Genomic DNA, 72,089 nt, shown 5'->3' on the forward strand with positions numbered 1-72,089 from the left:
GAAACCATATCAATGCTTTTACAGTATTATTTCGCAATACTCATCTTACTGTACGTACTTTTTATAATAAGTCTTGCAATTGTGGCAATTCATTTCTCTTGTACGAGAAGAAAGACTGTTCAATAAATGTTACCCTTTATTGACAAATGCCCGTCTTTCTATTCTCTACATATTGTGAAAGTAAACTGCACAACCACTGAGTAAAATAACTGTCTATTGTTTCACACGACCCTAGAGATTGACTCTTATCTGAGGAGCAAAGTTGTCATGTTGCACGGTTGTTGGAAAACTGAATCCCTTCTTGTCTGTACCAGGGAAGCTGATCACTTCGTATTCAGAGAAGAAAGTTTCCAGTGACCTCTGAGCTAGTTGGTAACAAACCCAATTAAGTTTAGCATAGTCAGTGGAGGCCTGGAAGATCCGCACTTCTACGTCGATACTACTGTTTATGTTATTCCAATGCGCAGGGCCTATTGGGAAAATAGGAACTACACTACATGGCGCCCAAACGTTTGGTAAGGCGATAAACTAACGCAAGACGTTAGAGTAACTCAGTCGTGCATATTTCACACAGACCCATTTCTCCCGTAAATACTCCAATAGACGTCTGGAGTGGGTGAAAGGTTAAAATCCGCCCGAACTCAGTAGGAAGAGATTCCTATGTAAAGCTCTGGTTTATTCAACGTTGAAGAATACAGTGTTCCATAATATTGTGCACCTAATCTTTGTCTCCTTGGAGACCTACTCTGCAAAAACTTGTCTGACAATAAAATGGCAGACTTAGAAAACGGAGCTGATGCCGCAGCAGATGCGACTCAGCAGGGTCCCGATGGGACTACTGACCCGGATGCAATAATCATCCCGGCACATTTAAGAAAATCTATAACTTTAAAACTTATAGAAAACGGACTGACACCACAAGGTGGTACAGTAATTTTCGTGATAGAGGCACACGAATATCGGCAGACAGAGGTGTTCTATTCATGGATAAACTTTCCAGCGGTAAACGCTAGAACAAAAGAGTTTTACTATTACAAAATAGAGAAACCTCCGGATGAGTACGCTCCTTTCGAGGAGACTGAAATCCCACTAAAATTCCAATAGCACCTGCTCTGGTTTAATGGCGCCCTAAAACATAATGATCATATTACCAGGCTCGGTCCACTAGGTAGACCAGGAGCAACGTGGCCAGCAACGTAGCCAGCTACACACCACATCCGGACATTGAAAAAATGTCTAGAGAAGAGCTGTTAATACAGCTAAAAATACTTATTAAAATACATAGGCAATTAGTCCAATATGTAATGCGGACTGCAACAGTCCAACCAGCTGTTAATGTACCACAGCTGACCCCTCATCAGGGGAACACTAATAAAATCACACCACAGAACATACAGTCATGTCTTGGTAAAACAGCCATAAAACGGGAGCAAATTCCTTCCTGGTTAGCACAGAAAATCACTCAAATAGAGGCAGTATTTCCGGATACTACCCCTATCGAGAAACACAGAATCTTGACCATCTGCCTCCTATGGGAATCGGACCACACGTGGAGGACTGTGACACTTGGGGTACAGTCTTTGCTTCCATTTACACAAAAACACATGGTGTTCGGTCTATGGCGGTAATAGCAGATGTACTACGACTGATTCAAAATGAATACGGTCCTGAACCTGCTTTAACTCTTGGTATGAAATTACTGAAAGACTTCAAGCAGGTCTCGGCTATATTATTAGCCAACATAAAAGGAGAAGCAGCATCTGTGGCGATCCGCCAGAAGTTGAGGGAAACAGATATAACAGATCAACCAGTTGAGCTTGCCAGAATCATAGAAAAATGCTATGAAGAATTAGGTAGAGACAGCTTGGGTGGGAAACCAGTAAAACCCCAACTGCTCAAAAATCCTGAAAAATTATTTAATAAAAATAATTCAAACACTCCTAAAAAGAGCTGGGATGGAAATAAACAATCCACTCCCAAGGAAAAAGTTTTCCAGTCCAGAGGAAGGTCTCCTCGACGGAGGGAAAGAACTCCGACTCGAGAACACCAGTCTCCCCAGAGGGAGCCCTCCGAGAAGAGATATAACCTTAGAAATAGGGATAATTTGAAAAAGCCTGATAGATATCAAAGTATTGATACACGTCACTCTCGATCTTTTTCGCAGAAATCGGAAAGAAGAGGACGGTCAGACCCAGGAGAGCACGTCAAGTCCTAAGACAAGGAACCTGCTCAGAGTAAAAAATCTCAATTTCCGAAAAAGAAGGTAGCCAGTATTAGAGTAATCAACCATGCCGAGAATACTGAGGACACAATTGAAAAACGGGGAGTGGGCACAAACAATGTTAGACAGTGCAGCAGAAATCAGTATAGCCCGCAAGATCTTGATGAGTCATCTGGAGACAGTGGACACAAATGAATACATTCAGGTTGAAACTGCCGACACCAGACTTAGCGAGCCCCATAAGATATACGAAATAACATTGCGTATAGAGGGTGATAAGACTAGGAAAATAAGAGGTCTATTTTGGGATAAACTCTCAAAAGGCTATGATATTCTGTTAGCTGAAAAAGATTGGCCCCCAGAGTTTGTCAGGGAGTGCCCTTGTGGCAAAGAAATGATTATGCCTGCCTTCTCGAATCACATTCCGATTCACAAAAAATATACTTATGCAAGGAAATGGGCGGTAGCCCAGGCACCGGCATTATATAAAAATCATGTAGGATGGGATGAGGACTCACCTCCTCACAAAATACAGTTAAAAAGTGAACCAACTGCCCAACGGCAGTATCCCATTAAGCAAGAAGCTAAAAAACAAGTCAAGGAGATCTTAGATCAACTTGAATACCAGGGGGTGATTGAAACATGCACCTGTCAAATGAACAATCCTTTGTTTCCTGTCTCCAAGCCAGACAGTTCATATTGTCTAGTTTTGGACTACAGACACCTTAATGCGTGTTGCAAAACATTTGCAGTACAAAACTCGCATAGTGCAGCCCTAATGAATAAAATAGTTAGGAAAAAATATAAAACGACATTAGACATATCTAATGGTTTCTTTTGTCAAAACATTGAACCAGAAAGCAGGTATTTGACCGCTTTCTCCGTAATGGGGTCTCAGAAAAATTTCTGTAGGCTCCCACAGGGGTTCAAGAACAGCCCAGGAATATTCTCAGCTAGAGTAACAGAGTTACTACAAATATATGATGATGAGGCATTATCCTACGTAGATGATATCTATCTCACAGACGACGACTTGGATACTCACTTGAAAAGAGTGAACACCATTATACTTGGGTTCGCAGCAGAGGGTTACAAATTCAACTTTAAAAAGTCTCGAATTGCCCATCTGACAGTATTATTTTTAGGATACGAATTATCAAGTGAAGGAAAAAGCCTAGCGGACAACTTCTTAGAGAAGTGCGCTGTACTCCAAGCTCCAAAAACGCTGAAGAATTTACAATCCATACTAGGTTTTCTGAATTTCAGAAGAACTTACCTTCTAAATTACGCAGAGAGGGTTAAACCTCTCTACGAACTAATAAAACCCGATTTTAAACAAATCAATTGGACTCAAAAACACATAGAAATTTCGAGATCACTGCAAACAGACATGTTAGCAAAAACAAAATTAGATACACGTGACAACACACGCGATCTTGTAATCCGAGTCATCCCAGGAAGATGCGGATTCACGTACCTGACCTCTAATGAGGGAGAAAAGGTACCAATTTCAATTAAATCTCACTTGTACACACAAGCAGAAAAAACAATCAGTCACACAGAAAGAACTGTGAAAGCAGTGCAAATTGCGTTAGCAAATGAACGAGAACTAGCACACGGCAAAAGGATTAATATCCTCACAGCGGAATCCGCCTTCGATGCGCTATTCAGCCCAGTAAACCTGCCTACAGTGTCACTGGATCCGAAATGGATACAGTGTGTAGATTCTCTAGGAGCGGAAGATGTGAAATACTATTTCGCCCCGCAATTCGAAGAACCGAATGATTTAGAATATGAAGAAGAATATCCTCTGCCAATCGAACTTCTGCCTCTCCCACAGTACGCCTGTATAATCTATACAGATAGATTTGTACAGCATTTCAACGTAGAGAGCAAATCCTACGATGCAGCCTGTGCGATTGTTAAAGGTCGTTGGCTGTGCGGTAAATTCAGACCGAAAGTAACAAAAACTGAATCAGTAAAGTACTGTTCGGCTCAGAGAGCTGAAATCAGATGTTTAAAGATGGCGCTTGAAAATGCAGAATGTGAATTCCCGACACTAATCGTGTGCGATTCTCATTTATGCGTCAACTCTTACAATAATAAACTGCAGAGCTGGATTGAAAACGATTACAAAGATGACACAGGTGCCACAATAAAGCATAAATTGCTCTGGAAACAGGTAGCTCTTTTACAGAAAGAACTACAAAAGACTCATGTGATACACGCACAGAGTCTTCAACGTGATGGCGTTCACGTTGCAGGGAATTCATTGGCTAACACAGCCACAGCGGAAGCAACTAAACCGGCTTCCGTAGCCACAAAAAAGCGTACAGAAAAATACATAGACGGGGAAACCATGCTGGCAGTAAAAACGACCGTAAAAGGCGACTGTGCAGCACTACCCGTGAACTATCCACTCAATTATGCATACGTAATCGATGCAAACTCCGTTCCTTTTGCTCGAATCCCTGGAGTGGGGGATAGGGTAATTCCAAACAGGGACCGGAGGGGCTTCCTATTACAGGAAGCACACATGGGATTGGGTCTGAGACACCAAACAATCAGGGACTCTCTGAGAGAATTAGAATCAGAGTACTGGTGGCCGGAAATGAGTGAAGGCATTCATGAGTTTGCAAAAAACTGTGAAGACTGCAACAGAGATCGCAGTGGAGAACCGGCCAGTGAAGTGTCAGAAGCCCTAATAGAAAGCATTAGGCAATCTATCCGCGCTATCAAAAAAGAGAAACGCGTCCCATTGTACATCATTAAGGCTAAACACACTTACAAAATGTGTCCCCCAGCGCTCGGCTGACGCAAGAACGGTGATAAAAGATCTGCGAATCTTTATCGGCACATACGCAATTGCCACGTTCCATTCTGACCAGGGTCCTGCTTTCAGCTCTCGAGCTTATAGGGAGGCCATGGCCAGCATGGGAATTGGGTTGCGGTATTCGACAATTCTCGCTCCGGTGCCTACTCGATTCACGGGTTCACACTCTGCGACTCTGGGCAATAGCTTGCTTAATCTCCACAACGGCCACTCGCGGTGGGATGCCTGGCTTTCACCTTGCGGATACCCTGCTGGGGTTATCTCACAGGGGAATACCAGGACGGGTTCCCTAAGCAAGCGCTTAGAAACCGCTCGGTGATTTGCGCTATATAAATTCCTGTACATTTACATAACTATTGTTCGGAATTAGAATGAGAATTCAGGACTTAGATAGTCAAGTATCAGTGGTACAAGATAAGAAAACAGACTTTGACATCAAAGATCGTTTGACTGTTTTACAGGACTTGAATGAAACATGAAAATCCTTAAGCAACATAAAGTTAAAGCAACAGCCAGATACCACTGACGAGGCACCACAAGCAACAGCCCCAGCAAGGCCTGTCTGGATTCCAAAGTTTGGGGATCTAGTCACAGAAAAAATAGCGGTGAAGAAGGAATTTGGGCCTTCTTACAGAAAAGCAGTACCTGTCTTGGCAGTCACCGGAACAAGATCAGTTGTACTACCGCCCCTTGCTGGTAAAAAGGAGAACAGAGTTGTATCTATCGACCTGGTAAAACCACAAGCATGTGGCCTATAATCAACAGTAGGCCCAGTGGACTCCCAAAGAAACAACAGAATACCCAAACTTTCAACAATCCAAGAGGTTCAAACTGAAAGACTAATCACGTTCGATCAGCCTGCACTGCACAGAGAAGGACTATGCAATAATGCCATGGAACTCTTGCCTCTTGAGACACAGATTGAAACAGTTCGTCAAGAAACACCAGTCTACAATAATGTGGCATCGGAAAGTGCTACCGAAAGACAGAGTGAAAGAACAATCCCAACAATTGACAGAACTGCCTCTGGTTATTTCATCAAGTTCAACAACTTTTCCGAGGATCAAAGCAACCCCGAAGTGATGCCAGAAACAAAAAAGACTTTTAAAGAAAAAGCAACGGAACTCTTTCATCAACTGAAGGAAATCTACCTTACTTCCCGTTGGTTAGAGTTCTGGTTCGGTCTAGGTTTATTTTTCCTCCTGCTTTGGCTCATCATGGTACTTTGTTTGGGAAAATTCATTGAGGGAAAATATAGTACAATGGACACAGCAAGTCAGAACATCAACCTAGTTCTCAAACACACAGATGATCTCACGTGAAGAAAAGAGAACTGTCAACAGTAAATGTCACAGCCATTCCAATACCCGGTGGGGTAGTATGGGAGAAAACGGACTATGAGATCTATGGTCCGGTCGAGATCCTGAAGTATCCTCATCAACTGAAGGTTTCCTTAAGTGACTTTGTAAAACCTAGTACATTCTCTGATGATTGGGACTTTAACAGTATTAATGACATGATGTCTGATTTAGTAATGTCAGCTAGATTCACAGAACATGATTATTTACAAGGTTTGTCTAGTTATGAACAGTTGTTCTGTTATACACATTATGGCAATCATTATTTGCATAAATCTGCACAGCCTAGAAATGTTTTTAAGTATAATCAATGGGAACATTGTGCTACACCACCTAAAAGCAGTTCTAAAACATTCTTTGAGAAATTCAAGTACCTCTCAGGGTTTAACACCAGTGATGCAGAAACGTTTTATTACAAACTGGAACGAAAACAATGCTGACAAATACTAAATTAATATATACAGAAGCATTTTATGGAAAAATGATGACATTTGGTTTTGATTATTGGAAAAATAACATTGAAACAAAAACCATTTGGGGTACGAAAGATTGGCAGGTACAAGGCCTAGAAGCACCATTCAGAACCTGCATGATACCAGAACAAATGATGTTTTTAAATGACACAATTCACCAAACATTCTGTCTTGGCCAAGCTAAGATCAAAGACCTTAACAAACCCTCTATTCCAAAGCCAATACCTGAAAATGCAACAACAGATATTGAGATAGACGTATCAAAAATTTTACATTTTTAAAGAACACATCCTGTTTGGAAAAAGTGGTTAATCTGGCCTACTGACACAAACAACTGTCAAGATAGATTCCTGAATAAAACGCAGGGGTTAAAAATGACCAGACAAGACCCTAGATACTCCCAGAGACAACATCCAGGGATAGTAACAACATACAGTGTAGGGAAACTCTGCATCGAATGGCTAGGATCATCCACACTGGCTGAAATTAAGCAACACTTATCTTTACTTGAAGATGGTGCTGATTTGTGCGATTTTATTATGGGACCACGCAAACAGTGCCAAAAGCGTTTCATAGCGGCCAGCATCTATGCTGCATACAACGAGGCTTGGAAAGTCACACAAATTGAAACAGCAGAAAAATTACTAGAAATTGATTATATTAATTTGGAAAAATCACTTTCTGTAGTGGACAATGGGTTAATGACTCTGTCCTCCAGAATATATTCGCGGGACAATATTTCATCCTCTGCCTTTGATATAATAGACAGAGACTTGCTAATGTTACAGCATGGCCAGTCACAATTACGTTCTATTGTACAATTAGGCTGGACGCTGCAAAATCTTCGTTCAGGCTATGTGCCTTGGCGTTTAATCAACATAACGTCATTGTTTTCCATTTTTAACCTTACTGATAAACAAATCAGCTTGGCACAGAAAGGAGCAGACTATACAATCCTGAGCATCGAAAAACTTGAGAAATTACCATTGACAATGTCAGACAGTCCTGTCATTGAATGGATAATACACAGAATTATCACTATTCCGATAAGAACTTTCCGATTTAAAAAGTGCCTTGAATACATACCTACTGGCCAGTATGAACGATTGGGTAAAGGATATGTTAAGTCAGCATGGAAATTACCATACACACATTCATGCTATAGTGACAGCGACAAAAATGTATTTCTTAGTGGTGAAAACTGTAAACGTTCACTAAGCGGTATACTTTTGTGCCAGGGTATTAATTTACACGGAGCCTGTGAAGGTAATTCTAGCAACCTTTCATGCCACCAGCTTGTCACACCTGCAACGCAGATAGAGCCTTTCTTTATGTAACTCGCGACTGGGAGTTACATTCTTAGGACAGATCACAGATGTTGTGGCCTTTTGCCAGGAAAAGCCTATCTCGTAAGTGTAACTTCCATGGTCAAATGCTGTATGCAAGCATTGGTCCCGAGCGGGCCCGGAGACATAGAGACTCCCATCTGGCCTCGTCTGCATTTCTCTTCTATACGAATTGATACTTTAAGCAAAACGAAGTCTGTGCTTTTGCAGACAACAGTGCCCATAACGTCATCAAAAGAGACGTATGATCTCCTAGTTGCAAGGACAGCTACGGAGGTTCATGACCTTTTATCAACAAATTGCCCCGTGCATTTCGTAGAAATGTTGAGCCAACTCCCTAACATGTCAAGTGCCACAGGCATCCCAGGCATATTTATGACGATTTTTACGGGACTGCTAACACCATTTCAAGCAATTCTGGGAATCGTTCCAAATTTTGTCCACTCTGTTTTTGGCGGCATAACCCTATTTTTGGGACTTGTAGCAGGGATTTTATTTTTGACCGTCCTGCTTCGTTATGGCAAGCCACAGTTCAGACATGACTCCTATGGGAATGGAAGAAACAATCCTAGCAGTGCGCTACCGGGACAGAATAACTAGAGTCCTTGGATTGGCCAGGCTGAGAGATCTAAACATGACCTGGTTCCTTTCATTCAGACCAATATGGCAAAATTGCATCTTACCTGTACTTCGATGTATGCTTTGCGGAGATGAGTGCGTGTTGGACACCTGTCTTGCACTTCCATCAGCAGTACCAATGGATATCGATACTTTGCTAAGTCCGATAACGGCTCACGCATTGCGTTGTCCCCAGCGGCTACCAATCCTGATGACGGCATTCACTAAGACTCCTGTGCTACGACCAGGTGGTAACAGTGGAGCGAGTGACAAAAGCAACATCACCCAGGTACGACCTTCTGTGAGCATTGCTGATCCAGCCTTTGATGACAGCAATCATTCTCACACCTGCCAAGTTACAGCACTATCAAATTTGGTCGAACTGTCACCTGATTTTGTAGACCAATTCTTTGAGAGCCTGTCTGATATGATGTTCTCGCCCGAACAGAAACAATAACTTTAGAGAAGCATTCCGACACACAGCGTTCCCATGAACTCTGAATTCGGCCTTCAGTTTTGAACAACAAAAACTGCTAAAAGCGTTGGAACTCTAATTTCCCCGTTCAGGCAATAATTCTTTTGAATTGAACACTTTTTAATATTCATCTTTTTTGGCACGAAAAATTCTTTGCTTAGAGTTAAACTATTCATAGAGAACAGAAGCTTCTACTTCTATTTCTATATACATCTAGAGACATAATAACTTTTCACCAGCCTCTAGCACATTTTACTGCAATGCATTTATATGTGATGAAATTATCTCGCCCTTCTTCTGTATTCAGAGATATTTCATGTGTAATTTTTTTGCATAGTCAATCATTAATTACATATGCTATAATTTGAATGATTTCTATGCTTCAAAAACGTACAGTACCTAAATTTTCACGTTTTACAATGTTCGCCTATTTCAAATGCATATATGTATTTTGGGGTGGGCAATGTTACACATGCATCTTATTGCTCTAGTTTTAGTAATTGATGGACATGAATTTGTGGAGTGGGTGTAGTGTTCTAATCTAGGACCCTGATCGATACTGTGACCGTATGCCCCTATTCGGCTATAAATCCATTTATTGCCTATATTGGCATAACCGTTCAAGTGCAATATTCAGAAACTCGTCTCTGGCCTCACACAAACAGAGCCACATTTCAGAATCGCTTTCTCTGCCACTTCCTTTGCAACCAATTAGTGCAATGACATAGCAGAAGTTACTATCTAAGATTCCTAGATTAACACTCCGAGTTCTTCAACAAGATAAAAACTCAGCAACCTGGAAATCCCCGCTTGCTATGTTTTGATCAGTAATAGAACTCTAATGAGCACTGATAGACGATCACTTCCTAGTGACATCTTTATTGACGTCTTATGTCCAAAAACTTACGTCAAACAGGCACCTTCCAGGTATAAATATTACCAACGTTGCCTTAAGCAAACGCTGTCTCGCTGCTGCTGAAGTTGCTGTTATGCTGATGATACCATAGCTGCTATCGCTACTGCTATCGCTGCTAACTAGCGAACGATGGTGTGGTGAACTTGGGAGCTGAACAGCCGTCCCCCTGCAAGAGCCCAGCAGATGCAAGCTGCCCGCGGACGCTACCCCTCCTCCTCCTCCTCGACGCGCTGAGAGAGACGCTGTCTTTTCTCCTGCAGAGAATTCCAGCTCCAGCGTTTCCAGGCTACCCTTGCGGGTGACTGGGATATCGACCCCCTGAAGGAGATACCAGACCTCCATCATTCTATTCCAGAGGTATGGTGTTGACTAAACCCTTAGAGAGAATTCTTGAAGCAAACCTTGGCAAAACCAACTTAACTTAGCCTAAATATATATAAGAATGTACATATGTTTTATTCATTTTAAACCATTGTATGGCTAAGAAACCATATCAATGCTTTTACAGTATTATTTCGCAATACTCATCTTACTGTACATACTTTTTATAATAACAAGTCTTGCAATTGTGGCAATTCATTTCTCTTGTACGAGAAGAAAGACTGTTCAATAAACGTTACCCTTTATTGACAAACGCCCGTCTCTCTATTCTCTACATATTGTGAAAGTAAACTGCACAACCACTGACTGAGTAAAATAACTGTCTATTGTTTCACACGACCCTAGAGATTGACTCTTATCTGAGGAGCAAAGTTGTCATGTTGCACGGTTGTTGGAAAACTGAATCCCTTCTTGTCTGTACCAGGGAAGCTGATCACTTCCTATTCAGAGAAGAAAGTTTCCAGTGACCTCTGAGCTAGTTGGTAACAAACCCAATTAAGTTTAGCATAGTCAGTGGAGGCCTGGAAAATCCGCACTTCTACGTCGATACTAAAGTTTATGTTATTCCAATGCGCAGGGCCCATTGGGAAAATAGGAACTACACTACAAGGGTATTTAACTGTTTAAGGTGGGTGCGTGTTTTTAGGTGGCGCTGCATTTTCATGATTATGCATGGGTTTGGATTTTTGAATTGAAAGGGTAATTTTAGGGCTTAGGCGGTATAGGATTTTGGGTGGCAAGTGTATTTTTAGGGTTTAGGGATTGCGCGTTAATACGGTGATATATATATATCTGTATCTTTATATTCACTGAAAAAACCATAGGTTTCACACCAGTTATAGTTAGGAATTAGCATTTAAAAAACCAATGAAATTCACTGAAAAAACCATAGGTTTCACACCAGCTATAGTTAGGAATTAGCATTTTAAAAACCTATTAAATTCACTAAAAAAACCATAGGTTTCACATCAGTTATAGTTAGCTGGAAATTTTACTGACATAAAACCAATGAAATTCCCACGTTATAGTTAGTTGGACTCACTATAACTTGCGCGCCTGCAAACCACTGCTGATGACGTCACATATTACATCACTCATGACATGGTCAGTGACATCACTCATGACATCACTGATGACACCATCCAGTGAATGTGTGTCTTTATGAAAAATAAATATGTTTTATATATGTATTTGTAAAGGACGATGGAAGAATAAATGGTTAAATAAGTGTGTAAATGGATGTTTTTTTTTAAAAGAATTGATTGGTTAACTGCCTTATTAAGTGTATCTTAGTGAATACATATATGAACGAGTAATTTTTAAATATTGTAATATATGTATCAGTGTTTCACTTTGTGTATAAGTGGCTGCATGGGTTGGTGACTGACTCACTGTTTGTATGTGTTTTGAAGACAGCATATGTGCAGGACTGTATGGGTGGATGAGTGTGTATATGTGTGTGTTAGTGAGTGAATGCCTGTCTCACTAGTGTCTTTATGAGTAACTACATATGTTTTAAACTTGTATATATGAGCATTGATGTATATAAGTAAGTATATGTTAGAGTGAGAGATTGAAAGAGTTCCTGTTTAAATAAGTATGTGTTTCTATAAGTGATTGTTTAAGAGAGTAAGTATGTGTAAGTTTCCTTAGAAGTAATGTGCTAATGTATGTATAGCTGTATATGCAAATAAATGGATGTTCAATAGTTTATTTGCATGTGTGAGTATGTGTGTGAGTAACTTTTGTAAGACTGTCGGTGTAACAGGATGTATATGTGTATCACTATATATGATGAGTGAGAATATGTATGAGTGACTATATAGAACTGTTGGTGTATGAGTGGATGTGTATATAGATGGTGGAATTACTGAATTGGTTATTGTAACTGGTATCGGTATCTCCATTTTTTTTGAAAATGTTAGTTTCTATTGTTTGAATATGTGTTTCAAGGGTTACATTACACTGAAAGGAGGTCTGTCAGTCTGTCACAAGGATGGTGTCATCAGTGATGTCATGAGTGATGTCACTGACCATGTCATGAGTGATGTAATATGTGACGTTATCAGCAGTGCATTGCAGGCGCGCAAGTTATAGTGAGTCCAACCCCGTAGGGGATGCTGCGGATAAGATGGTGCGGGTGATGACTTGCCGCATGCAGAATCGTATTGCCTGCTGTCAGTGTTCTATAAGGTTTAGTGGCTAAGGTGTTATTGTCCACATAAACTTGCATATCTAGTAAACATATGGAGGTGGCATGAATATTAGATGGAAATTCTATATTCAAGCTGTTGTTATTGAGTTCCCTGACAAATTCCTTGGCGCACGCCTCCGTACCTCGCAAAACAAAAAACAACAAATTGTCAATATATATATATATATATATATATATATATATATATATATATATATATATATATATATATATATTTTTTTTTTTTTTTCCACTGAAAAAACATAGGTTTCAGGCAGGTTATAGTTAGAAATTATCATTTAAAAAACCTTATACATTAATTGAAAAAAACATAGTTTTCAGGGGTGTTATACTTAGCTGAACATTTTACTCCTACAAACCCATTGGAATTCCCCTGTTATAGTTAGTTGTTCTAACTGTAACTCTCGTGCCCGCAATCTACTAGTGAGGATGTCACATATTACATCATTCATGACATGGTCAGTGACATCACTGATGACATCACTGATAACATCTCAAATGACATTACTGATAACATCACTGATGACATCATCCAGTGAATGTTGTTTGGTGTGTTATTTAAACAACTATTATATATATATCAATGTGCATTTAAGAATCAGTGAATATATACCTATCTTGAGGGAGGATTTAGTAGCAGTGTGATTGACTATTTACTTGACTAATTTATAGTGTCTCACTAAATATATTGGATAGTGACTAAACTGTGTCAATATCTGTATTATTTTGTCAGTTGTTGTGTAAACTGCTGCACCAGTTGGTTACTAGCTATGTGAAAGTCTATATTAGTTATTGGTTAGTTAACTGATTATTTGTATGGGAGAGTGAATGTGTGTGTAGTTCAGTGGGGGATCTGTGACTACCCAAAGCCATGTGAATAGTTTATTCAGTACGTATATGAGGTTAAGACTACGTGTTATAATAATTGTTTGGGAGGGTGAATATTTTTATGGGTCTGGTGATGAGCTAATATATTTCTCAATGGTACATGTCCAACTTAGTAGAAAAAATAAAAGGCAGTGTATGCGACAGTTGTTGAATGTAAATAAGTATACATAAAAATCATTATTGAATAAGTGACTGTATACATAACTGTATACTTGTACTAGTGATTTCATAACACACCAAGTATGAGTTACTATCTATATGAATAAATGAAGTGCTATTTGTATAAGTGTGTAGCTGTGTAAATATAAATATGATGCATTCTTTGCAAAAGTTAGTAGAATGACTGCATAACTGAATAGGATGTGTCCTGGTGTGTAATGTCAATATAGGTGTATAAGTATATGTGATAGTGTTCTACTGATCATTGACAACATGTATGAGTGAATCTTTAGGTAATTAATTAGATGTGTGTGTAGATCTAGGAATCAATGAGTGGGTTTTTAGATACTTGTATTGCTGTGTCAATTGATTCAAATATGGTACTCTGTATTTTATAGTGAGTGATGAAAGGTTATACTAGTGTATGATGAGGTGTATCTGATTGTCACATGGATGATGTCATCAGTGATGTCATTTGAAATGTCATCAGTGATGTCACTGACCATGTCATGAATGATGTAATATGTGACCTCATCACCAGTGGATTGCGGGCAGAGAGTTACAGTTTGTACAACTAACTATAACGGAGGAATTTCAATGGTTTTGTATGAGTGAAATGTCCAGCTAACTATAACACCCCTGAAACCTATGGTTTTTTCAATGAATTTCTAAGGTTTTTTAAATGATAATTCCTAACTATAACATGCCTGAAATCTATGGTTTTTCAGTGAATTTCAAAGATTTTTTAAATCTTAATTTCTAACTACAATATCCCTATGACCTATAGTGTTTTTTTAAAGTAAATTTTTAAAACACGTGTATACTTTTTATAGTGGAAACAAACTTAACAGTAGTCTTTTATAACTCATGTAAACACTCGATGATAAACTATACACAACCTTCATATTAAAATGTGCAAGTTTTCTTATACAAGCATATATATTGCTCTTTAAGGTTCTTTACTAAAAGTCTTTTATTGTTTTTACCCTTTTACTTTTAGAATGACAGACCTATTGGCCTAGTACTCATCATTGACAGCATTTAGAATCGCTCAAAAAAGAACCCAATTTCCGTTTTTAGCCACACTTTAAAATAAATACAGAGAGGAAAATAAATACTTTTCTGTCTGTATTTATCTGTAAAAATCAGTAAATACAGAAAACAAGGAGCCCTACTTATAATTTAAGAATGTTTTCAACTTAATTAGCAGTAATTAACATATAAGTGTGGTAAAAGTATGACGCAGCACCTATAATACCTGACTATGAACAACAGTGTTCACAGTTCGATTCCAAAGTCAATCAGCCTTTTAGCCCACCACTATCTCACTGTAGGTAACACCTTGCTTAATCTTACAAATGCCCCAAGCGCCGGCACACCTTTCCGGGGGTAGCTTAACGCTTTACAAATGCAGCATTTTTTTAAATTTAACAACATAGTGATGACAAATATTAGCACGTTTTTTTCCTTCTATTGTAAACAATATTTTTTTTACGTCTTCTATTTAGATGTTTTCAATCATGAGAATGCAAAGGACACAGTTTACCTGGTAACACTTTCTAAAATCTCCAACGTATGTAGATAATAAGGACCTTATACGTGTTACCATGGAAATCGAAACTTTTACACTTCACAGTTTGTAACTTTTCCCAACACGTGCACAAGTAAAACAGTTAAAACGTGAGCACCTGTAAACTGTAAAACGTGACATCTAGATAGGCGGAGCCGCATCTTCCTTCCATAGACTACTCAACAACCAAAAACTATATAAACCACACCTGTTATGCGATTAGTTGCGTTTTTGCTAGGTATTTCTGCGTCGCCAATCTGTGATGCAGGTTCCCTTTTCTAGCATCGGATTCTTGTTTTGCGTCAACAAAACATATTCGGGAGTTGTAAGTTGTTTGATTATGGCATAGTAGATAGTTATAATTTGTGGCTATTTGTCAATATTTAAACATTTGTATCTAGAAAAAAGTGTTATTGCATGTTTTTCCCTTTTTTCTGTAACGTCAGCAGCTTGTTTTCAGAAACAGACAGATTACAGCAAACATTGCTCCTTTTCTGGCTCCTTTCAGCTTATATATTATAATATTGACACTGTACTTCGCTTCAGAGGTGTTGGTAATCTGTCAGTGCAAACCCTAAACATTTACAATCAACCTCACCACCTTCCAGTTGTTAGTCTGTTTTCCCCTAGCGATCATATACTGTTAATATGTATATTATAATATTAACAGTTATGCTGATCTCAGTGGAATTCATGACCCGCCGGCACAAAGAGTAAAGATATATAATCAACGTCACCAGCTTCAGGTTTTTAGTCTGTTACCCCATTGATCATATACTGTGAATATGTTTATTATAATGATGATCCCAGAGGAGTTTATGATCCTTCGCCACGAAGATCAAACTTTTCGACGTCCTGGAGAAAAGAAGCTCAGAAAATAATTACTGCTCAAAAGTATTTTGTTATGGATCTTATGTTCTATAGATAACTTTATTTTCCTTTTCTTTTTACTGTAACAATGGGGTCATTCGTTATATTGTAATAGATTGTCCTATTGTTACAGAAGAGGAATAGGAGATTTGTCGGCGTCATCTGTGTTACTGCTTACGAAACATTAGAACGTACTTGATCAGATATTTTTTCTGTGAGCACATTTTACGAAATTGCAGAATAAAAAAATATAGCTTTCATACATACTTTGTTACTTTAAATATTTGATAAACTCTACATTTCTGAATGTTATTTTCTAATTTCTATTCTTCTCAGTTGTGGTTCCTATTCACCTTCTCCCTATAGAATATATAGGACCAGTACTGTATATTATAATAGTACTATCCTATATATTCTTAAATGAGTATGTGATTTGTTAGTGGAACAGTGTGCGACCTCTAAGCACTACGACAGAACGTTCCTGAATTCTACAAAATACAAATATAAAAAATAATAATGCATACATTTCTATGTAATATGAAGTCACTTGTTTTTAACTGTTTTTTACTTGTTCTCCTGACCTCAGATAATGTAATGCGAGAGTGTTTGTTGTAGCACTTCTATTCTACTTTATCTAAAAGTAACTGATGCCCTCTTACATTATCAAGAATATGGGGCAACACTTTTACAAACTATAGCAGAAAAAAGGATGGTCTGGCCACGCTTAAGTGAGATTTTATGAAATTCCATTTTTATTTGTCACCTCTTTCATATATACAGCATCAGTTTCTGACGAAAGCTTATTTGTAATTGCTAAATAAAAACTGTTTCAAACCTAGACTGAAATTTTTGCTGCGCAACCACACCTCCCCATCAGAAAAGTAAACACCACATTATAAGTGAATAGTGCTCCTGGGAAGTATACCACCCGCAAACTTGATTAAAAAAACAGCAAGACACTATAATTTTTCCGCCGTGATTTGTGCACCCCGCGGCAATTATATAAATGGCCCTTAAAACATATAAAAACAATTTTTACCTTAACAATCCCTGTCCACCACCTAGTGACCAGTGTACAGAGTTAATAGTGTTCCTCCCCTCCCCTCTACTACTTTCTTTTCCCATACTCCTTTGGAAGTGGGTCACAAACTGACTGACAACTCTGAACCGTTCCCACCCACTAAGGAGCAAACTTGTGCTCGGAACACTCGCCTAAACAAATATTCATCTGCCAATATTGTTTGTAGTTTTGTTGACCCTTACACCATATAAAGGTTTCAAATTCCATGGTTCTTACCATGTTTTCACTTTTGATTTGTATTATAGTAATGACTGTCACACATTGAATTTTACGGGCTAGTGCCCAGGTGTGGATTTTGCTAATACAATTAAGCATATTTCATTGCTTATTTGATTATAATGGAGGTTGAAAATGAAAAATGTAACGCCAAAATTATACTGAACAACTTTCTCACTGTTAACAAACCCAAGCAGGAGGATCTTGTCAGGAGACACTATCGCAACTCCTCATTGTAATTTAAATCATTGTGAATCTTACAGTCCAACATCATTATGTACCTTGTTTCCAATTCCCTTAATGATCTTGTGGGGTTACCCCCTCGTTTACTTATCGGTGCAGCATCAATTAAAAAGTTCTTTATTTGCTCAGGATCTTTTTGATGAAATGTTTCACAGTGGGGTGCCACTGGGTAGGTGCGGTCTGCATTGGCAATCACCCTCATGTGTTGGAGAATCTTTCTATGAACTGGCAATGTAGTGCTGCCTACGTATCTTAAATTGCACGTGCAAGTTAACACGTAGATAGAAAAATTTGTTTTGCAAATATATGCCAACTTAATTTTCACCTCCCCTCTACCAAATGGGGTGTGGTATGTCATAGTGTTCTGGCCTATATTGCAGTCCCTACACCATCTGCATTTCTTAAAGCCTTTGGTGGTCATAATAGCTCTGTCTCTGGGCTGCTTTTAAAAACTGGATCTTTTAATGATGGGGCTCTTTGATAGGTGATTGAAGGGTGTTTGGGTATTAAATTGCCTATAACTGGATCTCCTCTTACCACATGCCAGTTCTTCCTCAACAACCTCCTGAGCTCTTTGTCCTCATCGTTGTATAAGGTTAAAAATCTAATTGGAGCATGATCCTCCCTTTTCTTAAGTTTTACTTTGGAAAATACAAGTGTTTCTCTCCTCTCTTTATTTGCTGATTTCCGAGCTGCCTCAATGACCGAGATGTTGCACTCTCTCTTTAAGAATCTACTAGTCATTTCATCCTGACATCTATTCAACTTTTTCTCAGTGCTACAATTCCTCTTTGCATGCAGCATCTCCCCTCTTCTTTTCAATCTCTATCTCCGCCCCCTCCTTCTTTCTTTGAGGCAGTGGGACGTCACCGTTTTTAATTACGCGGACGAGCTGCAACTCATCTTTTCTCTAAACTCTCCCTTTGCTATTTCTAACTTCCAGGCAGTCATGTCCCATATCCTTCAGTGGATGTGTCAGAACCAACTAAAATTGAACCCAGGAAAGACGGAGCTCCTCCTTCCTGGCAGGAGCCCCGCCCACTGGGGTTCGCATTTCTGGCCGGCAGAACTTGGCCCCCCTCCTATCCCGGTGGCCGCGGTGAAAAGTCTTGGGGTCACCATTGACGCCGGACTATCCCTTGGGCCTCAGGTGGGGACGGTGGTCTCCTCCTGTATGTTCCAGCTGCGCAGGATCAGGAAGGTGGCTTACTTCTCACCCCAGATGCCCTGCTGCAAGTCATCATGGCCCTCGTCCTCTCCCGCCTGGATTTTTCAAATTCCATCTACTACGGTTTGCCTAAATCTTCCATCTATAGGCTGCAAATCATTCAAAACCAGGCGGCGAGACTGGCCCTCGGGATACCGAAATGGCAGTCGGCCAAACCCCTCCTTATCCAGTTGCACTGGCTCCCAGTCAGGCTGAGGGCAGCCTTTAAGCATGGCTGTCTTATTTTCAAATCTCTTTCTGGCTCTTGTCCTGCTTTTCTAAAATCTCTCTTCCGGCCCTACTGTCCCCCTCGCAATCTCAGATCATCTCACTTACACCTCTTGGCTGTCCCCTCCATCAAACTTTGTAGATCTGGTGGTCGGAGATTTGCATACCTTGGCCCCAAACTCTGGAACTCTCTCCCTTTCCCAGTCAAGACTTCCAACACTCTCATCCAATTCCGTAAATCTTTAAAAACCTGGCTGTTTCCTCAATCTAGCTAAAATCCCTCTGCTCCCCTCTGCATCCAATCAGTGCCAGGAAACCCACGGTGTCAGTGCGCTTTATAAGCACCCCCTTAACATAGGGGATGCTCATTTTCTTCCGGCTAAGGTGAAAGCTTGAGGCATGAAGGGTAGTATTTCCTGGTGTGTCCTTTCTGTGGAGTCTAGTCTCTAGCTTGGCTTTGTGAAGATATACTTTGATGTCAAGAAATGTTACTTTTGTTGTCTTTATGTCATACGTAAATTTCAGATTTAACTTGTTGTTTAAGAGTTTCACAAATTGTTGTGATGGGTGTACCGTGTTCCTCCATATCACAAAAAGATCATCAATGCGCCTGGCTCAAATTACTATGGGTCTGTCCCATATTTTTGCCTGTTACTTGTGGACCACCTGTTCTTCCCACCAGCCAACATGTAAACATGCATAACTGAGGGTGAAACAGGTGTCCATCGAAATCCCACACAATTGCAAATATAGCTCACCCCCCAAACAAGAAAAAATTGGTTTCCAAACATCTCCTCACCATTGTCTTCAACATCTGGGTGTGATTATACAACCCTACTGGTCTACTCTGTTGGAAATGTTGCTTGGCTTTCAAACTATCTTCACGGGCAATGCTTGTATATAGTGCTGATATATCCATATCAATACATAAGCTAGTAAAATAGGTATGGAATAAACGATTTTTAAAAAGTCTCCATTGTCTCTTACATATGAAGGTAAATCCTTTTCATATTGTTGCAGAAATAAATCTATGTTTTCATGTATTCTCCATCAGGTTGCCACAGCGGGGAATTTCTCAGAAGTCTTTAATGGAACCACAGGCATGATGCATTTCGGCGTATAGTGTTGCCTTCCTCAGATGCCATTGGAATCCCAGCTCTACTCCACCCACACCTATACATGATGAGCTTCTATTGGTTCAGTTAATCACCCCTTCGTTCACAATACTGACACGCCCTCTGTAGTTGTTGTAGTTCACTACAGATCTCAGATTTCACCTTGACGGGAGCGCGATAACGCGGGGGGAAACTGCGAGTATGTCCAGCTCAATTTTTCATTAGCAAACCAGGAAGGGTGTGAATATCCAGGTGGATGTCCGTGGGTTGAATTGCGGTCCGCCGACTTCCTCGAGTCCCCGTTAGATGTCCCAGCCCCTCATGTAGACGACAGGCGAGCTGTGGGCTGAGATGCAATGATTCTCGACCTCTCGTACAATGACGAGCTGCTCCTGGCAACAGCCCTATCCTTAATCCACACTTCGAGGTGGGCAGAAGCTACCAATACCTTGGTACAAGCAAAATTAGCTGCAGCAGCTGTCCCAGCAGTGCTCCAGCCTCTTAAGTGGAACGGGGCCTCCAAAACACATATATATATACAATTGTTGCTAACACCATACTTCTCTCCTGTAACAGGAGTGGCAATGCCCAAAATTCAAATCCAGCGACAGAGTGTTCCGGTTTCTAGAAACACAAGACACAAGCACTATGCAATTGATGCATGGTGATTTATTTGATCAACACGTTAGGCATTATGGCTGCAGTAGCCAAATAAATCACTGTGCATCATTCGTATAGTGTCAGTGTCTTGTGTTTCTAGAGGCCAGAACAATCTGTTGCTGTAATATTATAATTAAAGCCAAAACGCATCAAATATTTTGCACAATAACCAGCAGGTAAAAGCACTAGAACGCCATTTTATATTAGACTGGAGTGGGATGTTTATGATAGTCTACACAAATGTTTGGTGTCATATAAGTAGATATTGCATCTGTGCACACTGTTTCGCTAAATATATCACATCAGTGGCGGTTTCCAAAGAAAATGCCTTTTTTGTTTGCTAATAACTTTAGAGAAGTTTGACGAATCTTAACAAAACTTTATGGCAGGCGGGGGCCAAGAAAAAGGGTGCCCCAAAACCGAAATCCCCATGCATTCACCATAGTCCTTTTTAAAAATCAATATCACCAAAACTGCTGAAGGGAATTACACCAATTTTGGTAGGGTACAAGATGTTTGCCCAGAAAGCGTGCTTTTTGTGACATGTTGTAAATCTGTTTAGTAGTTTTTGAAATATGAGGGATCAAAAATATTTGTTCATCTGGATGGTTGAGGTTTATAGACTCTCACGATGGTCCCTTGAATGTTTTTTTTAAAAAAAGAATGAAATAGGGGTTGGTGGCTGCTGTGAAAAACAAAACCTCATCAAGGCACCTGGGAGCCCGCCCCGCAGGGCGACCTTTAAAAATAGGAGAGGTGCTCCGGACCCCATTGGCAGATTACGGCCCCAGGGCCCCTATTCCCAGGTACACCTCTTTTTTACAAAAGGGGCGGGGACTGTAAAGGTCCAGGGAACCCCATCCCCCAGCATCACAACACATAATAATAGGGGAAAATGGCACTTGTTAATATTCCCTCAAGTTTGCTATGACACAGCGAGAACCTCGACTCGATCCTGGGGGGTGGTGTACCCCAAGGCTTTCAACTGCTCCAGAATGCAGACCACACGGGTACCCTCCCAAAATATAAAAATCCCTGGAGGGCGGTAATCCCCGGGGTTAGATGGACCTTTGAGCTCCTTCACCCATTTATTCTGTAGCAGTGAGAAATGGCAATCCCCGGGCAACATGGCCCCTCGGAACCCCCATCAAATGTAATATTTTAGACCCCGGGCTTTGGTCCTTCCAGGTAGCTAATTTTTTTAACAACCACAGGAACCTGCCTTCGTTTTTATCTTTATTATGGCGGATCCATGCACCCAGTACACAATTCTCAGTTTAAAAACAAACAAACTGGGGGGAGCCTAGGGGTCCCTGTGGGACCCCCTAAGCAGGTCTAGAGGGTCAAAATATTTCTTACCTGCCCCCTTTATACATTTTGAACACTTGTTCCACTAATTTCTAGATCCTCGCTTCTACCAAGGGACAAAATGGCTGCCAACACTTCCTGGTTTTGAATGTTGACAACCACTAACCACTAAAGCATTCAGCTCGTGATTAGGATGGTGCGCTTTTAGTGCGCGCAAGATGCGGGGATCCACCGAGGCCATAGATATAGATGTACTTTTAAGTGTAATTTTCTCAGGAACTACAGAACGGATTTACAACAGTTAAGCAAAAGGCCCAAGTCTAAATCAAGGAATACCTCTTTGCAAAATATGGTGTAATTCCGTTCAGCCGTTCGGGCTGTAGCCGCAATGAACGGCTCCTATGAAAAATTGCATGGGGAAAACATGTTTTGGGACCCTCCTTTTTTCTCAGCCCCCGTTTCACGAATCACCCTGAAACTTTCAGGATAGGAGCGGACCGGAGCGCCCCACCAGTTTTGAAAATTTCATGAAGATTCATCAACGGGCGCCAAAATTAATCCAAAAAGAATGTTGCAGATTTCTTATAGAAAATTGGACCTAACTATAACTACCTACTGGCGACCGTCAGTGTGTAAGATATATATATATATATATATATATATATATATATATATATATATATATATATATATATATATATATATATATATATACCTACTGGCGGTCGCCAGTAGGTAGTTATAGTTAGGATTTTTTTCAATGTTAAATCTCAAAATTCTATTTGGAATAACTTTGGCGCCGGTTGATGAATCTGACTGAAAATTTCCTCAAAATGGCCTCGCGGAGCTCCGGTCCTTCCCTGAAAGTTTGGGGGGGATTCGTCAAGCGGGGTCCGAGATAAAAGGGGGGTCCCAAAACGCGTTTTCCCCACGTTAATTTCCATAGGGCGGTCGATTTCACTTTTAGCCCGAACGGCTGAATGGATTTCCACCAAACTTGGCAAAATTGTAGGGACTGGTAGCCCGATGTGCCTTTGCTATGTCTCAAGATATATGCTCCAGTGGATTTTGAGTAATTTAGGTTCAAAAAAATATATATCTATAGGCGCGCCCCGGTACGCGCACCGGGGAGCGCACTGGGCGCGCCACGCGACTTGCGCGCAGAAAGCTGATTGGCTCTCGGGTGTCTGTAAACATTCTAAACAGTCTGAAGCGGCCGCCATCTTGTGTCTCGGTAAAATCGAGACACAAGAGGTGGCAAAAACAAAGGGGGGAATTGACTATAAGGGGGCAGGGTAGACCCCCCCTGACCCCCTAGGTTTGATGTGGGGGACATTAAAGGGCCCCGCAGGGTCTCCCATTTTTTTTTTTTCGATTTTCGCGGGGGGAGCGCCCGGTACGCGCACCGGGAAGCGCGCCTGGGAGCGTACTATGGTGAAAAAAAATCACTTTTAAAAATTGTATGTTTATTAATTGTTCTTTAAGTACCAACATGTAGGTATCAATGCAGAGTCTATAATTTAATATACACCGTTTCCTTTGTAGATATCTTGCATGTTGTTACAGAAGTTATTGTGGTATATGGAATCCATAGTGTAGTCTGTCAGGAAAGCAGAAACAACATTGAGGCAGGAGATGAAAAAGAGATGTTAAATACACATTGGAGATAATATAGTGGGAAAAAGGAAGTAACTATGAGCAAACTTTCTATGTAACACAAAAAAGTTGCATAGTATTCTATAAGTCTCACTTTATATTTTAAACATATTTGATCTACTTGATGAATTTCATATAAAAATTAATAATGGCTCGAACAATTTTTGATTATTAAATATAAATTTATTCTTCTGATTCTTTTTCATAATTTAATAAAACTTCTAATTAAATCGTTTTAAATTGTGTAAATATTTTCTCTGCTGGGGGGCTGTAAATCATGTAGCTAAAAGGGAATTTTGAGAGGCACACTGACACCCCTTACACGCTGCTGTTTCTTGCTCCCTGCCTCGCCCAGCCGTTTTTATTGAATCGGCTGCAAGCGACGGCGGCGCCATCTTAGGTGTGGCTGGGGCTGCGCTCTAGTCGTGCCGGCCTCCCGCCCTCCTTAGCTATTTAGCCTGGCCTTGAAACCTGCTTCGCTGCCTTTTAGAGCTCTCCCTGGTGAGAACACGAGGGCTGCGAGCTAGCGCTGGACCAAATATCTTGTTCACTATTTTACTACATTGCTGAGAATCATTTTTATTCATTTTAAATCGTGTAAATATTTTCTCTGCTGGGGGGCTGTAAATCATGTAGCTAAAAGGGAATTTTGAGAGGCACACTGACACCCCTTACACACTGCTGTTTCTTGCTCCCTGCCTCGCCCAGCCGTTTTTATTGAATCGGCTGCAAGCGACGGCGGGCGCCATCTTAGGTGTGGCTGGGGCTGCGCTCTAGTCGCGCCGGCCTCCCGCCCTCCTTAGCTATTTAGCCTGGCCTTGAAACCTGCTTCGCTGCCTTTTAGAGCTCTCCCTGGTGAGAACACGAGGGCTGCGAGCTAGCGTTGGACCAAATATCTTGTTCACTATTTTACTACATTGCTGAGAATCGTTTTTATTCATTTTAAATCGTGTAAATATTTTCTCTGCTTGGGGGGCTGTAAATCATGTAGCTAAAAGGGAATTTTGAGAGGCACACTGACACCCCTTACACGCTGCTGTTTCTTGCTCCCTGCCTCGCCCAGCCGTTTTTATTGAATCGGCTTCAAGCGGCGGCGGGTGCCATCTTAGGTGTGGCTGGGGCTGCGCTCTAGTCGCGCCGGCCTCCCGCCCTCCTTAGCTATTTAGCCTGGCCTTGAAACCTGCTTCGCTGCCTTTTAGAGCTCTCCCTGGTGAGAACACGAGGGCTGCGAGCTAGCGCTGGACCAAATATCTTGTTCACTATTTTACTACATTGCTGAGAATCGTTTTTATTCATTTTAAATCGTGTAAATATTTTCTCTGCTGGGGGGCTGTAAATCATGTAGCTAAAAGGGAATTTTGAGAGGCACACTGACACCCCTTACACGCTGCTGTTTCTTGCTCCCTGCCTCGCCCAGCCGTTTTAATTGAATCGGCTGCAAGCGACGGCGGGCGCCATCTTAGGTGTGGCTGGGGCTGCGCTCTAGTCGCGCCGGCCTCCCACCCTCCTCACTCTCTATATAAGTAGCTTCATGGCCAGACGGCGCAGCGGGCTGGCGCAGCGGGCGCGCCGGATGCGCGCCGAAGCCGCGCCTAAGCCAAGCCCGTCTGCGCCCGTCCGCGACCGGACTCGGCCCAGGGCCATGACCCCTGGCCCCTCTGTGCGCTACTCCTCGAACCAACTCAGATTGCTCAATCCGGGCTATCTTAGCCACCACTGCATCCCCCTGCCTCCTTCAACCGCTGTGGGTATTAATCCCGCCCCGTGCCCTGGATGCAATTATCAATTACCGTCTCCACTTCTATCCAATCCACTAGTTCCCGACGCCCCCTCCAGTTCGACCATTACCCCATTCCGGGGTTGTCGAGCGGCGCTAATTAACACACGCTCTCTCCCATGTCACAGTCTAGATATCAGTGAGTTTATTATTACTCACGACCTGGACCTTCTCTTTGCCACCGAAACTTGGGGAGATGCGGGCTCGGGACCTGACTTTTGTCAGGCCACCCCGGATGGTTATAGCGTTGCGAGACATGACAGACAAATAGGAAGAGGATGAGGACTCGCTATAATTTACAAGAATCAGTACCATACTACGCTTGACCCCATTTCATCTACTAATTGTGAAGCTGCAACCTTTGCAATCAATATCAATTGTAAACAAACTTTTAAAGGTATTCTGCTATACTGACCTCCTGGACCTTGAAACTCCTTTCTTGGGTCCCTCTCTGAGCTAAATGACTATACTATAGGCTCCACTGATTATACAATACTGGGAGACTTCAACTTCCCTTTGGAAGAACAGGGAAATCACGATACCTCCCAACTTACTGCTGATTTCCTAACCCTAGGACTTCAACAATTGGTAAAGGGAACTACTCACCAGGCGGGACACACACTGGACGGTGTGTTTACCAATAACTCTCTCATCACGATACTGGACATTTTACCCCTTACCTGGACTGATCATAGGGCCATTATATTTGGGATTGACACTCGCCCAGTTAATCTCCCCGCTTCCAGACCACCTAGCAGGGCAGCAATTCGTGCCTGGAAGAATGCTGACATCCCTCAGATGGCAAATATCCTGACACTATCCTCCCCCACTACAGGATCCAACCCTGTCCCCTCAGCTTCTGACTTTCAAGACTGGATCAGGAACGCTACTGATCAGGTCGCCCCGGAAAAGTCCATCCGACCTAACAGAAGGTCACCATCGGCGGCGTGGTACACAGAAGAGCTTAGACTTCACCGACAACATTGTAGGAATTTAGAAAGACGCTGGAGGAAATCCTACTGCCCCATAGCTAAGCAATCCTACAAAGATGCCGTAACTATATATAAAAAGGCCATCACTACTCGGAAAACAATTTTTTTCTCGACCCAAATAGATAACGCCAGGAATTCGGCCAGAGAATTATTCTCAGTGGTCACCTCCCTATCTACCCCTCCGTCGGGTCTCGGAGTAGAACCCTCCCAACTGTTCTGTAACGCACTGTCCACTTTCTATACAACTAAAGTGGCAGATATTTATGCATCCTTTGGTGGAGATGCAGGGGCCAGATCCACTGTCGGCGGTAAGGAAACACCCCACATTAACCATGACCCTCTCTCTTCATTTGCTGACACCACAGAAGACCAAATTAGCAGACTTATCTCCATCACCAAGTCTGGATCCCCTTTGGACCCATGCCCTCCCTCAGTGATGGCTAATTTAAGTGAGGTGATTTCTCACCCACTTATGGAAATCTGCAACACTGCCTTTCAAACCGGCTGTTATCCAGCCCCGTGGAAGAAGGCAGTGATTAAGCCTCTTTTGAAGAAGCCCTCCCTGGATCCCTCCGCCTTGGTCAGCTATAGACCCATTGCCTGTCTCCCCTTTCCGGCCAAAATTTGCGAAGCTCTGATGAACATACAGCTCTCAGAGTTCGTCGATACTCACCAACTCTTAGACGGAACGCAGTTTGGCTTTAGGAAGGGACACGGGACGGAGACCGCTCTAATAAAAGCCTCAGATGAAATTAGAACCATCATGGATCAGGGAGGAGTGGCCATCTTAATTCTTCTGGATCTGTCCGCAGCATTTGACACGGTCGACCATGCTATTTTGGTCGACCGTGTCACAGCTCTGGGGATAGACGGTCCGGCTAGAGACCTCATTTCATCCTTCCTGGCCGACCGCACCCAGACAGTCAAGTTGGGTAATTTCTATTCTCCCGTCTCTGCACTACCATGTGGAGTACCACAAGGCTCCTCGCTAAGTCCCACGTTATTTAACATCTACGTAGCGGACTTAGCGAGAGTAATAAAGGCCTATGGGGTGCGATTAACCTCCTACGCAGACGACACCCAACTGGTGCTGGCAATCCATAAGAACGGCACAGCAGTGGCAGCCAATTTTCAGGAGGCCATGCTTGCTGTCAGTATGTGGATGTCCTCCAATTGCCTAAGGCTTAACTCGGATAAAACCGAGGTTATGACCTTTGGCAACCTCTCCCCAGAATGGTCCTCCATTTGGTGGCCCAACCAGCTGGGCTCTCCACCCGTCCCAGTGGTAAAAGCGAGGAACTTGGGAGTCATCTTCGACAGCAAACTGACTTTCAACCTTCATGTCAACAAGGTTGTCTCCTCTGCTTTCTTCACTTCAAAGAAAATAAAGAAATTGCTGCCTTACCTCCCCACCTCTGCTGGGAAGACCCTAGTTACCACCTTGGTATTTTCCAAAATTGATTATGGAAATGCCCTCTTTCTCAACACCCAGAAACTTGTGCTGTCAAAGCTACAGTCTATACAGAACGCGGCTGCCAGAATTCTCTTAAACATTCCTCGCCGCCAGCCTACTACCCTTGCCATTCGCCAGCTTCATTGGCTCAGAGTAGAGAGCCGTATTAAATTCAAGGCCCTCTGCATTGCCTACAAGGCAGTGCATGGCATAGGACCCAAGTTCCTGACTGAGGCATTCCAGCTGTACACTCCCAAAAGACTGCTGAGATCTGCTAACACTTGCCTCCTACCTGTACCTCGCACTAGAACGGCAACTTGGGGAGACAGACGCTTTTTAGTAGCTTCACCAAAACTTTGGAACCTTCTTCCACTAAATATCAAAAACGCCCCCAACCTGATGAGCTTCCGGAGGCTCGTAAAGACATGGCTGTTTGATCAGTGAACTCTATTATTGCGGTCCTGCTAGTTCACACATGCGCCGAGACACCCCAGGGTAATTGTTTGCGCAATAAAAATCTCAAAAATAAATAAATAAATAATAATATATTGTCTGGAATCTCCTCATTTACATTCTGTGTTTCCATTGATTCCAAACACTCAAGTAATTCAAGGTCCAGAGACTCATCCATAAAGTCAATGTTATTATTTTCAGCATTTTTTCCATCATGGTTGTTGTCCAAAACAATTTCAAAAGAAATATTCTTTTCTCCTTCCATTTTGTTGCTGTAAATTGCATAAAAATAATTATATCAGTAGAGATAGGGCACTGTTGTGTTTAAGTTCAGACAGGTAGTTTGGATTTTTTAACAGTGAAGTTATCTTTGGGCAGTGTATGGTATCAGGTTGGAATTTGAAATATAACAAAGAGTATGTGATGAAGCCTAAGTAAATTTATAATAATACAAGGGAAGCATAACTCAATCCATAACTATAACAGAGAAGCCTATCTCAATCTATTTCTATTACAGAGGGATAGTATATAACTAACAGAATATTTTTTCTCAAATTAACTTAAAGTGCACAACATACTTCACTTTCCAAAATAACAACTTACCTTTGAGAAAGCAGTTGAAGTTGTTAGTGTTATTTCTTTTCAAATGTACTTCAGGAAGCAGTAGTCAAAATGGCTGTGTTTCCTTCGCTTTTTTTTATTTATTCATGTACATAACCAATCAAATGTCAGGAAATAATCGTAGAAAATGAAAGAAACGTTTTAATTGGTTGTAAATTCTAACACTTCATATGTGTTTTGGTCATGTAATTTACCTCAGGATATTTAGACAGGCCTGTAGCCTAAATGTCTCAATGGAATTCCACCAAATTTGGGCAAATGGTAGGGACTGCTATGTAGTAGGGCCTATTCTATATTTGATGAAAGTGTCTCCAGTGGTTTTTCTGTAAATTACTTTCCCACCTTTTTTTTCTCTGGTTCCGTCACTATCTGTCATTCCCCATACTTAAGTCTCCTTCCTTTTAGTTTCATCACCCATTCACATTTTCCCAGAACCTCTGCTTTAGTCTTCCTCTTTCTTCTCTTCTTTTGCTCCCTTATTCATTTTCTTTTTCTCAGTTACTTCCTCTTACACCTTTTCTCTGTCTTACTTTCTATTACACAGTCCCTCTGTGTTCCTCCCTCTAGCTCTCTTTCTCTTAACACCACTCTCTCTGTCCCCATTCCTCATGCTCACTCCTTCATTATTATTTTTTTCTTTTTTTTTTGTTCGTGCGCTGACGGGACGCGCACCGGTACGCGCACCGGGAGCGCACCAGAGTCAAATATGAAAAAAAAAAACTATTTTTAAACAAAAATATTATCTTAATATACAATATAGGGTTCATTTTTAGAAAAACATACCTTTCTCAGCTAAAGACATTTTTGCGAAAAAATAACCTTAGAAATTCACTAAAAAGTACATAGGTATGAAGCCCTATAAAAAGTTAAAAATTAGCAGTTAAAAAACCTATGAAATTCACAGAAAAAAACCAAAGGTTTCACACCAGTTATAGTTAGGAATTAGCATTAAAAAAACTATGAAATTCACTGAAAAAATCATAGGTTTCACACCAGTTATAGTTAGGAATTAGCATTTAAAAAACCTAAGAAAGTCACTGAAAAAACCATAGGTTTCACACCAGTTATAGTTAGCTGGAAATGTCACTGACATAAAACCTATGAAATTCCACGTTATAGTTAGTTGGACTCACTATAACTTGCGCGTGTAATGCACTGCTGATGACATCACATATTACATCACTCATGACATGGTCAGTGACATCACTCATGACATCACTGATGAGACCATCCTTGTGACAGAGTGACAGACCTCCTTTGACTGTAAAGTAACCCTTGAAACACATATTCAAAAATAGAAACTAACATTTTCAAAAAAGTGGATATACCCATACCAGTTACAACAACCAATTCAGTAATTCCACCATCTATGTACACATTCACATATTCACCAACAGTTTTATATAGTCACTCATACATATACTCACTCATCATATGTAGTGATACCCCTATACATCCTGTTGCACACCGACAGTCATCAAAAAGTTACTCACACACACACTCACACATGCAAATAAACTAATAAACAACCATTTATTTGCATATACAGATATACACACACTACCACGTTACTTCTAAGGAAAGTTATACATATTTACTCTCTTAAACAATCACTTATAGAAACACATACTTATTTAAACAGGAACTGTTACAATCTCTCACTCTCACATATACTGACTTATATACATCAATACTCACATATACTAGATTAAAATATATCTTGTTACTGATTAAGACACTAGTGAGACAGGCATTCAATCACTAATACACACATATACACATTCATCCACTCATACAGTCCTGCACATATGCTGTTTTCAAAAAACATACAAACAGTGAGTCAGTTATTGATACATCTATGTGCTAAGTAACACCCCCACCAAATCTTACAGACACTCATACTGATACTAAAAAAAACATATAATAACCCATATACACACATATGTAGCTACTTACCAACCAATGCAGCCACTTATACACAAAATGAAACACTGATACATATATTTAAATATTTAAACATTACTCGCTAATGTATGTATTCACTAAGATACACTTAATAAGCCAGTTAACTAATCATTTTTTTTTAAACATCCATTAAGACACTTATTTAAACATTTATTCTTCCATCGACCTTTACATATACATATAAAAAAAAATATATTTTTCAGAAAGACACACATTCACTGGATGATGTCATCAGTGATGTCATGAGTGATGTCACTGACCATGTCAAGAGTGATGTAATATGTGATGTCATCAGCAGTGCATTACACGCGCAAGTTATAGTGAGTCCAACTAACTATAACGTGGAATTTTATTGGTTTTATGTCAGTAAAATTTCCAGCTAACTATAACTGGTGTGAAACCTATGGTTTTTTCAGTGAATATATATATGTGAGCAGTAACTGAGCTAAGGAATAAAAACGTTTGAATTGAAACTCACGGAGGCAGCGCCTTCTTTCATCAGAAGTTTGGTATGGTAAAGAATATATATATATATATATATATATATATGTATATATATATATATATTGGGGTCCTATATACGTGACACAGGGGACTTCCTAGTTAAAATCAAGGATGTACAGATTCAGGAAGGGGATTGGCTGATAGCCCTAGATGTAACAGCCCTATATACCAGTATAACACATAGTGATGGTCTTGATGCAATACGGTATTATCTATCGAGAAGAGAACCAGGCAATGAAAAACACACCAAAATGTTGTTAGACATGTTGGATTTCTGTCTGTCAAACAATGTGTTTTTGTTCAATTTACAGTTGTACCGCCAAAAACAGGGGGTGGCAATGGGGGCCAGTTTCTCTCCAAGTTACGCATGTCTGCACATGGGGGCTTGGGAGGAACTGGTCCTGGGGCTTGGTTTCCAACACATCATTAAGAACAATCTAGTAGCATGGTTCCGCTTCATTGACGACCTGTTCGTCATATGGAGAGGGAGTCAGGAAGAGGCCCTCAAATTCATTGAAGATATCAATGATAACCCCCTTAACCTCAGATTTACTGCAACACTCAGTCAGGAAGCAATTACTTTTTTAGATACTGAACTCTACATCAATGGGTGCCGTTTGGAATCTAGGGCTTACAGGAAGAAGACAGCGGGCAACAGCATTTTACATGCTGCTAGCGCGCACCCGGTTCACCTCATTTCCAGTATCCCATACGGGGAAATGCTGCGGTTAAGACGCATATGCAGCAACCCCGTGGAACTAGAACAGGCACAAAAGGAAAGCAGGGAGAGATTCCTTGAAAGAGGATACTCCGTAAAAGTGATAGACAGAGCTGTGCAAAAATCCTTACTAATGAGTAGAGAGGAGCTCCTAATCAGAAAAGCGGAGAGGGAGTTGTCCAGTCAAGGCACATCCAAACCAGATACAGTTGAGCCTGAATGCTTCAGATTAATAACAGAATTTACTAGACAACACCAGCAAATAAAGAAAATAGTGAATAAACATTGGCCCATTGTGCTGAGGGATAATGTTATAGGCAAGAGCCTACCAAAGACTATTTCTTTGACCTACAGCAAAGCCCCCTCTTTAAGGGACCACATAGTCAAAACCAACCCGGATCCCTTTATAAGAACTGAGTGGTGGCAAAGGAATAAGGGGTTCTATAACTGTAAAATCTGTAAAGCGTGTACTCATGGTGAAAACACCAAAACCTACAGGGATGGATTCACAGGAAAGGAACATCTAATAACCCAAGTACTAACATGCAAGACAGAATACGCTATATATGTTTTGCGCTGTCCTTGTGGCCTGCAGTATGTGGGCAGCACCAGGAATGCTGTCCATAAACGCATTTTGCAACATTTGCGAGCGATTACGAATATGGACAGCACGTATCCTGTTGCGTGCCATTTCAAGGACCACCACCAAAGTAATAACAGTGGTCTTAAATACTGGGTTATTGATTCTGTCATCAACACCAAAAGAGGCGGAGACAGGGAGACCAGGCTTAGAAAGCTGGAGACAAAATACATCCTCCTGCTTAATACTAAGGTGCCTCATGGGTTGAATGTGACTGAAGATCTCCACACGTGCTTGCTCTAGTAGACTCAATGTATTAGGACTGTGTGCTCTCCCCCACGTGGATTATGTCCACGGCACTCACCCGGCTGGGAGATGGCCGGGACAGATCCCGTGGGGGCTGCGAGCAGTCACAATCCCTATTAACCATCACTGAAAGAATTAATGCTGCTATGTGAACACAATGCTTGTTTAGTTATTATTATTTTTCACTGTGCACGTTTTTTGTAACCAGGTTAAGAACCATTGAATTATAATGAAATGTATAGGTTTTTTACCATCAGGTTGTTTGTCTATTTGTACTTTTGGATTAGTTTGGTTTTTGGGTTTCAGGCCCCTTGTGGGCCTGATTTATTTATTTTAACTCGTTCCAGCACATGAACTTTTGTTAAACATAGAAACATTTGGCACTCACACAGGAAGTTTTAACACGGATTTGTATGACTTTTGTGAATGAAGACTTACCCGTAAAGAATTAGAAGCCTTAATAAGACAGTATGCAAGGAACATTGCAAGAAAAGATATAATAACTTCTCCCCTCTTGAGCAATTGATTTATTTGCAAGCATATACTGTATATAAGTGAATTGGATTAGGAACTTGGTATTCTGTATCATGCGTATTTGCACTATGCTAATTTTGCACATATTGATGCACTTTTTCAAGCACTATTTGCACTTTAAAAAGGAAGCACGCAGCACTTTATATGGATTGAACTATTGTACCGAGGTTCCTGAACTAGGAGGCAAAATCAAAAACTATGTTTGCAAATATGGATATACAATGATTAGGGGTTTTATATATATTTATTTGTAAATAGGGCTTTTAAAACGGGTTTGATCAATTGACATGTGTATTTTACAATAATACCCTTTTTTTAGTCATTCAATTTATTTAATCTGTTAACCTTGTCAATATGATATGGTTATAAATGTATTTTACATTTATTAAGAAACACAAAAATGTAATACAATGTTGAGTGCGTTACAAAGTATGTTTTCTATGTTTATTACTGAGTTTGCACAGGTGATTTCAGTTAACCACTCGCTTTCACTTTAAAAGGTGTACCTAAGTAAGTAAACGCTGTCATGTGATCAAGGCTCCGCTGAGCCGAAACGTCGGTGACTCTTTCTGCGAAATAAAACCTTTCATACACCTCGAGGTCCGTGTCCGGAGTCTGCTTGCTGTGTTGCGCGAGTTCGGAGACAAACGGTGTACAGGATATATATATATATATTCACTGAAAAAACCATAGGCTTCGGACCAGTTATAGTTAGCTGGACCTTTACTCATACAAAACCATTGAAATTCCCCCGTTATAGTTAGTTGTACTCACTATAACTCGCGCGCCCGCAATCCACAGCTGATGATATTACATCATTCATGACATGGTCAGTGACATCACTGATGACATCTCAAATGACATCACTGATGACATCATCCATGTGACAATCAAATACACCTCATCACACACTAGTATAATCACCACTCACTTACCTATAGTTTCAGTGTTATATGCAGTGAATAATCAAAAGAACACTATCAAAATTACACACCAGCACACATTGTATTCACTTATAAAGACATCCTTCTGACTTATGCAAACAATTGATTATACTTACATTTACTCACCTACACAATTATACAAACACCACTTCATCTATTTATATAGATAGTAACTCACACTTAGTGTGTTATAAAATCACTATTACAAGTATACAGTTATCCATATAGTGACTCATACAATCACTAAGTCTTAGGCACACTTAATTAGATATAACTGTCACATACACTCCCTTTTTTTCAAGTTTAATGGAGATGTACCATTGAGAGAAATATTTCATCACCACCACACCCATAAACATATACACTCACTGAAACAACTGTTACAACATGTAGTCTTAACCTCATATACCTACTGAATGAACTATTCAAAAAAAAATTGGCAATTACACACCCCCCACCAAACCACATAGACATTCATTTACCCATACAAATACTCAGTTAAGAAACCAATAACAAATATAGTCTATAACATAGCAATTAAGAAAAAGCAGTAAAGACTTTTACACAGTTTAGTAACTACACATTATATATAGTGCGACTCTACAAACTAGTCAAGGAAACAATCAATGACACTGTTACTAAATCCACCATCCACACATTTATATATCCACTCATTCTTCAATGCAAAGTAGTATATTTATAATACATATTTAAATATCAAAGCAAACCACATTCACTGGATGATGTCATCAGAGATGTCATTTGAGATGTCATCAGTGATGTCACTGACCATGTAATATGTGACCTCATCAGCAGTGGATTGCGGGCGCGCGAGTTATAGTGAGTACAAATAACTATAACGGGGGAATTTCAATGGTTTTGTATGAGTAAAATGTCCAGCTAACTATAACTGGTGTGAAACCTATGTTTTTTTCAGTGAATTTCAAAGGTTTTTTAAATGCTAATTCCTAACTATAACGAGTGTGAAACTGTGGGGCCTTATTTACGAGCCCCTTGCGCCTCTGGAACGTCACTTTTTGTGACTTCCGGTGGTGCAGAAGACTGAGTGATATTTATCAGGCAGGACTAAGCCACTTTTTGTGGCGTAATCCTGCCTGATAAATATCAGTCCCTTTAACGTAGTGTCCTGCGTTAAAGGGGCATGCAATGGGTGTTGCTGGGGGTTCCCAGCAGCATCCATGAACTTGAGTAATTTATATTATCCTCAAAGTCAGTCTTTCAAAAATTCCAAAGTATAGGACATGATAATCCAAATCCAAATGTTTCTCAAGAAAAGTCATAAACCGCGTCCGTGGGTCATATCTGCCCAAACGCCGATATTCAGAACGATTGAAAATAACTTTCCTTGAGAAACATTTGGATTTCGATTATCATGTCCTATACTTTGGAATTTTTGAAAGACTGACTTTGAGGATACTATAAATTACTCAAGTGCCCGAATTGTGTGGGTAAAATTGATACCTTGTCACTTTGAATAAGAATGTACTTACGACTCGTCTAACATTTAGAAGAAATAGCTAGTTATATGACAACAGGATACTGACATAACTTGAAGGAAATAAGAACGCCCTGAAGAAATTCTGTTGTACAGAACGAAACGTGTTGGCTGGCTGTGGTACATAAACTTAAGGAAAATAAAAGCATTTGAATATACACCGAGATTCAGTGCTTCAATAAGAACTCTAAGTGATATGATTTGATTGGACTTGTTGTGCAAGTGGTGCTGTGCCAAACTTTGGAATATTCACCACTACTCTCTACTACTCACTCTCTACTACTCCATTACTCTCTAATACTCACTCTCTACTACTCCTTCTCCAATACTCTACTACTCTCTGCTACTCTCTCTCTACTACTCACTCCCTACTACTCACTATCTACTACTCTCTACTACTCACTCTCTACTACTTACTCTCTACTACTCTCTGTACTACTCACTCTCTACTACTCACTCTACTACTCACTCTCTACTACTCACTCTCTACTACTCACTCTCTACTACTCTCTCTCTATCTACTCTCTACTACTCACTCTACTACTCACCCTCTACTACTCTCTACTATTCTCTCTCTCTGCTACTCACTCTCTACTACTCACTCTTTACTACTCTCTACTACTCACTCTCTACTGCTCTCTACTACTCACTCTTCTACTTACTCTCTACTACTCTCTACTACTCACTCTCTACTACTCTCTACTACTCACTCTACTATTCACTCTACTACTCACTCTCTGCTACTCACTCTACTGCTCTCTACTACTCTCTACTACTCACTCTCCACTCTCTATTACTCACTCTCTACCGCTCTCTACTTCTCTCTCTACTAGTCTCTACCTCTCTACCTCTACCTCTCTACCTCTACACCTACACCTCTACCTCTCTACACGCACACATATACACATATATATGCATATATATGCATATGCATTTATATGTATGTGTACATATATATATAAATACATACATATATAAACATATATAATCTGCATATCTATATAACTACAAATATAAATGCATGCATACATATGCATGTTATTTACATGAAAGTTTGAAAAACACTAATAAAAGCAAAGCTAAAAAGCCAACTCATTACAAACAGAATGGCTTTAACGTAAACGAGGGCGAGATCTTTTGCATTTTCAATGCTTGTTTACTTTGGTTCCATCAAGAAGGCATGCAGATGTGTCACACATTTGCCATAAATTCTGAATGTTAGCACTCTAGTTGCTCATTAGATCACTGTAGTAAAGCTACTGCTCACCAGGGAAGTCTGCTGCTGGTATTCAAAGTGCATGTTTCAGTCTGCATGTCAGAATTTTTTTAATGAAATAAAAGAGGATTTGAGAAGCCAAAATGTGCCCTAATTTTTCTTTCTTCCGCACTAATCATAATTTCTATGGCAAAATGAACCCCCTCATTCTGTTCCTTTGCAAATTAAATGTTTTCAGTTTTACCACTTTATTCCAATCAAGATGACTTCAGGTGTGCCATACTTTTGTCATAAGTAAGACTGTTAGCGCTCTAGTTGTTCTTTAGAACACTCTGGGACATTCTGTCATTGGGCTATACTTGGGCTACATCTGGGGGATATTTGTGCTACATTTGGGCTCTTTTGTCTCTGGTGGCCATCTTGGGAGACTTATTTGTTATGAAGTTTCCTAATTTCCTCATTTACTACAGTCTCCCCAGTAGGAAATACTTTCAGTTTTCTACTTTGATTCATCAAGAAGGCTTTCAGATGTGACACACATTTGCCATAAATTCAGAATGTTAGCACGCTAGTTGCTTATTAGATCACTGTAGTAAAGCTACTGCTCACCAGGAAGCCTGCTGCTGGTATTGAAAGTGCATGTTTCAGTCTGCATGTCAGAATTTTTTAATGAAATAGAAGAGGATTTGAGAAGTCACCCAAAATGTGCCATAATTTTTCTTTCTGAAGCACTAATCATACTTTCTTTTTTTTTAATTCAAATCTTTTTTATTGAAGAACAAAGATGAAAATAAAGACAATACAATAAATCTTCCAAGGTACAAATGAATAGAATGATGGCACCAAGACACTTACAATAATCAAAGTCAAGTCAAAGAGGAAAGAGAAGAAAAGGGGGAGAGAAAAAGAGAGGAAAAACGAGAGAGAAGAGAAGAGAAGAGAGTAGAGAAGAGAGAGGACAGGTGTATCCATAGAGCAGTCACAATCAGTTTACCCAGACCTGGTTTGGTGTGTGTGTAGCAGGAAATATACAGTAAGCATATATAGTTGAACACATTAAATTCGATATCGACTAATCATACTTTCTATGGCAACATGAACCTCTTCATTTTGTTCCTTTTTAAATTAAATGTTTTCAGACTTACCACTTCATTCCAATCAAGATGGCTTCTGGTGTGCCATACTTTTGTCATAAGTAAGACTGTTAGTGCTCTAGTTGTTCTTTAGAACACTCTGGGACATTCTGTCATTGGGATATACTTGGGCTACATCTGGGTGATATTTGGGCTACATTTGGGCTCTTTTGTCTCTGGTGGCCATCGTGGGAGACTGCATGTCAGAATGTTTTAATGAATTAGAAGAGGATTTGAGAAGTCACTCAAAATGTGCCCTAATTTTTCTTTCTGCAGCACTAATCATACTTTCTATGGCAAAATATACCCCCTCATTTTGTTCCTTTTTAAATTAAATGTTTTAAGAGTTACCACTTTATTCCAATCAAGATGGCTTCAGGTGTGCCATACCTTTGTAATAAGTAGGACTGTTAGCGCTCTAGTTGTTCTTTAGAACACTCTGGGAAGCTGCAGTAGAACACAAAGGAATCAACTGACAGTCTCTGTCCATGTTGGATGTACATGTTTTACTGAGAATGTCAGACTTCATTCTCACATGACTGAGAAAGATAATGTGAATTTACAGAAAATATGCTTTCATTTTAGCTTATAGATCCCCTTTTAAACCACTGTGGGAAAAGCATGAGATAATAGTTTTCTTTCAAACATGATTCATGATATCCCAGCAGAAGGCTTTTTCACATGGTAAAATCACCTTAGAACACACCACAATTCCTAAAATGAGTATGGTACCAGCAACAAATGATTTATAATGTAACTAAAGTCCTAAAACCTTCTATTAATTGCAATGCTTTTTAATGAGGTGCTATCATGTATATTGGTCCCAAGATGGCTGCCAACACTTCTTGGATGAAGTGCTGACAGCCAATCAGATCTCACGATGAGATGTGTGGTTAGGCTACGCCCAGATATATATATATTGTTTTTCTTTTGATTTTCTCAGGAACTACTGGAGGGATTAACACCATTTAACCAAAAGCGTGATCTGCGTACCAGACCCTACCATTTTCCCAAATTTGGTGTAATTCCGTTCAGCGGTTCGGGCTGTAGCCGTGTCTAATTGTCCTATAGAAATTAACATGGGGAAACCACATTTTGGGACCCCCATTTTTTCTAGGCCCCCGCTTGACGAATCTTCCCGAGACTTTCAGGGAAGGACCGGAGCGGGCCATCCTCTTTGAGAAATTAGTGAGGATTCAACAACCGGCCTGCTGGTCAGGCGAAACGCGTCCGAGGGCGACATGAAATAAATATTTTATGGTCAGCACATAGTCTCGTCACTTGTAGTTTTTCTACTCGAGAGGTGGAGTGTTGGCAGGACCCGACTTCAGAGGTCCTTCTTTCGACGAGACGCCCGCTGTTCTGGAAGGCGGCAGTATATATATATATATATATATATATATATATATATATATATATATATATCAAACTCCCAACTGCTCTGGACGCATTTAAAGCGGGCGAAGACCTCCAAAGCGATCCCTCGAGTTAAAACAGATGAGCCAACACAACAAAGTTTTCAGTTGTAGCAGTGCATTTAATCAGCAGCAGCAAATAGTGCAGAGCAAGTGCCCTCCATGACGCGTTTCGCCCCGCGGACGGGGCTTGGTCACACATGTGTATATATATATATATATATATATATATTTATTTCGGACTCAACCTCAACACGTAGGCTGGAGAGGAGACGACAACAATGTGGTGAAAACTTCTTTATTTTCTATTTTCGCCGCTTTTTCTTCTTTCTTCTAAAGTAACGAGAGGTAGAATATATATATATATATATATATATATATATATATCAAACTTAGCTCGGGGAGGAAAGGGACCACCACTAGAGCCACGAAGCACAGAACAGCGAAGAGAGGCGGCTGGAAACGACACCAGCAGTGGGACAATGTGCAGAGCAAGGAACAAGCGGGTAACAAAACATTGGTAATCTCACGGTGAACAATTTAACACCAGGGAAATTTGCAACAGCAGAAGAAAATGTCTTAAAACTAGGACTAAGTTTCTGTCCATCCGGCAATTTTGAGTACACCCCAGAACAAGATCGATCTTTTTAAATTTTCAAGAAAACTTAAACTCCATAAATCCTTTAAGCATAAAGTGAAGAGTAACCCGAAAAAACAGCATCTAGCAACAAGTAATGAAATGGGCATCTTAACAACAAATGACCTGGAAACACTAGCTGTACTAGAAGAACTGCACGCAGATTTCACCCCAGGTGATAAAGGAGTGAAGGATAGCATGGACAGGATTGCGGACTTGGGCATAATGCAAGTGGGCCCACCGAGCCCCTTTAGACCAGCCTCTAAGTTCATTCCTCAGCTATCAACAGATGCTATAGATGTTTTGTGGAATATGTCAATCATGACCTACTAGCCCTTCATGCAGAAAGGAAAAAAAAACATTAAATTTTCAAAAGAACAGAAGGAAATGCTGAGAAATCTACAACAAGGTCCAAACATTATATGTAAACCTTCGGACAAAGGGGGGAATAGTGTCCTACAGACAAGACAAAGTTACACAAAGGAGATCCTACGACAACTGAGGGATGGCCTCAATACAAGGTCCCTAATTAAGAACCAAGTCAACATCTTTCTTTTCCTGATGGAGGAAAAACCAGATCTTCTGCTGTTGACCGAAACTTGGACCAATCTCCACTCCCTGCCGGACATTCTTGCATCACTTCCCTCAGACTATTATATTCTGACTGCCAATCGTGCACAAGGGAAGGCCGGAGGTGGGGTAGCAGCAATCATTTCGAAATCACTTCACTTCCGGGAATTACCTCCTCTCACTCTCCCCAATACCGAAAACTTGGTAATCACATTAGATTCAGTGAGTGGGGCTCTCACCTTAATTCTGCTATACCGCCCTCCTCAATACATGGCCAATTATCCAGTACTCTTGGCAGAACAACTGGCCTCTCACGTAATAAAGTACTCCAAAACTGTCCTAGTAGGGGACTTAAATTATTGGTTCGACAGATTAGACACAGACACTCAAGCTGGAGAACTGAAGGACCTGCTTACAGATCTAAACCTGGTCCAACACATCCACTTACCCACTCACCAGAAGGGCCATAGCCTGGACCAAATTTGGACACATAATCTACCACCATTTCTTCCTACTATAAGTCCTTGTATTTGGTCAGACCATTATTTCATCCAGTTCCCGCTAGTAATTCAAGGGCACTTTAAGGCCAAACCTTCTTTGGGAAAAGAGTTCCGTAAATGGAAATCCATGGACCGTTCTGGGTTCATGGACATGTTGAACAATACCCTTCCCCTATCAGGCGAAGACTTGGAGGTTGACGAGAGGGCACTGTCCTCCTGGCTCCTCCATGCAGCAGATCTGTTTGCCCCCTCCGTACACTTGTCTAACATTAGAGGTAATGATGCCCACAAATGGTTCACCCAGGAACTTAGAGCACTTAAACTAGGGGTTCGACAGAAAGAAAGACAGTGGAGAGCCACTTATTCCCCACAGGATAGGGAAATTTTCTGCGCTACTAGGAAAAAATATCAAAAAATTTTAAGCCAACACAAACTTAACTACTTTTCTACAAAAATTTTATCTTCACTTAACAAGTCCAAAGACATTTTTAATATAGTCAATGAACTCTGTGGCAACGACAGGACAGCCCCCTCAATAGCTCCCACGCAGAAGCTATGTGATTCCCTGAATAACTTTTTCAGAGAAAAAATTGTCATTATTAAGTCGAGCATTGCTAGCTCCCCAACGTTACTTCCTTTGGATGACGTTTTTTATAATCCCTCTGTACTAGATGCTTTCCCGGCCATCGATGGTAAAACTTTTTCTTCATTGTTGGCGAGGGTTAAGTCCGGATCCCCAAATGACATCTGCCCCCCCCACATTTTTTCTGAAATCGGTCAGACTATTCCTCAGGGTATCCTGCCTCTACTAAACAAATCATTGGCCCAGGGCAGGGTACCTACTGGTTTCAAACACGCCCTGTTAATCCCTCTGATAAAAAAAACGGGTCTGGACCCACGGGACTCATCAAATTACCGTCCCATTTCCCTGTTGCCGTTCCTATCTAAGATATTGGAGGCCCACGTCTCCAACTGTCTTTCCAACTTTGTGGAAACCACGGGGTTTTTGGAGCCCAACCAAGCTGGGTTCCGTCCAGGCCACTCGACCGAGACGGTAACCCTGGCAGTCCAGAACACACTTCGGTGTAATGCAGACAGGAACGTCCACCAGGCACTGGTACTCCTTGACCTGTCTGCTGCATTCGACACGGTCGACCACACCATTTTGGTCGGCCGTGTCGGGCAGGCAGGCCTCAGAGGTGCTGCCCTGAGCTGGGTGGAATCATTTCTGTCTGACCGGACTCAAGCAGTGAGACTGGGCACTTTCACAGCCCCTAGAATTAAGAACGACTGCGGTGTCCCTCAGGGCTCTTCCCTGTCCCCCCTTCTATTTAATATATACCTGCGTCCCCTCTTGTATTCCTTGAGGAAATTCAAAGTGTGGATCTTTAACTATGCAGATGATCTGCAATTGATTTTCCCCCTAGGCTCGCCTGACGCTGTTACTGAGTTTAGGGAGGTCATGGCTCATATCCAGAGGTGGATGGGCCTTAACCACCTAAAACTCAACCCAGGCAAGACTGAACTAATCTTGCCTGGGAAGAGCGAACTCAGTTGGGGACCTCAATTTTGGCCTCCGGAGATGGGGAATCCCCCTTCCAAATCCCGCACGGTCAAGAGCCTTGGAGTCACCTTTAGTGAAGACCTCTCTTTGAAAAGTCAGGTAGGGACAGTTGTCTCCGCCTGCTTTTTTCAGCTGCGCAAGATTAAAAAGATTGCCCATCTCCTAACCCACTCTGCCCTGATACAGGTGACCATCGCCCTTGTGCTGTCTAGGCTGGACTACTCAAATAGTTTATATTTGGGTCTTCCAGCCGGGCAGCTCAAGAGGCTGCAGCTAGTTCAAAACCAGGCGGCCAGGCTGGTCTGTGGGCTTCCTAAATGGCAGTCCATCAGACCAGGCCTGGCAGATCTGCATTGGCTGCCGATAGCCCAGAGGGCTGCCTTTAAAACCGGCTGCATCATCTTCAGGGCGCTACAAGGAAAGGGCCCCAAATTTATCATCAACTTGCTTGCTAAATATGCCCCCTCTCGCAAACTTCGGTCCAGTTACAAAAGCCTGCTCACGGTGCCTGTTGTTAGGAAACAACGTCAGGGCGGCAGCTCCTTTCACTTTCTTGCTGCTTCCCTCTGGAATTCCCTGCCAGCTTCCTTAAGGTCACACGAGGATATTCTGGCCTTCAGACAAGCCTTTAAGACCTGGCTTTTTAGAGAAGCCTATCCTTAGTTGTTTCAGTCTGTCCTTCTGTTGTTGTGTTGTGTTTCTAGAAAACTTCCTACAGCGCCATGAAGCCTATGGGCGTACGCGCGCTTTATAAATCAAATTTAACATAACATAACATAACATAACATGGTATGAGTTATATGCTAACAACACAGATGGAATGTGATTTGAGCATTAGTCAATATCATCTGTTGATAACAACATGGTACCACAAAGGAATGCTCACACTGGAAGAAAAGCTATTCCTAACTAATACACATCCCACTATACCCACATTCTACCACCTACCTAACATGCACATGAATAGAAGTCATCCACCGGGCCCTCCAATTGTTTCGTCAATTGGCAGAATAACTGAGAACATGTCATCATACGTGGACCATGTTCTCTTCCCCTTTGTCTCACATTTGGCTTCCTACAACTGGGATACAAAGGACTTCCTAAACCAGTTGGAAGGAGTAATGTTGGAACCTGACTTTAAGATGATTGTGATAGATGTCTCGAGCCTATACACAAGCATAGCCCACACAGATGGGCTGAAGGCTATCAAGTATTTTCTATATGGACACAGCGAGATGCTGATGGAGTTTGTTAATTTCTGCCTAAGTAACAACATATTTACAATTAAAGATAAATTGTACAAACAGATCCGGGGTACGGCCATGGGCAAATGCTTCGCCCCCAGCTACACAAATCTTTTCGTGGGCTGGTGGGAGAAGTGGGTGGCCATGTCGAACTCTTATGACATCAGGTTGGAAAATTTCATTAGCTGGCATAGATATATAGATGAACTCTTCATCGTCTGGAGGGGGGCAGAGGAGTCAGACAAAGATTACATAGCAGCCCCCAAAGAGAATTAAATGAATCTCAGATTCACCTATGAGATTAGCCCCACCAGTGTACATTTTCTGGATTTACAGGTTTATGTCAGTGAAAACAAGCTATTAACTTCACTGTACAGGAAACCAACAGCAGGTACCGCTGTCCTCCATGCCAATAGCAGTCATCCGCATAGATTAGTGGACAGTATACCGTATGGAGAACTGTTACAGATAAAAAGAAACACCACACTGGAGAGAGATTATCATCAATCAACTCAGGAATGCATAGAGAGATTCAGAGTGAGGGGGTGCAGCAAGGGCATACCACAGGATGCCAAACAAAAGACATCACTAATTCATTTAGGATGATCACCAACCTTTCAAATAAGGCCAAACAATCTATCAATCAATCATTTGTAAAGCGCACTACACACCCGTGAGGGTCTCAAGGCGCTGGGGGTGTGGGCCGCTACTGATCGAACAGCCAGGTCTTGAGTATCCTCCTGAAGGTCTGTCGTAGGTTCAGTGGGAGGGTGTTCCATGTCTTGGGGGCGAGGTGGGAGAAGGATCTCCCACTGGTGGTTGTTCTTCAGATGCGCGGGACGGTGGTGAGTGAGAGGTCGGCGGAGCATAGCTGGCGGTTGGGGATGTAGAAGGAGAGCAGGCTGTTGAGGTAGGCTGGGCCGGTCTTTGGGAGTGCCTTGTGTGCGTGGGTGAGGAGCTTGAAGGATATCCTCTTGTTGACGGGGAGCCAGTGCAGGGTTCTCAGGTGGGGGTGATGTGGCCGAGGCGTGGTACATCCAGGATCAGTCGTGCCGAGGCATTTTGGATGCGTTGTAGTCGTTTGATGAGCTTGGTTGGGGCTCCCGCGTAGAGGGCATTTCCGTAGTCGAGTCTGCTGCTGACGAAGGGCCTGGGTGTCTGTCTTTCTTGTATCTGTTGGGATCCATCTGTAGATCTTGCGGAGCATGAAGAGGGTTTTGAAGCAGGAGGAGGAGACGGCGTTGAACTGCTTGGTCATTGAGAGCGTTGAGTCGAGGATGATTCCCAGGTTGCGTGTGTGGTCGGTGGGTGTCGGGGCTGCCCCCAGTGCCGTCGGCCACCAGGAGTCATCCCAGGCTGAAAGGTTGGAGCAGAGGATGAGGACCTCCGTCTTGTCTAAGTTCAGCATCAGACGACTGGTCTTCATCAAGTCAGCGACGGCCTTCATTCCTTCATGGAGGTTGGCTTTGGTGGTGATGGGGTCCTTGGTGAGGGAGAGGATCAGCTGAGTGTCATCAGCGTAGGAGAGTATGTTGAGGTCGTGCTGTCGGGCTACGTGTGCGAGCAGGACCATGTAAATGTTGAACAGCGTCGGGCTGAGGAAGGATCCCTGGGGTACGCCGCAGATGATCTCAGACGCTGTGGAACAGAATGGGGGGAGGCGGACACTCTGGGTTCTGCCGGAGAGGAAGGAGGTGGTCCAATCCAGAGCCTTATCTCAGCTCCCTGCAACGTGGAGGCGTGCGCATAGTGTGCAGTGGCAGACGGTGTCGAAGGAAGCAGTGAGGTCTAAGAGGATGAGTGCTGCGGTCTCGCCGTTGTCCAGCAGGGTCCTGATGTCGTCGGTGGCGGCGATGAGGGCAGTCTCGGTGCTGTGGTTGCTGCGGAACCTTGACTGGGAAGGGTCCCGGATTCTGTTTTCTTTGAGGTATCAGGTTAGCTGTCTTTTGACGGTTTTCTCGATGACCTTGGCCGGGAAGGGGAGCTGAGAGATGGGACGGAAGTTCTTGAGGTCTCTTGGATCTGCTTTAGGTTTTTTGAGTAGGGCGTTGATCTCGGCTTGTTTCCAGATCTCTGGGAAGGTCGCGGTCTCGAGGGAGAGACTGATGATGTTGCGCAGGTGGGGTGCGATGGAGCTGCTGGCTCTGTTGAAGACGTGGTGCGGGAATGGGTCTGACGGAGAGCTGGAGTGGATTGTGCACATGGTCTTGATGTGCCTTCAATGCTCACGCTGGCCCAGGTTAGCAGGGGGTCGTGATCAATGGTGTACGGAGGGTCTGTTGTGGCTGCCTGGGTGTTGAAGCTGTCGTGGATGTCTGCTATCTTGCGGTGGAAGAAGGTGGCGAGGGAGTCGCACAGGGCTTGCGTGGCTATCTGGAGTTTGTTCACTGTGCCATTTCTTCTCTAGTTTCTGGCAGGCTTGCTTGGAAGCTAGGAGTTCTGGGGTGAACCAGCTGGCCCTCTTGCTGGTGTCTCTGTGGGTTTTTTTTTCAGCGGGCGAGGGTGTTGGCGCAGTCCTCGATCCAGCATCTGAGGCTGTGGGCAGTGTCGTGGGTGTTGGAGGGTTCGGTGGGTGGGCTGAGAGCGAGGTTTAGTTGGTCTTCGGTGATTTTGTTCCAGCAGCGGTGGGGGATCTTTTGGGTGCGGTGGTGTGTGGTGGGTTTCTGGAAGGCGAAGTGGATGCAGCGGTGGTCGGTCCAGAGGAGTTTGGTGGTGTGGCTGACGGAGACATGCGGGCTTGAGGAGAAGACGGGGTCGAGCGTGTGACCGGTGGAGTGTTTGGCCATTGTGACGAGTTGCTTCAGTCCGAGGTTGGCGATCAGGGTTGTGGAGTTGTTGTCGTTGTTGTTCCCAAGGTGAAAGTTCAGGTCTCCGAGGAGGATGTAGTTGGTGAAGGTCAGGACATGCATGCTGATCAAGTCGGCGATGGAGTCGCTGAACTGTGGGCAGGCTGGGGGGGGGGGCGCTAGAGAAGGGTGCCTATGAGGGTGGAGTTAGGGACTGTGTGGATCTGGAAATGCTTGTGTTTGGTGGTGCTGAGCACGTCGTCGGTGCTAGTCGAGACCCTGATGCTATTCTTGTGGACAATGGTGATTCCTCCTCCGACTCCGTTGGTGCAGTCTCTGCGGGTGATCTTGTAGCCGTCTGGGATGGCTATGATGATGTCGGGTTCGGAGGAGTCATTAAACCAGGTCTCTGTCAGGAAGGTGACGTCAAGGGATGTTGTGTCTAGCAGGTCCCAGAGCTCAACGGCATGCTTGCGTGCGGAGTGGGTGTTCAGTAGTATGCATCAGAGGTGGTTGGGGTCTTTCTTGGTGGGTGGTTTGTCGGCTCTGAGGCTGGTGTAGCTGCAGTTCCGGCAGGTGAAGGGGCCGTTTGTGCGTTTCAGGGCGGCCTTGAAGCAGGTGTGGCTCCGTCCGGAGTTGAGAGCGTGCAGAGTGCTGGGTCGTAGTGGCGGCGTTCGTCGTGGCAGGTGCGTGGGCCAGGGTTTCTGGCGCTGGGCGCGGTCCAGGTGCAGATGGGCTTGCCTTAGGTGAGCCTCCAACGCGCAAGCGGTGCGGGCGCGCAGCGGCCAGCAAATATGGGGAGGTGGTAGGGAGGAGCAGCTAGGAGGCGGGAGCAGCAAAGGGGCAGTGGGCAGTCAGGGGGGCGGGGACGCAGCGGTGAGGGCGGTGAGGGACAAGGAAGGTAACAGAAGGAAAAAGGGGCACAGAAATTAGGGAAAAACGAGTGGCACAGAGGGCAAAGGGGCACAAAAAAAACGAGTAGAACAGCAGGCAGAGGGCACAAAAAAGGAGTGGAATAGAAGGCAAAAGGGGCACAAAAACAAAGGAAAAAAGAGTGGCCCAGAGGGCAGAAGGGCACAAAATAACAAGTGGAACAGAGGGCAGAAGGGCACAAGAAACGAGTGGAACAGAAGGAAGAAGGGCACAAAAACGAGGGGAAAACGAGTGGCACAGAGGGCAGACGGGCACAAAAAACGAGTGGAACAGAGGGCAGCCTGACCTGCTGACCTTCAGGAGGATACTCAAGACCTCGCTGTTCGATCAGTAGTGCCCCCCAGCGCCTTGAGACAATCGCGGGTATGTAGTGCGCTTTACAAATGATTGCTTGACAACAGTAGTCACAGACACAACAATGAAAATACAGGCAATACAATAAAAGCAATAAAGCGGAGGATGAACAAACCTACCTACGGCCTGCCACTGACCACCACGGATGAGGCGCAGGTGGTAGCCTGCGGGTGGTGGAGGGCCTCGAATTTTCTCTGCAGCGGCAGTTGGGGCAGGGCGGCACAGGCGGTGCTGTGCGGAGGGGGGAGCAACCTACCTGGTGGGGTCAAGGGTCACCAATGTGGTGAGAATGATCCAACAGATGCAATGGGGAATCCTAAGGTCAGACTCTATTGTAGGCAACAACATTCCCAGGTTTCCAGCGATGACATTCAGACAATTGACATCTCTCAGGGATACCTTAGTGAAAAGTCACCTATCCTGTACATCAGTTGAAACATAACTATCAGCAGCGAAAGGGTTTTATCCTTGCCTTAAATGCAAGGCGTGCGCCAACAGTAGCAAAGTCCTTACCTATGAACTCCCTGGTCTTAAAGAATCAAAGATAATCAGGAAGCTCATGAACTGTAACACTCCATACACTATATACTGCCTGGTATGCCCCTGTAAACTCCGCTACGTGGGGAGTACGATTCATCCCACGAAAGTGCGGATACTGGAGCATCTGAAAGCGATAGCTACCTGTGGTAGCTCGTAACCAGTAGCTAGACATTTTGAGCTGTACCACAAAACTACCAGGGACCTAGAACAATTTTTTTGTGGATCATGTCCCATGAGAAACACAGGAAGATAATCAGGAGTTGAGTCTTCAATGACTGGAATACAGATACATAATAGACATAGAAACTAAGGTATCAAACGGTTTAAATTAAAGTGAAGAACTAGTAATCCACGTATACTCCTATTTGGGCAGTTTATGTACAGTATGATTCAGAAGGACAAACAAGTTTAATTAGGCTAGAGTAGTGACTACGTTGTGCCAGCTCAGCGTAGAGTGCAAATAGAGATCTTTTGGCAAGGTCCATACAGGGTGTGATAAACAAATAGGCAATTAATGCTAAGCAGTATAAGCCTATACAGGGTGACAGAGCATCTAATCAGATGAAATGCTCACTCACTAACTTTTGGATAAGGCTCATACAGGGCTTAGTGAACAAAAAGGCAACTAACCCTTAGCAGGGTAAGCCCATACAGGGCGATATAGCATCTAATCAGATGTATTGCTCATTTCATTGCCTTAGCTGTCAAAGGATTTATAATCTCACCGAATCATCATTAAATGCATAAAAGTTATTCAGCTTAATAATGCAATTACGGATAGATATGATATCCTTGACACTGAATGGCAAGATAAATTGCTTTCTAAATATCCAAATTATGTTTTTTTGTAGTCCTACGTCTACGAATGTTGTTTCAATGATTTTGAAATTGAAGTATTAATGCGAGCAATGATGCCGAAACGCGCCTGAGTGTCTTTTGAAGACCAATAAAGTTTTGGCTTGTACCCCTCACGAGGGCTGGATCGTTACTTTGAAGCTGGGATATATATATATATTTATAGAGAGATAGATAGATAGATAGATAGATAGATAGATAGATAGATAGATAGATAGATAGATAGATAGATAGATAGATAGATATGTGTGTGATCCACAGTGGCGGTTATAGTTAGGACTACGGTTCCATAGGAAATAGATTTTTGGGTTTGTCAATTACTTTCATGCTGTTGAGCAATCTACACAAAACTTTCATCAGTGGATAGCTGATGTAAACTCAATAGCCTGTGACTAATTTGGACGTAGTAGGCACAGTGTTATCAAATTTGATGTGACTTTGAAGATATCATTTCATTTTGAATAATTGAGGGACAGTGCCCCTTTTTTCATGGTTACCCCCTACCATTTTACATCTTTCCCAAATCTGTACCTTTGTTTCCACAATTGGCACACCTCAGGGCCACATTTAAGTCCCTTGTAAAAGGTACCCTGGGTACCAATGGCCTTTTGACCAGAGAGGGCCCCTGAGGGCTGCAGCATGTGTTATGCAACCCTCAACCCCCCCCCCCATTTAACACCAACACACTGCCATTGCAGGCTGCCTGTTTTAGTGCAAACCAAACTAAAGAGTGGACATGGACCACATCCCTGTTTAAAATGCCCACCAACGCTACCTATGGCATTGGTAAGTTTCCCTCTCACAGCCCTAAGGCAGGGTACACCATCCCACAGGTGAGAGCATAGCTGCAAAAGCAATATGCCCCTATAGTGTCTGTGCCAGTTGCACACATTGTAAGTGCAGTGAAGCTATAATGAGTACATGGGCTGGGAATTGTCATTACAAATGCCACAGCCCCATGATGGCCTTACTTAAAACTGGAAAGTTTGGTATCAAATTTCTAAGCATAATAAACCCACACCGATGCCATTGTTGGACTTCTTATAAAATGCACTCAGAGGGCATCTTAGAGATGCCCCCTGAAAAACTATCAATTTCTAGTGTATTGGCTGACTGGTCCCTGCCAGCCATCCACCACCAGACAGGTTTCTGACCTCATGGGGTGAGAGCCTTTGTGCTCTTGGAGGTCAAAAACAAAGCCTGCTCTGTGTAGGGGTGCTGCACACCTCTCTCTGGCTGGAACAGAAACACTTGGTGGTGAGCCTCAAAGGCTCTCACCTTGTGATGTGCTTATTTGGGAAGCCCCAACTAGTCAAGATGATGGACCTACTTTTGGTGGTAGAACAGGTGGAAAAATGATTAAACAGAGTAGGAGTTTCCACCTTAGCCTGCTACACTCCTAAGGTCACCAGGAGCGGAGGCGAATCCCTCTCTTAGAAATTCTCTATCTTGAATTGGAGAATTAGGCCAATAGGAACAGTGATGTCCGACTCTCCCCGAAGAGAGGGGGGCACCCAAAGGCTGTATTCACCCTATGGGACATTGGCCATTGGCTACTGCCCGACCACTGTTACACCCTTAAATTGAATATTTAAGGGCTCCCTTGTTCCTCAGATTTGATGGACCAAAAAGAAGACAACTGCTGGACCAGTGTCACCGGTGCTGGTTCCCCACGGCGTGCGCATAGAAGGCGGGGCTTAGTTTCTTTAAATAGCCTGGTTGTGCCCGAGGGAACACTTCACGCTCTAGCTTTCGAAATCCGGTTAATCCTCTTCCGGTTCACTTCTGTGCTTCCAGGTCCTGCTACGATGCTACGCTGTTCCAGTCCGTGTTACTCTCTCTTGCCGGCTCCCTCGAAGGCGTCTTCTGTGGCATCTCCACGTCGAGGCTTCGTTTGGACTTCTTCTCCTGTTTACGGTCCTCCTATAACCCTGGCGGTAACGTGCTTGTGCTGTGGCATGTCATTATCCTTTTTCAATTACGCTCGAGTTGGGGCAGAGCGCTACTCCTATGCCTACGATTATGACTTGAGTGGGCGTCATATGAGCATCTGTATTTCTCTTCTATTGCTGAGCCTTTCCTAGAGCTACCTTGGCCGCATTTCTCCTGGAGTTAAGGAGAACTGCAGTGTTTATTTTTTGTTGTTGTTTGCCTCATTGATGTTGCGCCTAACGTTCTCCTTTATTAGGTGCAGAGGCTGTTTACTATTGTGGCGTGTGTTTTCCTTCGTTATTTCACCCCTCATGGTACTAATTCAATATTAATCGCCACAACTCCTGTTTTGATATTAATCGGCACTGGCCCTGATACTATAGGATTCTGTGTACACATCCACTGGTAAGCTCTCATTCATGCACTATAATATAGCCATTATTACACACTGCACCAAATTGACTTCTATTCTATTCTGTGTCTCATAGGATGATACTCACTGCAACATATTTCCTCAGTTCTGGACACAAACAGAAGAGGGGAGTCAGACAGGTAGATGATAACAGTGTTCGTGTGGTGATGTAATGTTATAGTTCCTTTATGTGCAAATCAGTGTGTTGACTCAGTTTTTGTTCATAGGTTCACAGAAGTCTCCAGTGACGAGTCCTGGGCGCCTGGCCGTGCTGAGGGACTATCTTTGAGTTTTCTTCCCCTTCTCTCCCCTCTTCCCCCCACATTCTGATCTCGCTTTGACTACGTTGGGCGACTTGGTTGTGGTGGGAAGTTGGGAAATTACTTCAGTCTTCAAACTCTTGCTCCTGCGGAAATCCCAGGTGCACCCTGACAACCAGGAGCTGAACTGTTGCAGATAGAACTCAGCAAGAACCCTGCCACCTGTAGCCGGTTGTAAGATTGAACCTTCTGTCTTCCCAGAAACACTGCAAGGCCTCCAAGAAACCCTGGAGACCTTCCAGCCTTCAACCAATCTCCAAGAAACTCCCTTTTGACTAAGGACTCTGGTCCCCAGTGCCCACCAACACAAAAACTGCAGTAGATGAGGACGGACACTGGTGTTGACACGACTCACTATTGCAAAAGAACATCGAGACAGCTGGATGGCCTCCATGAACCCAAAGAATTCTCTCGGCTCAACGACCCAAGCTGTTTACAACCTCACTCCCAAGAACCTGTACCCTCCTTCAAGTGGCCCTGTTGGCCTCCTCCTGTCCCGTCTGCTCAACCGTGGCCTCTCTGAGATGGCCCAACATCGGCGGACCTCCTATATCCCCTAGCATCTCCAACCCACACAACCGTAACTGCTGCGCTGGTGGTGCCTCCCTTCTATCATTAGTGACTCGCTGCTGATGACCATGATGGTACCGGTGTTGGCGGCTTAGTGAATCCCATTCATCTCTATTTCTCTCTGCTGACCGCGCGAGTAAACGTAATTGCCGGCATCGACCCCCACAGTGTAGATACTGAACTCCACACCTCTTTGGGTGCCCCTAGTCTCCATTGATCAGTCTTGGGGTCGGCAAACTCTGCTCCCAACCGCCACAGTGCAGGTGGTGGTGCAGTACCTACTTTGAACTGACCCTCACCCAGGGCTGGTCTAAACCCCCAAAGACTAGAACCGTAAGTCGTGTACTTACCTGCTGATGTATAACATATTTGCTTTCTTTAAGATTGCATTACATTCTGTCTGTTGCATACAATTGTCTATCTATTTCAAGTACCCAGCGTTACAGTTTCTGATTGACAAGTACCAAAGTATTTCCAAGACTATTAAGCATTTCTACTGCAGAAAGTATTACCTCCCAGAAAAGTCTAATTACCTGTAACTAAGTTCAACTTTGTTCCTACAATAAAAGTAACTAAAGTAAGATTTTTGCAGGTTAGGAGTTAGTAATTGAGTGTGTGTTCCTGTCTTATATGAGTATGTAGAACAAATGCATTCACACTACATTCTGATACGCCTAACTGTTTGACCACACTACCACAAAAAGAGTGTTTTGGGATTATCTACTTAAGCCTCTGTTAACCTCTGGGGATCCACTGGACTATGTGCATACTATACTTTACTTTGGTATAGTATATACAGAGACAGCTTCCTACAATAATCATCCTGAATTTAGAGCTTAATGCGGATTCAATTGCCATACACAAATTCCCATCTCTGTAATGCCAACCATCACACAGTTTGCCAAAGTATGAAATATTTTAGGGAGGGAGGTCTATGTTATCTCATGAAACATATACAGTTTAAAGAATTATTCGGACTGTAATAATGATAGAGAAGAGACAAGTGGGGACTTAAATCCTATTTCAACATATAAAATACAAGTTCACATCAATGAGATTAACAGTTGTGTATGAAGTAACATAACACTGTTAAATCATGGAAGATTCATTTAAAATATCAGATAAGACTGATGTGCATACCACATTCTGTTCTGCTGTTTTTTCAGGTGTTTCACAAGTGTGGGGATGGGAATCCGCTTTTTCATTGCCAGTTATTTCAGCAGTGGGACCTTGTGTTAATTCGTCCTCACGTGGCTGATGGAAAGAAAAACAATAACAAAACTGCTCAAACATTGAAGTTTACTTTTTGTGATACTCCTACAATATTATCATTATCACAAATGAATTGTCCACATATAAGTGTTTGTCTGAAGAGCCTTACAGTGCCTTATGAAGATATGGTGTATATGGGATAAGGTACACCCTCCTGTACATTCTGGGTCCTTGAGGGCTGCTGGTCTATATAGATGAACACACTTGTAGGCTGATTTTCTTTATAAGGTCATGGAACTCAGAAGTAATTTGCAATATTCTTTTTAAGCATGACTGGTGTATTTTATTACTTATAATGCATGGTCACACCATCACTCTTCCCACAAACCTCTTCAAGGTCTGTGGTCCTGCGCATTCATATGAAATAAGTAGTACAGTTACGGATAAGAAGAATAAAAGTGGAATCTGTAGTGTAAAATCAAACACCAAAAACTAATTTGTTAAAAAAAAGTTATTGGAAACAGTTCAATGTACATCAGACTAAAGAAGGGCTGTAGCTGAGAATGTAGCTCAGAATGAATAGTAAATTGCAGAGAGTCTTAATTTTTTGTAATGAACAATGCAAAGCAAAAATATGTCCTCTCCATTTTTGCTGGTGACTCTTCATATAAACTCCTTGCAACCCCTGTACATTCCCAACCCTAGACACTAAAATATTGTTAATGCCCTAAATACTACCCATCTCTAAATCCTTAAAAAATCTTTACTACTCCAATACATTACCTATCTCTCAACCCTAAAAAACCATATTACCCCTATACACTACATGTCACTTAGCCCAAATAAATGTAAAATTATACGATACACGAATAAATGGAAGTAGTGATTCCCTTAAACTGCACTTGTCAGTATTCTCAATTCTCTTACCTTTATGTAAATTCCCACTAGTTTGGCTGTATACAAAACTCAATCAACTTTTAGAAAACTAACTATAAGGGAGGACAACACCTTATCACATAATTTATGCAAACATCTGTGGGATAAAACTGTAATTGCGTATGAGCAGATGGTCATAATCAAAGTCTATTTCAATTGCAAAGGATTGATTCTCCAAGGGCTGAATTGTTTTCAAATATTCTATATTTTCAAGCAAGTTTTCAAATTTTTGGGACAGACCCAGCTAACGAGTTTTGTTCCAGTGAAGACACTTCAGCAGGGCATATATCATCTCATATACAATTCCGACAACTTGGTTCTCCTCAGTTCCAATAGATTTATATTGATTCAGTTTTCTAAGTATGTTGGGCAAAGAAACACTCCTAATTCCTGTCAGACTAAATGCGTTGACTGGGTCTGTCCAAAAAACAGGAAAATTGGCTTGACAATAAAGAATATTTGAAAAAAAATCCAGCGCTTCGAGAATCAGTTCTTTGCACCAGGAATAGACTTTGATTATGGCCATCTGGTCATAACTGATGAAAGCTTTACCCATAGACGTTTCCATAAATGAAGTATAAATGTTTTATAGAATAGTCTAGTTAAAAATGCTATAAACCTTAACAGATCCGGTGCTTGGAGCAAGGGAGACGCTATGCCCAATGTTGGCTGAAGGAGATACTCAAGTTATGGTATATGGTTTTTATCTCTAACAAATCAATGTATTATTAAATTATTAATCTTTACAGTGACCCTCCCATGTAAGCAGGTAAAATTGGATAGACCCGTATTTGCAAAGCGGAATGTTAGTAGAAAAGAGACTTTGCACAGCTGAAAAACTTTTTATTGATTTTGCTTTACAATTAAACATGTGGTTATTTCAAATAGATGGTGTTAAGGGTTACGCCCATCCGTGAGCAAAGCTTGGGATCTCGAGCAGAAAGGCATAGGTCCATGGCAGTCTGCCTTTCACATTTAAAATAAAGCACCAAGTTTCATGGTTATGTGTTTTTCCTTGGATTAGTAGGAAAGTGGTGTGTGTGTGTGCGTGGGTGTGTGTATATATATATATATATATATATATATGTTCACTGAAAAATCCGTAGGTTTTAGGCCATATATAGTTAGGGATTAGCATTTACAAAACCTTAATTTACTCGCACAAAACCATTGAAATTCGCATATATAGTTAGATGCAATAACTATATATCGCGCACCCGCAATCCACTGCTGATGATGTCACATATTACATCATTCATGACATGGTCAGTGACATCACTGATGACATCATCCAGTGACTGTATGTTTCTGTAAAGTTAAAATATGTCTTACATATTGAAGAATGAGTGGATGTATAAGTGTCTGGATGAAGGATTTAGTAGGGTCATGACTGACTGTATGAGAGAGTGATTAAATGTGTCTCACTGAGTGCATGGGTTAGTGACTAAACTGTCTTAATTTGTGCATCATTATATCTGCTGTTCTATGAACTGCTGCATGTGTTGATCAGTAGCTATGAGTAACTATATGGGTTATTGATTGGTTGCCCAAGTATTTGTATGGGAGAGTGAGTGTGTGTGGGGGTGGCTGGGAGGTGTGTGACTCTGTGCATACATGTGTGAACAGTTGATTCACAAGATCTATGGGTTCAAAACTGCATGTGGAAACAGCTGTATGGGTGGTTGACTGTGTACGAGTGTATTGGTGAGTGAATGGATATCTCAGTGCTACATGTCAAAGTAAGTACATATGTAAAACACAGTACATGTGAGAGTTCACATATATAAATTACTGTGTATAAGAGCCAGTGAATGTGTGAGTGGCTGAATGGATCATTGAAAACTTGTATCAGGAATTGTATAAGAGAGTAAATATGTGTTAGTATATGTTTGAATAAGTAAGGTGTGTATAACTGTATAGTTGATGAAATGGAGGTGTGATTGATTCAGTGCATGACTGACTAGGTGTGTGAGTAACTCCATGGATGAGTGACAGTCTGTGAGTGTCTGTTCACTCTGAGTGTATCTAAGGTTATATTAGAGTCTGAAGAGGTTGATCGTATTATCACATGATTGATGTCATCAGTGATGTTGTCAGTGATGTCATTTGAGTTGTCATCAGTGATGTCATTTAAGTTGTCATCAGTGATGTCATCAGTGATGTCACTGACCATGTCATGAATGATGTAATATGTGACATCGTCAGCAGTGGATTGCGGGTGCGCGATATATAGTTATTGCATCTAACTATATATGCGAATTTCAATGGTTTTGTGCGAGTAAATTAAGGTTTTGTAAATGCTAATCCCTAACTATATATGGCCTAAAACCTATGGTTTTTTCAGTGAATTTCAATGGTTTTTTAATAGCAAATATCTATAGCTGTAACATATATTCTTATTCTAATTCACAAATATATTTTATAGTTTTTTTTTAAGCAAAGGACCCAGATGCATTTACAGTTTATCACTAACAATGTTCCAGGCTAATGTATTTTCACGGGAAATTAACAACTGTCCTGCAAGTAAAATATTCCTATTTCGTGAAAAAGGGCGTTTCTTCGTCCCATGAGGGAGCCGTTGAGCAAAAGAGACTCGGCCTGCTGTCTTAGTCGCTGATAGGCCTGATTATCGGATTTTTATCGATCACTTTATGTTGCAACAGTGGAAAACAAAACAGCCCTTGCCCATTTATTTTTACAGCATTCCTGCGTATTATACCCTAACCCCAAACAGTATTTTGCCTGTTACCATAGTAGTAGTTTATGGAACACTTACGTCAGCACATAGGTTAAAATTTCACCACAATATGTTGCTAATGAGTGAGCTTCAGCATTATACTTCAAATTATAAATATCATTTCTATTGATGACTGCTACCCCCACAAAAAAACAGACGTATGTACTTTTTTAATTAACTTTTATTAAAACAATAACCGGAACTATAACTAAAAGATAACACTACAATAAATAACTAGAACTATAAGTAACAAAACAATATAATAGACAACATATAATATGGAGTCCAAAATAAGTATTGTAGTTAATCTGCAAAACAAAAAGAAAATTAGTGTTTAAAATTAGATTGAAGTGACTAAATGAGGTCAAACATCACAAGTCAAAGTAAAACTTGACAATATTTATATTTTTTAAAATCTTCGCAGTGTGCCTGAAACGCTTCCACTGGCATTCATCATGCAGACTTTGGTCCACCCTCTTTATCAATTTTTGCAGTTTGAAATATAACGTCCTACATGTGTTATTCATCTCCTACTTTCTCCTTTCAAATTCTCTTGTAAAGACCTTAACAACAAATAAAGGGAACATTTTCTGCATATTTTTAATAAAGCATTTGACACAATGCATAGTAACACCGTATTTATTGAATGTTTTGAAATTAATTTTCACAAGTCTTAAAAAAGGTGAATGCAAGAAAAGTTACTTGCCGCATATGCAAGACTGCTTTCAAGAGCAGACCCCAATAAAAAGGACTTGTGTGGAACTGCAAGTATGCTGAAGCAGTTGCAGACTAAGAATCCGGTCAACTTTGCAAGGGAAGAGTTAAGGAGATTGAGAGCGGCTCCTTCTGCTTCATGAGAAGGCCTGAGTACCAGTGGAGCAACACCGTTAACCTCTAGAGCACAGCCTAATATTTGTACCCAATTTGAAACCCTTTAAGAGAAAAAGTAAGAAGGTTGGGAGCTTTGTATGCCATCCTAATATCTAATTATCCATAGTTATACAGAGATCCGCCCTGTATCAGACTCATATGTACAAGTGTATATTGTAGATTATCTGCCACCGAAAACCTCTCAAGTACCTATATCCGTTACTTTTTAACTTCGTTGAGTAGTGATATTGTGAGTATTTACCTTAAAGTTGTTAATTTTTTATTGATTATTGCTCTTTGAGATATTCCCTGTCCACAAACAGAGAAGAATAGGAATATTCTGTCTCCCTTTGCAGATAGTGAAGGATAGGTAATGCGGACTTTTGTCCCCCATTGTAATCCGTCATGCCTGTTTTTCTCCCCACTGATTGATTGATTGGCTGGACATTTATTGTTCAAGGAATAGTTCTAACGAGGTATTCTCTGTTTGCAAATAACGTGGAATAGAAATATTCTGTCTAGTCTTTGCATGTAGTGAAGGGTGGGTAATGCGGACCTTTGTCCCCCGTTGTAATCTGTCATGCCCATCTACTCCCCACTGATTGAGAAACTAGTTCCACCCGGACCATTTATTAGAGGCTCAACCGGAGAGTACCCCTAATAAAGAAGACATATGTAAAATACGAAGTAAAAACTGTATCCTGTTAAACAGAAACTTTACAATGAAACACACTTTTAAAAGAAGGGAAAGAAATCGAACAAAATCAGTAGGCCACTGATGAGTTTTTGACTTCGCTAGAAATAAGAAACATGGAAGTGGTGAGAGAAGACAAGCTTGACGTTACGGCAGCCACGAGGTAGCTAACCTCCGCCACCCCCCCACTGCTCCAAGCATGTCTGTCCCACCGCCCGCCACGCCCAATAACGGTAACATGAAATAGATACAAATCAGCAGATACCTACCCCCATTCCGGAAACTCCCGAAGTGCAACAGGTCCACGGTTACGCCCATCCGGAAGATGAGGCCTCGACACGTGCAGGGCGGGGCCCGACTAGCCGCCATCTGCCGGAGAAGTCGTGGGATGGTCGGCCCGGAATGTGCTGGTCCTCCCTTTCTCTTCTGGCGCCCTGCAGGCCACGGGGGGGGGGTGTCTTGCCTCTGCCTCTGACCCCCCCCCCCTCTTATCGCCTGGTCCAGACATCACGGATATCAACGCCTGACAAAATGGCGGCCAGCACCCTGTATCCTGGACTCGTTGTTGACGGCGCGTTTGCTTAATACTGTAAAGGTTTTACTACACTTGGCGACGTGCTCGATGCCTTGAATTCCTGGCGTGAGTCCATGAAGTTTCAGTCCGCCAGGCCGGAGGGTGTTCTTCTAGACGGGCTCGCTGAACCGCTTCCCACATGTGCTTGATATGAGCTCCCCGTTCGGGCCTGAAGCGGCGCCCTGCAGGCCACGGGGGGGGGGGGGGATGTCTTGCCTCTGCCTCCGACCCCCCCCCCCCCTCTTATCGCCTGGTCCGGACATCACGGATATCAACGCGAGGTGTCGGCGTGGGGTGCGCTGGGAGGGAGAGGCGGCGCGAACGAGCCTCTCCCACCCCCACAGGTGGGGGCCCCTCAGCAGCACCCCCAAAGCTCCACTCACCCAACAAAAGGGTTCCTCCACTCTTGCGATGCAGCGGTGCTGCACTCACCCAACAAAAGGTCTCGTCCACTATTGCGAGGCAATGATGCTCCGCTCACCCAGCGGGGGTATTGGTTACTTTTGCGGTACAGCCTGAAAATGAGTCCTGCGTCCAGAAACGTTCTCCTCAACTTTGAAGATTCTATAAGAGCCACGGGGGCCCCCGACCCCCGATGAGAAATGACTGCCATGATCACCCACGGAACGACCACGACGTAGCCGAGGGACGTCGGCACGCTCATGCCGGCGCCGGCCTCAGTCTTGAAATGATCAAAATCCTGCAAGACTACCAACTTGATCAGTTCCGGTGGGACACCAGTATGACCCGGTAGGAGAGATTGTTTCCTCCCACCCCACTTTCACTGACGGTTCATGCCACCAGTCCCCTCTGCTACCCTTCAACAAAAACTTTTGGACTGCCGAAAGAGGTACCGGTCCAACCACGAGTTGGTGGAGACATTTTGACTATACTTGGACCTTCCTGACCTCACCCAAAATGGCGCCGGTACAAATGAAACTCTCAACTCCTTGTTGTGCCCCGATTGCTCAGCCTTGATATCATGAGATATGTATGCAGTTTTTACCACATGAATTGATATGGGATAAGACTGATTACACGTTCGAACAATGAATTGATATTAAGTTCTAATGCATCATTGATTACTGTATTTATTATTGAAGGTTGGAATTGTCGACACTAATGGTACTTGCTCACAATGAATTATCGATATGATTTTGTTGCACTTGTCGCACTTTTTACTATGAAATCAACAACCACTGACTCTGTTATGTTTTCCACAAATAAATACCCCCCCCTCCCCCCCCCATTTACAGTTCCAGCCTGCTCCGTGGCCGGCCCACGGGGTTGTAGGCCCGTATTTGGGCACCAACATTTTTATTAAAGGTTTTTGAAAAAGCAAACGTAGTTGTAACGCGTACATTGGTAAGTTTAGAAGAAATGGCCACTGTTTCCGATTTTTTTTTTTAAAAAGCAGGTGAAATGAAGCAGCTTAATTAGTTAAGGGTTAAAAAGTATAGTGCGCAGAAACATTGAAAATATGAATGGTCCAGGTTTGTTGTATGTGTTTTTCATTTTTGTACAGCATAAAGCAATCGATAAAGATCCTGGTATTTAGCCTCTACTTTATATGCTACCTGTATCAGGGAAGTTGTTTTAAATGCCCCTAAGCCACCCCGAAGGAATGTCACCTGGCCCCCCTAGTACGAACGAAAACGACCCCGTACCACTGTAGGTTATCTCTCTTCCTCAAGAATGACAAAAATTACTTTTTAGGACGTTTTGGACATTGATTATTTTCATATGATCTATTTATTAAAGTAATACTCATCTCTCCGCATGAAATTAATTTTCCACATGCTACACAAGTCAATCTCATCTGCCCAAAGTTCTTTTGCAGACTTGGGACCGTTTCCCTTGCCTCTGACTCACTTATTGCTAAGTCATTGATGGATGTTTTTGCCGGTCGGGGGTTATCCACCAAATCTCGAAGTTGTGCTTTAGAATAATTAGGAGGGTGCCACCTCTCCATGTGCCGATGCATGGTATGATTACCATAGCTGTATTTTTTTTCGGTCCCTCTCGAGAGTTTTTTTTTTTTGCAGATGAGGCAGGTAACGAACCTGGTATTAACTTTCTTTTCATGAGAAGGAAAAGAAAAAAATTGCCAGATAAAATTCACTTTCACATGGGACGTTCTTGGCATTTCTTTCAGAAACTTTTACATCACTGTGTCATTTCCTTGTCTATCCTGGTTAAAGCAATGTCATATAAATAGTTGTTTAAAAAGTTTTTTTTAACGTGTTTACTTTGTTGGAGCGTTGTATATATTTATAAGTTATTAAAGTGTTATAATCCTACTACTTTGTTGGAGTGCTATATATTTTTAATGTGACACATAATTGTGAAGACTTTGATGTACAAAAAGGCATCCCTGGAATCTTCCGCTTCAGGCTCGGTCCCACACACCCTTGCAGTGAGAATCCCCTCCCCAATCACAATACAGGGTCGTTATCAGATAGTAGGAACGTGTGTGGTGTGACGGATATCATGAGGTGGCGACCTTGATCTACTGTAACTCCTTTGAACAGGGGTGATTCTTTACAGTTGGGGCCATAAACTACATCCGCAGGGCTAGGTGATAGCCTGGGACCGGCCTGGACAATCAGACACAGAGGAAGAGGAGTGTCAAAGGGTGCGGTAGTGAATAGGGTGAAAGGGAGGTGTCGGGCGGGCACAGGGTGTGATACTCAGGGAAGAGCAGCGCAGATGGGGGGAAGTTTATGGCCCATGCATGAGAGAGAGAGAGCAGGGGTGACCAGTGCGTGGGGGAGATGCTTGCGAGGGTGGGGAGCCATGCTGAGGATCGGCGGCGTGCAGAGAGTGGGTCTGGTCAAGGCATCTAAAATGGCTGCCGTGCACGACAAAAGTGTGGCATTGGAAAAAAAGCAAGATGGCGCAGACAATGTTTATCAATACGGATTAATTTATAACAATTATTTTTAACAATATATTTACTCGCAGTGTCAAAATGGCGATCAACACTTTCTAATTTCCTTCGAATCGAACGTTAACAGAAGTCAAGCGGCAAAAAAAAAAAAAAAAACGCTCACGCGCAACCGCTGGAAGACAAGTATCAACATATATGAGCCTCCTCAACCACCCTCAGAAAACATAGGGGGTCAGGATACGTCTCCCATACCCCCTTATACCCAATACTCACATTGCTTTTCCTCCATCTAGTAATTTAATTAAATCGAAACACAAAATGGCGAATTCACGTTTTGCTACCAGTTTGCGACCCGGTTCGCGAACCGAGAAGTGCTTCTACCGCGAAAAATCAAATTTTTTTTATTTGCCCAACGGGACCCTTTAATAACCCCAACATCATTCCTAGGGGGTCAAGAGGGGTCTACCTTGCCCCCTTTCATTAAATTCCCCCTTCGTTTTTCTCCTCCTCTTGTCTCTCGATCCTACCGAGAGACAAGATGGCGGCCGCACCGGACTGTTTAGAATGTTGACAGACACCGGAGAGCCAATCAGCTTCGCTTTGCAAAGCTCCGTTACGCGAAAAGTACGCGATCTGGAGCGCTACCCGGGACGCTGTCACAGATATATCTGTTTTTTTAAACGTTAATTTCTCGAAATCCACTGGAGCACATATATTGAGACCAAGCAAAGGCACATCGGGCTAACAGTCCCTACAATTTTGCCAAGTTTCGTGCAAATCCATTCAGCCGTTCGAGCTAAAAGTGAGGCCAAAGGCCCTATGGAAAAATGAATGGGAAAAACGCGTTTTGGGACCCCCCTTTTTTCTCGGCCCCCCCTTGACGGAACCCCCCCAAATTTTCAGCGGCTGCTCAGAAACAAAATGTGCCATTTTCCTGAAAATTTCAGCTGATTCCGTACAAATGCCAAAGTTATTAGACATAGAATTTTCAAAAGTTCCATAGAGAAAAAATCCTAACTATATATACCTACTGGCTATCGCCAGTAGGTAATATATATTCCACAGCAGGATTCCAGGAGTACCACCATCCAAAGAAAGGCGCAACACCAGGAAACAGACTTCAAAGGCAAAGATGAGAGTTAAATGATGATTTATTCAAGCATCAAGTGTCCAAATGACGTGTTTCGTCCGCCAGACATGCGGACTTGATCACATAGCGCTGTACTGGTGAATGAGTGGTATATATACATATATGTGAGTGTGAGGGCCAGTGTTTTTACTGTGTTCATTGTAATGACTGAGTAGTTTTGCAGTGTGTGACCGTGGGCAAGGCGCAGTAAAGCACATGTGTGACCACGTTTTACTTCAGTAAGTAACACCAGTGTAAACAGACTATAAAACTGCCAACTATCTGATGGAGCCGGTGATTGCCACAGTCCACCCGCACATGCAACATGGCAGCTGGTACAAGAGCATATGGCGTCCCCAGATGCAGCCAACCGATCGTGTAAGTACACATTAAAATTAAAAGTGTGCCCCCTCGTAAGCAATCATGTTAGTATTACTGATTGCTCACAACTAGAAACGCGAGGCCTAGTCCAATAGTGCGTGTGGTTAGTAAACCAGACAGTAACTACCTGCTCTCGGCGCGTCTCATGAAGCACAAAGTGAAAGCGCTGCATGTAAACAAAGGCTAGTGATAACATGTGCATGTCTAACTCCGGTACAGTAAAAATGCAAACAAACTAAATAACAGCATAAATGCAAAACAAAACTGCCACTTAATACAATAAAAGTTGAAAGTGTGAGTGAGGGTGAAATGTGCACATGGGCCTGTATATACATGTTGAGGAAGGTATGAGTGTGCATATAAGTAAAAATATATAAGTGTGGTGTTTGTACCTCCTCAAGAGCATTTGAGTGACATAAAAATGCATAGAATGTACTATGAAAAAATGTGTGAAAGTGCAGGAAATATTCTAAAGTCTACCAGTACTGTTCAAAGTATGCCTTGCAATGAAGCAATGGGTGTACAGCACAGCGTATTGAGAAAAAGTGCCATTCTAATTCATAGTCATACGCAAACATGGTCTAAATACATGTTTTGCTATTCCTGCCGCAGCATTTGTTTAATGCCTGTAGTGCCTATGCTTAAAGACGGACTATAGACAACCAAAATGACAGCATGAATACTGGGTGTTCTCTTAGTGGTCGCACATAGCCTGATGACAGGAAACCCAACTCCATGTGAATACTGAGAGTGCACAGGTAGAGCCTTATATTAGCAGTTAAATATATATAGGTGATAACATTAATATACAGTTACAATGCGATGGTATGATCACTAAGGGTGTGAATGCAATGCTATGTTACAGGAAATGGTGCAGATCCTCCGTGGTGTTGAGACCAGCGGGCGCCTTGGTGTTGAATTGCAGGATATATCTACTCTCCAATTGCCTCAAAAACTTCTCCCTATTACCACCCCATCTAAGCGGTGGGACGCAATCAATGACTGAATAACTGAGGTGCTCGGGATTGTTATTATGCACCTCCTTAAAAGGGGAAGGCTGGGTCATTGTTGACTATCGTTCTGAGGTGCTGGAGAATTCGCAGGTGCACTTGCAATTTAGTGCTCCCGATGTAACGCAGCCCACAGTCACATTCGAGCATGTACACCGCAAATTCCGTAAGCAAGTGAGTATGTCTGATGGTAAGTGGCGCGTGTCTAAAGGCTGAGTCTACCGTTGGGATGTTTTTACCAAACTTGCATGCCCTGCAACTCTGGCATTTGACAAAACCCTTTCTGTCTGCTAGCCAATTCTGTGATGTGGCCATCTCCGGACTGTTTCTGACTAATGCATCCCTCATGGAAAAAACTCTTCTGTATGTGATGTCTGGTTTGTGGGCTACTGCAAGTCCTAGTGCAGGATCTGATCGGATGATACCCCAATGCTTGTTGATTACTGCTCTGATAGCTCTTTCCTCAGTGTTGTGCGTTATAATCAATCTTGGGGTGACTAGGCTATTTGGCTCACTTAGTATGTTGGTCACACTGGTGACCTCAGGGGTCGGATGGGACCACTAACAATTCCTCCCTAAGGATGGCATTCGATCTGACAATGGTTTTACGTATGACAGCCGCTAAGTAACCGCATGCCTTGAATCTTTTGGCTGCTTCCCCCGGCACTCAAGGAGATCTTCATGGGTACTGCAAATTCTAGCCAATCGTAACAGCTCCCCATTGGGAATGCTGGGTATGAGGTGCCTAGGGTGAAAGCTGGAGGTGTGCAGTGTGGAGTTTCCTGCAGTAAGTTTACGATGGAGCTTGGAATACAAAGTGCCTATGGCGATGTACAAACTGACGTCCAAGAATTCTGTAGAGGTGACACTAATGTTCGCACTGAATTCCAAATTAAGATCATTGGCATTGATCTCATTAATGAAAATTCTAGCACTGTTAACATCACCTCACCAAATCAAAAAGACGTTGTCTATGTAACGCAGCCAAGACACAATGTTGTTATTGGAAGCTGTCTGGTGCTTGACCAGGAGAACCCGCTCCTCCCACCAGCTAACATGTAAACATGCTTAGCTGGGCAAGAAGCAGGCTCACATGGCCACGCCCCTGAGTTGCTGGTATACATTCCTATTGAACATGAAAAAATTATCTGTGAGACACCAGTCAATTAGAAACAAAACACGTTTGTTGTGGTTGCGACAATTGATGGGTCTTTTACCCAAGAAGTATTTGCATGCAGCTAGGCCACCATGGTGACGTATGCTGGTATACAGCGATGTAATGTCCATGGAAATTAGCAAATAATCCTCGTGCCATGTCTGGATACAAGATCTTGGAGAAATAAATCCACATACTTGGAAACATTTTCGCAGATGCTTTTTCTGGCCTAGATGTTGGGTCGACCAGGAATGGGGGTCACGTTTTTGTGCACTTTTGGCAGAAAGTAAAGGATAGGGAGGACTGGAGTCTCAATATTAAGGAATGCACATTCTTCTTTGCTCAACTGGCCCTGAGATCTGAACTCGTTGAGGAGTTTCCTGAGTTCCTTATTACTGCCAGCCATTTTATTGTGGTTAGAGAGCCTGTAGCAAAGGTTATCACTCAGATGTCTGTTAGCTTCTTCCAGATACAAATTGAGTGGCCACAGCACAATGTTCCCTTCTTTATCCGCCTTATTGATGATGACTTCATTATTACTTTGTAGTTTATTCATAAATTCATTGTATTTGAGATTCTGCATGCGTTTTCCGGTCGCCTGCCTCCTGGTTTAAGGTGTACCGCCTTGAGCTCATCAATGATGACATCACTGTATATGTCAATCACATCCCTACGCATCATGGGGGTGAAGGTAGAGTACGGCTTGAAAGGGCTAGGGATTCGGCATGAACTCTCAATACCCTCATCATGTAGAAGTTGTTGAGTAGGCCTCGATGTACAAGGCACTGCTAGTTCACCCAAGATGCGCAGTGTCAGAATGTCTGCCACCGTGAATGGTTGCTCAACTGTTTGACCAGTGGGTGCAGTGTCGGTAGCGGTAGCATTGCTTTGTTTGAGTTTCAAAAATGTAATACATTTTTGTTTCCTAATGAATTTGAAGACGTCAATCCGGGTGTTACTGTAATCAAATGAGCTTTCAGGGCAAAAGGTGAGGCCCAACGTGAGGAGCTGTTTTTACGCTTCAGTTAGATCCATTGTGCTCAAGTTTATAATAGTCTTGGTATCATTCCTCATTTCCTTCTCCAATTGCCTCTTCTTTTGTTCATTTGCTTTGAATTTTCTGAGTTTTCCCCTTTCCCGCCTCCTTCAATTGCGTCGGTGTTTGTTTTCCTCGGCGGCCTTGGCATGAGGGTCTGGCACCGGTTGTAGACAAAAAAATCCATCTCTTCTCCTGGGCTGGGGTTTACTCTGCCGGGCATGCTGCTCCTAACTCCATCTGCCCCGTCAACTGAATCTGCTTCCCTCTCTGCCAAAAAACTCATATCAGATAGGGATGAAGAATCAACGCCCTCAGTATTGCCTGCTGGTGGCTTAGGCTGCCCCTGTTGATTTTGTTTATTCATACGCTGTGTTCTGATGGAGTCGTATTTCCTGGTGAACGTGAAAATGTGTCCGCATTCATAGTCTGTTTTGTCGAGGACAAATTTGAACAATGTGCGTGCTTTGATAGTGTCCTCATGCTTCTTGAGGCGTATCTTGATCTCATCTCTGCTCTTAAAGATGGCATCCTTTTGGTTCCTGGCATCCAACTTGTCATTCAGAAAGTTAATCTCTCTTCGTACGTTGGCCCTATTAATTTCTGCATACTTGATTATTATGATGACTAAACGCATTGAGGCCTCTAGATTGCTTGTGGCCCATTCTTTCAGCATGTCTGGGTTAGGTTGCTTAAAGCTGGGCGCCAGCATTATTCTCAGTCCTTGTGGGACCCGATCTGCCTCTCTGTATTTTTGCAAAGATTTTGCCTCCCACTACTTGGTGATTTCTGTGCGCATAAGTTTTTCAAGTGTTTTGAGTTTTGCCTTGTAACTGTCATCAGTTGTACCTGTATTTGCTTCTGCGCTTCTGGCAAGACTCAGTACATTTGGTAAATTATCAAAAAGTGCTTCAGCGGCTGCTTCCCTCTCTCGCAGCGCTTTCTTTGACACAATGATATAAAAAGTCTATATGTATCAATCCCCTAGATATAAAAAACGTGTTCTTAGTATATCTGGGGGCTATAACTTGCTCCTGTTCTGACCTGACTTAAGCTGTGCTGCTGCTCGTACTCACCACCGGGTGTACGGAGAAGTCTGGGCGGGTCCTCAGACTCGTCCTTCACCTCCTACTCGATGGGCATTCAAGGCATGCAAGGATATAGCTGTCAGGGGGCGGTGGTTAGTTAGTTCATGTCGAATTTGGCTTATGAAAACCACGCTGGCCCAGTAGTTCTTTGCGAAGAGGGGGTTTGTGAAGCAGAGACAGCCATACTCTGCATAATATTCCACAGCAGGATCCCAGGGTACCACCATTGAAAGAAAGGCACAACACCAGGAAAACGACTCCAAAAGCAAAGTTGAGAGTTAAATGATGATGTATTCAAGCATCAAGTGTCCACATGACAGGATTGACAGGTTCCTTTGTTCTGAACCTCTGATTTCCAGAATTACAGATCCAAAATATTTAGGGAAAACCCTTTCCTATCATAGGCCCATGGGGAAAGGTTCCTACCCCGGTCCCCACATGGCGCCTAGACCCTCTCCTGCTAGAAGATGTCCCTTTCAGGGTGTCCTTGTCCGAGACACTGGACAAATATTTTGTGGAGAACTGGGACACAGCCTCCACAAATGTAGTGGTTTGGGATGCCATGAAGGTTGTGGTGCGCGGAGCAGCGATTGGACAACTGGTGGGAGCCCGACAGGAAATACACCGGAAACTTCAAGATATAGAGGACAGACTTAAACAGTTAGAGTGGGAGGTAGGGGTCGATCCCACAAAGAGGGAAGAACTGCAGTTGGAGAACATAGAACATGCGGACACTCTCGAAACGTTGTGTGTTCACTTGACTGCATTATATGCCCGACCTACATGCGTCAACCCAGACCAAATAGCTGCCTTTTTGACTGACCTCTCATTCCCAGTCCTGAACGCCGAGGCCCAAAAGAACTTCGAGGGCCCCATCACACAACACGAAATACGGGTGGCCATCAAGAAACTGAACCGCAAAAAGAAGCCGGGCATGGACGGACTCCCCATGGAATTCTATGCGACCTACCCAGGCATCTTGGTACCAATCCTGGAGAAAGTATACCGAGCGGCACTGGAGGAAGGCTGCTTGCCCGACTCCATGATGCAAGCATTGGTCGTCTTGCTACCTAAACCCGGGAGGGAAAGCCTAGATATGGCAAAGTATAGGCCATTATCGATGCTCTCCACGGAATACAATGTACTCAGCAAAGCGATAGCTTTGAGACTGCAGACGTACCTCCCTGCCCTTATCCACAGAAACCAATGTGGATTTCTCCCAGGTCGGAGCACCTCCATGAACACGCAACGATTACACGCGCTCATGGCGTCCACTCCACCAACCCTCCCTAGAGCGGATTGTATAGCTTTAGATCTCTGACAGGCATTTGACTCCTTAGCCTGGTCGTATATGATCCCGACCTTGGAGAGGTTTGGGCTTCCTGCCTCCTTTTTGGCGTGGATCAGACTGCTCTATACCGCTCCGTCGGTGAGGGCACGCGCAGGGCGACATATCTCTGATACATACGCGATCCATTGTGGCACTAGACAAGGCTGCCCCTTGTCCCCACTGCTCTTTGTCCTGGCGCTGGAACTTCTGGCCATAGCCCTGAGGACCGGGATGGAGCAAAGAGGCATCCCAAGCGGTGGTATTCAGCACCTGGTATCGATCTACGCGGACGATATATTGCTGTTCTTCCGCGATCTAGAGACGGATCACGCTGCCATATACAAGATCTTTGAGAGATTTTCCGCAATCTCGAGCCTGACCATAAATCCTGAGAAGTCAAGTGGCTTCTATTTCCGAGATACTCCGAATCCAGGTTTCATATCATTCGGAACCCACCTTATTCCAGTGGCTCCCACTACATTTAAATACCTGGGGATCCAGGTCTATAGGCAGCAGGAGGACCAGATAGAAGGGAATATTAAAAAATCTATATCACGTCTCCGCGCCTCGGTGGGGTTCTGGACGGCGCTGCCACTGTCGGTCATGGGTAGAATTGCGATCTCCAAAATGATAATGCTCCCCCGTATGCTTTACTTCTTTGTTAATCTTCCGGTAATCTTGCCGCAGTCTATCTTTGACACTCTTAATTTGCTCCTAACCACCTTGATCTGGGGGGTGGGGAGGCAACGGATAGGGCTTCATAAGCTACAATTGGGGACCAGAGCCGGTGGGCTTGGGGCCTCGGACTTTAGAAGCTACTACTATGCCAGCCAACTTCAATGGCTATCCTATTGGACGGCAGGAGGGAACCTTCACGAAATAGAATATATTACTGACAGATGGAGGCGAGGAGAACTACATGCCCAGCAACTCCCGAAGAGCCGCATTCCTGCGGAGTGCCATCCACTCCTCCGCACAGCTCTGAAGTGCTGGCGGAAAGCTCTAGCATACACGTCCTCGGCAGAGGCGTATGCGGCTAACATCCCTCTGTTGGGTATCCCGACGCCACAAGGCAGACTTACAGACAGAGCGCTTCGACCATGGGGGGAGGCGGGTGTGGAAAGGGTGGGTGACTTTTTCGGAGATGATCATCTTTTTACTCATGAGGCCTTCGTACAGGCCACTGGTGCCCCCCCCGACTGTACCTGCTACATGCCGCTGTCACACACTACATGCAACACAGATGGGCACCCCAACGACTACAACCCCCACAGCATGAATTAGTACACTTATTGTATCTCATGGGATCGGGAGGACACCTGGTAAGATGGCTGTACATAGGGGTCAGGGCGCACGCTGCCGTTTCACTTACCGCGCTTATGCATACCTGGGCGCAAGACACAGGCCAAGAGCTGTCAGAAAGGGACTGGGCCACAATACTAGAACATCTTAGGCGGGTATGACGCATTGTCCGGTTCAGATTTATACAGGGGATGGTTTTACACAGGGCATACCTGACCCCTGAGCGGATACATAAAATATTCCCGGACTCTCCCCCATAATTGCCCGCGCTGTGGTGAGGAGCAGGCCGGGTTCCTTCATATGTTTTGGCTATGTCCACGGCTGCGAGAGTATTGGTTAGGGGTGTACCGGACAATGCGAATG

The sequence above is a fragment of the Lissotriton vulgaris genome, chromosome 10 (genome assembly GCF_964263255.1).
Source record: "Lissotriton vulgaris chromosome 10, aLisVul1.2, whole genome shotgun sequence".
NCBI lineage: Eukaryota > Metazoa > Chordata > Amphibia > Caudata > Salamandridae > Lissotriton > Lissotriton vulgaris.